The sequence below is a fragment of the Stomoxys calcitrans genome, chromosome 1 (assembly GCF_963082655.1).
Source record: "Stomoxys calcitrans chromosome 1, idStoCalc2.1, whole genome shotgun sequence".
Classification (NCBI taxonomy): domain Eukaryota; kingdom Metazoa; phylum Arthropoda; class Insecta; order Diptera; family Muscidae; genus Stomoxys; species Stomoxys calcitrans.
In genome coordinates, this window is record NC_081552.1 from 158,896,468 (window position 1) to 158,957,472 (window position 61,005).

The following is a 61,005-nucleotide window of genomic DNA, read 5'->3' on the forward strand; positions in this document are numbered from 1 at the left end:
TTTTATTTTATCGAACAGTTGTTAATAAAATTTCTTTGTCAAAACAAAAAAAATATATTAAAACTGAACAACTGAACATACATATTCTTTGGTCAAACTATGAGAATGTTACACTTGTAATTCACTTTCCAATCTTATTCATATATTTATGTATTGCTTACATAAACATCTTGCTCTATTTGTTTCGAAAGAGTTTAGATTTTTGAGGGTGATTTTTTAAGAGCTATAGGAAAGTTTTTCAAAAAAAAAGATAAAATTCAGAAAATGCATGAACTCTTTATTTGAATCGATATGACCGGAAGAATATTTCATGCAATTAAATTTTGGCATACTCTACGAATAAATGCTCAATGTGTCTTCCAATGCGTCAGTTGAAAAGGGCTTGCCTGTATAGACGTGAGCTTTAGCATAGCCCCACATAAATAGTTAACAGGCGTTAAATCGCACGATCTAGGCGACTAATTGAAGTCCTGAACGTGAAATAAAAAGTTTACCGAACTCGTCTCTAAATTAATCCATAGTTAGCACTGTCTTGTTGAAACCACATGTCATGCAAGCCAAGCTCTTGCATTTTGGGAAAAAAAATTGGAAATCATCTCATGATAGCGCTCACCACTCACAGTTTCGTTTCGATTCGCCTCATCTTTGAAGATGTACCGTCCAATGATGCCTCCAGCCCATAAACCGCACCAAACTGTGACTTTTTGCGGATGCATTGGTAGCTCTTGCAATGCTTCTGACTGATCTTCACTCCAAAATCGGCAATTCTGCTTATTTACGTACATTGAGCTAATAATGTTTGGTGTCACCCAAACTCGTCGGGTGAATTTGTCAGAAAGGTATGTCTTCTAGGTTGAAACTATGCTCTTTAGAGTATTTTCATTTTTGGCGCAGCAAGAAAGAAAATTACTCCACTACATATTTTTCTCCCAAATGAAGACATCTGAAGACACTTGACTTGAGGTATTTACTATATGTAATAAGCCGTGATCATTTATCATTGAGCTTAAACTTGTGTCGGACAGAACTCATTGATGTGGGAGAATCTCCCCGCTGTTCCTTAATGTTTATGGGCAACAGACGAAAAATTCTTGTAAATTGCTAACTTTTTCATAAACAACTCACTAGCGAACAAGAGATTTCCCTTTTTTCAATGAATGCTGTCCGATTCCAGTTTTTGCCCAAAAATAAAACTGATTCCAAATATGAGCGAAACCAAAATTTACAGAATTTTACATGACTTGTCTCACAAATGTTGCCAGTATGAATGCGAACATAACCACCGTCTAAAATTTTTTCTGGTGCAAACCCATGCTTGCGGCGCCATAAGCGGACATATCAAAGGTCTACAAATACCAATTTTGTTCATTATGCGATCGAAAGCGTATGAGCGAAATGAAAACAAAAAAGCCAAAAGAAAACCCAAATGAATGTAATTTACCTGATATTTTATGACGTCAAACAAACGTTTGAAAAAAAGGGCAAAGGCGTCATAAAACTTTAAAAATCTTCTAAATTATAGTTAGGGATTTTTAGGACATTCTTAAGGCTTAAATCAATTTGAGTGGAATAAAACTATCGCAAAGAGTCTATTTTAAAAATGTTCACTCTTCGATATGGTAAATTTTTTACTACTTATTTTTTTTTTCTATAATTCCGAAAGGTTTCGTTGCTAAGCAGCTTAGCAATGCTCGGGGCGAGTCGGTGGTACGATTTGGATAACATGCTCAAACCGATCTGCATTTTTAACTTCTAAGCTCCAAGAAGCCTAAACTTTAATGCTATTTGATTGATAGTTGGTACTTAAGGTTCACTGTGGCCACCAAAACACAACCAAATGCAGGCCAGGTGGGTCCATCAATAGATAAATGCCCGTATAAACCGATCCATCGATTTACTCTTTGAGATCAGATTTACATATACAACTTCGCATGAAATCAGAAAAACAGTTTTCATGTCAAGTCAAGTCACACATTATGTTCCTATTTTTCAATGAGAATTTTTTGAATGGCAAAAAGAATTAAATACAAAAGTTATGGAAGCCATATTTAAATTCTTGAGCATAGAAAAAATTCTTTTGATTAATATTAAGATTGTACTCCGTTAGACTCTGTTAGACCACTAAATGAGGTCTTATTTAATAAATATAGAGATATGCTTAATAATAAGGATAATATCTTAAAAATTTACCTTTTTTTTAAATGTTTTTTGCTCTTAAAAAGAAAATGCAATAATTTCTTGCTTATATCAATGCTATTTTCGACTTTTAATCAAAATCGTAAGGTCTTCTTAAATATGTAGGTAATTTCTTTATGTTTTTTGTTTATGTGTTTTTTTTTTTTCATGGTTCTTTTTGTTGTCTATGCGTTCAAGGTCAAGATGAAAACGAGAATTGTCCAACTTACTTATTAGTTAACAACCGTGGGTGATTTTAGTTATAATTAAAATCCCTTGATTTGTGTGTAAATGTCAGCCAAAAATAATTGATATTGAACGCATAAAGAACAAAAAGAAAAAAATTATTTATCTTATCTAAATCGCTTTCTTAATATTGCAACAAAAAAGAAAAGAAAATCTCCGAACATTGAGCTCGTCTCGAAAGAGAAACAAACAATAAAATTGTTCTATTAGCACAATTTTTATTTTCAGTGTAAGTAGCACGGCATTCCTGACAAAAATTTTCTTTATCGATTACTGGCTTATGTGTATGTCCATAGTTACATGGGGTGGATTTATATCTGCACCCTCTTTTGAACATAACCTAACTAAGCATACAATGAAAAAAAGTTGGCCATAAATTTTAGATTTCTCCTAATTCGTAGGATTTAAGCAATGAAATTGTGCCAAAGAACCAAAACTTCAAAATAGAGATGCAATCTTTTAATTTAATTTCCGATTTACTAACGGACATGACCATGCATTTTAAATTTTGATCTCTTATTGATTCTTATTTTATTTCATAGTTGACTGTCCAAGTATTATTTTTTGAAATATAACTTAAAAAAAATTTACTTTTAAAGACGCTCCTATTTGTAAGGATGTTTTGCGTCTTTAACTACTGTTCACTGTCTTGTCCCAAGGTCAATATAATACCTTAACATTAGGAAAATTTATCAACTTTGAATTAAAATTGGTAATCTTTGGTTCGAATTTTAGGACAAATATTTTTCATGTTGCACAACACATTTTCTTATGTATATAATAGAACTTTACATTAAAATTTTTATGATCCGGATTTAGGTTAATCTAAAAAAAGCGTGCTAAGTTCGGCCGGGCCGAATCTTATATACCCTCCACCATGGATCGCATTTGTCGAGTTTTTTTCCCGGCATCTCTTCTTAGGCAAAAAAGGATATAAGAAAAGATTTGCTCCGCTATTAGAGCGATATCAAGATATGGTCCGGTTTGGACCACAATTAAATTATATGTTGGAGACCTGAGTAAAATGTCACCCAATTCGAATAAGAATTGCCCTCTTTGGGGGCTCAAGAAGTAAAATAGAAAGATCGATTTATATGGGAGCTGTATCGTATGTTGATGGTCAAGAGAGGATCCGTCGTACAAAATTTCAGGCAAATCGGATAATAATTGCGACCTCTAAAGGCTCAAGAAGTCAAAATCCCAGATAGGTTTATATGTCAGCTATATCAGGTTATGAACCGATTTAACTTTATTTGACACAGTTGTTGAAAGTAAAAATAAAATACGTCATGCAAAATTTCAGCCAAATCGGATAGGAATTGCGCCCTCTAGAAGCTCAAGAAGTCAAGTCCCCAGATCTGTTTATATGACAGCTACATTAGGTTATGGACTGATTTGAAGCATACTCAGAACAGTTGTTGGATATCACAACAAAATACTTCGTGCAGAAATTCATTGAAATCGGATAAGAATTGTGCCCTCTAGAGGCTCAAGAAGTCAAGACCAAAGATCGGTTTATATGAGAGCTATATCAGGTTATGAACCGATTTGAACCATACTTGGCACAGTTGTTGGATATCATAACAAAACACGTCGTGCAAAATTTCATTCCAATCGGATAAGAATTGCGTACTCTAGAGGCTCAAGAAGTCAAGACCGATATGGCCCATTTACAATACCAACCGACCTACACTAATAAGTAGTATTTGTGCAAAATTTCAAGCGGATAGCTTTACTCCTTCGGAAGTTAGCGTGCTTTCGACAGACAGACGGACGGACGGACATGGCTAGATCGACTTAAAATGACATGACGATCAAGAATATATATACTTTATGGGGTCTTAGACGCATTTTTCGATGTGCTACAAACAGAATGGCGAAATTAGTATATCCCCATCCTATGGTGGAGGGTATAAAAACAGTTGCATATTTTGGTACTTTTATCGTTTATTCAGTCATGAAGTCGGGTTTATTTGGGATTTCAAAATAAATCCTGCAAAACGGGATTTATTTTTGTATGGTACAACCAAGATATATTCATTGACAGATAGTGGCGGTTGCCCAACTACAAAATTAATGAGTGCACTATCTGTCAAAATCAGTGATTAGTGCAACTCTCATTTTGTGTATGTTTCTAGTTCGCTCCATTTTTTGTTGTTTGTGTGTGCTATGGTTCTTAACTATAATACACACACACAACCAAAACTCGTCGGCAGATAGTGCACTTCGCGAGAAAAAATTGTACTCAGCTGCGTACGGCAAAAAACACAGGATTTATAGCAAGTTTACGTTGACATTATTATGATCCGGATTTAGCTAAATCCAAAAACAAATCCACACAGTTTACACTGCGTTTTTGGGATTTAATAAGTGACAGTCAGCTAATTTTTGTTTATGTATTGCCCATATTTGTTCAACAAAAAAATCCCAAAATAACCATTTCAGGCAAAGATGATTTTAATATCGGTATTTATTATGTAAATTTGCTGGCATTCATGTCAAGACATTCATCGCCTTACTCAGGGCAATTCTCCTTGCTCCATGTCGAGTTGCGACAGGAATAAAGCGCATCCAAGCTCCATCCGAACCTTTCCTGAACGTTCCTACTCCAGTTTTATCTATTCAACAATCACGCTAAATTACTTAGCCTCTAGCTCTGCCCCATCCAGCACAGATTCCTTCAGCCTTTCTGACAATACATGTTGTACGTATATATTCCACTTTGGCTGCGAAGTTGTTGTTGTACCCACAGCAATCCTTGTCATAGGAGAATAAGCGATATTATCGCCATCATTATGGCCATTGGTTTATTTAAAGGCGCCAATAACTCACCTTGCCACCTCAGTGAAGCAAGAGCCGGTGTCACCCGGCCTCTCACTGAGACTCTACTCCATACAGCTGGTTGTCCGCGACAGCAGTTGCACTATCCATAACCTATGGATGCGACAGGTAGCTCTAAACTGAGCTTCTCGTGATGATGATGAATGCCACATAAATCGTAGCTCAGATTTCTAACCCTCTGTGGTGATCATAGTCATTCTCTGTCGGAAATATTTCGCTTCGTCCCTGGATCACTGCAAACATTTTCTTCCGCTGCTTAATTTTGCAATTAAATAACAAAACTTTTGGAATTAGCACAGCAATATGTATGTGGGATAAGAAGGTAGAGTTGGGCACATCGCCGTGAAAGAGAAATCGCTCGTTACTCCATATATATCCGGTTCTATTCGCCGAAATGACCCAGCAAACTTGAAGAAGTTGACCAAGGATGAATACTTCCAACGCCAAATGTATGGCTATATAAGAGAAATGATTGGCATATCACCGTTGATAGTGGGACTATATTGCCGAAGTGATGTTAGGCCATATTAATCGCTATACTCCGCCTATTTCATATATCGGATGATAAATCTGGTACTAACAAATGAAACAGAATGCGGCTACAAGAATAACCACAACATATTTTTTTATACCCTCCACCATAAGATGGGGGGTATACTAATTTCGTCATTCTGTTTGTAACTACTCGAAATATTCGTCTGAGACCCCATAAAGTATATATATTCTTGATCGTCGTGACATTTTATGTCGATCTAGCCATGTCCGTCTGTCCGTCCGTCCGTCCGTCCGTCTGTCTGTCGAAAGCACGCTAACTTCCGAAGGAGTACAGCTAGCCGCTTGAAATTTTGCACAAATACTTCTTATTAGTGTAGGTCGGTTGGTATTGTAAATGGGCCATATCGGTAAATGTTTTGATATAGCTGCCATATAAACCGATCTTGGGTCTTGACTTCTTGAGCCTCTAGAGTGCGCAATTCTTATCCGATTGGAATGAAATTTTGCACGACGTGTTTTGTTATGATATCCAACAACTGTGCCAAGTATAGTTCAAATCGGTCCATAACCTGATATAGCTGCCATATAAACCGATCTTGGGTCTTGAATTCTTGAGCCTCTAGCGTGCGCAATTCTTATCCGATCAGAATGAAATTTTGCACGACGTGTTTTGTTATGATATCCAACAACTGTGCCAAGTATTTTTGAAATCGGTTCATAACCTGATATAGCTGTCATATAAACATATCTAGGGATTTGACTTCTTGAGCTTCTAGAGGGCGCAATTCCTATCCGATTTGGCTGAAATTTTGCATGACGTATTTTATTTTAACTTTCAACAACTGTGTCAAATAAGGTTCAAATCTGATATAGCTGCCATATAAACCGATCTGGGATGTCTACTTCTTGACCCCTAGAGGTCGCAATTATTATCCGATATGCCTGAAATTTTGTACGACGGATCCTCTCATGACCATCAACAAACGTGTTTATTATGGTCTGAATCGGTCTATAGCCCGATATAGATCCCATATAAATCGTTCTCTCTATTTTACTTCGTGAGCCCCAATGGGCGCAATTTTTATACGAATTGGCTGAAATTTTACACAGGTCTCCAACATATAATTTAATTGTGGTCCGAACCGGACCATATCTTGATATCGTTTTAATAGCAGAGCAACTCTTTTCTTATATCCTTTTTTGCCTAAGAAGAGATGCCATGAAAAGAACTCGACAAATGCGATCCATGGTGGAGGGTATATAAGATTCGGCCCGGCCGAACTTAGCACGCTTTTACTTGTTTTTTCTATCAACCAACACGCAGGTCCACCATCAATGCAGTACATTGCGTTTGCCGAAAGGATATTAGGAATTGGAGAAGGGGGGAGAAGGATGTAGTGTTTATTGACATTTGTCTTAAATCTCTGGACGTCATAGTGGTCGGAAGACGATTACGCATACGAACGGTTCGGGCAAAATAAGAATTCTCTCTATAATATTGTGCGGTCCGCTCGCCAATCAATTACAAACGGGTGTGAGTTTCTGGAATGCCTAGTAGCCCTGACAAACATCCTTACATCAGGAATATGAAAACGACTATCAGTTGAACACATTCCATGAAAGTACCGATAGAACAGCGCCAATCAATCCACATTGCGACGATATTTAAGGGGGGCAGTAGAGTTGGATAACCTACTGTCCCCAACCAACGACATCGCTCTCCTCTGTACACGGTCCAGTAGTTCCAGGGATGATTTTGAAGCTCCAGCCAATACATGTGAGGAGTACAACATTTTCGGCCTTATAAAAGTGTTGTAGATGTTAAGAAGATCAGACGGAGTGAAGTAATTCTTAAACCGTTTAAGGAAGCTTAAACACTTGAATGCTTCTTTCGGCACTTCAAACACATGTTTAGCCCAACGGACATCACTTTGTATTTTCATGCCCAGAACATCAAGATCTTCTGATTGTTCAACATCTATGCCATTAATAGACAAAGATATTCGTAATGGGTCAGCGAATCGTTTGTGTGACAACAAACAGCACTGAGTCTTCTGTGTATTAAAATCTACTCGATTCATTCGAACCTACTCAGAAATGGCCAGCAAATCCTGGTAGAGTGTATCATTCATAACTTGTCCTCAATCTCTCGAAGACTCGGCCTATGGTCGAATGAGTACGAATGACATAGATTACTTTCATTCGCAAATGAGTTGATCAGATTCGATGTCTGACTCAACAGATTGTTGATGAAAATAAGAAAAAGAGAAGAAGAAAGAACAGAGCCCTGGGGTACACCTGCGGTCAATTTATGCTAATTGGATGAGAAGCTATAACAACTCGTTTAGTGCGATCTCTGAAAAAGCTCGAAATAAATCGAACGAAGCCATTACCGACCCCAAAGGCGACAAGCTTTGATAGTAGTGCACCGTGCCAGACCCTATCAAATCCCTTGGAGATATCCAGAGCCACAACCTTACTCTTACCAAACTGGTGGAGTGAGTGACTGCAACGTTTCGACAGAAGTGCCATGAGGTCGCCCGTAGAGCGATTTCTGCGGAACCCATACTGTTGGTCGCTAAGAAGGCCATTAGGCCCTAAATACCTCACAAAATAGTGATTAACCATACTCTCCATAGGCATGGTGTAGTCATGCATAAATTATGTCTTCTAGTTTCAGGAATATTCACGAATTAATACAACTCATGCTTTTAAATCTCGAGGCAGTGTTCCTCCAGAGGGTCCTACCTTTTTTCTTTTCTTCCGTGAAAAAAATAAACCTATTCTGGGCAGTGTCACAACAATCAAGCTTTTAATCTTCTTACCTATATTTATTTGATATGTTGTGCAACATTGTTTTGATTTCTTCCCCCCGTATATTGGAACCTACTTGCGCACATCTTTGCTGCCTCTCTTGAATATATGTGGAAATTTTTTCAGGGTTCCCGCAGATCCTCTATGTGTCTTCCCAAAGCGAAAATAAGAGGTCCTCGTCATCAGCCGACCAACGCTTTTTTGCTGAACTAAAATTAAAATAAAATATTAGATTGAATGCGATATTACTTTTAAATAAAAATTACTTACCTTTTCTTGGTCATTTTACCACTTTTTATTGCTTGACAATCAGCTGGACAATGATATACAATATTAGCAAAAGTTGCCTTTTTTGGTACTTTTATCGATTATTCCAGTCATTAAATCGGATTACTAAGATTTAAAAAAAAAAAATCCTGCAAAAATGGATTTTATTTTTGAGTGGTTAATGCAAAAAAGCACGGGATTTAGCACTGAAATTTCAAAAAGGCCATAAATTCGGATTTAGTGGCCAATGTAAACATACTTTAAGATCCTATTCAATTTAAATTATTATTATACCACACTTTTCAGTCAAATTCTGTGCGCACCGCAATAGCTTTCTATTTTTAATGTAGTGTTTATTTGAGTAATCCTTTCATTATTATTTCCAAATTAATTGATTTTGTTTGTCGTTGAAATCACTGTTCGAACAGAGTATCAGCTAATTTGCTGCCATTCGAAGATAAGATAGTCAATGCGTTGGTGCTATCAGTGTTATCACTTAAACGCCCAACTGAAATTGTTATTGAATGCTTTTTTTTATTGGATAAAATGTGCTAAGTTCAAATGTACTAATTAATATTTTGTTGTTTGTTTTTGTCTTTAAATAGTTTAATGATTTAAATAGGACATTATCCAACTTAAGAACACATGGTTTCTTGTATACAGTTCCGGTTTCATCGTGAAAATTAGTATTTTTCACTATTGCAAATCTGTGAACATTTGACAAAACAACTTATCTCGAAAATACCAATTTTACTGGAGAGCGAAAAAACACAAATTTAGCTTAAAACAAGTAAAAGCGTGCTAAGTTCGGCCGGGCCGAATCTTATATACCCTCCACCATGGATCGCATTTGTCTCTATATCTCTTCTTAGGCAAAAAAAGGATAAAAGAAAAGATTTGCTCTGCTATTAGAGCCATATCAAGACATGGTCCGGTTTGGACCTCAATTAAATTATGTATTGGAGACATGTGTAAAATGTCAGCCAATTCAAATAAGAATTGCGCCTTTTGGGGGCTCAAGAAGTAAAATAGAGAGATCGATTTATATGGGAGCTGTATCAGGCTATAGAACGATTCAGACCATAATAAAAACGTATGTTGATGGTCATGAGAGGATCCGTCGTACAACATTACAGGCAAATCGGATAATAATTGCGACCTCTAGAGGCTCGAGAAGTCAAGATTCAAGATCGGTTTATATGGCAGCTATATCAGGTTATGAACCGATTTGAACCATACTTGAAACAGTTGTTGGATATCATAACAAAACACGTCGTACAAAATTTCATTCCAATCGGATAAGAATTGCGCCTTCTAGAGGCTCAAGAAGTCAAGACCCAAGATCGGTTTATATAGCAGCTATATCAAAACATGGACTGACCTACACTAATAAGAAGTATTTGCGCAAAATGTCAAGCTTCTAGCTTTACTCCTTCGAAAGTTAGCGTGCTTTCGACAGACGGACGGACGGACATGGCTAGATCGACATAAAATGTCACGACGATCAAGAATATATATACTTTATGGGGTCTCCGACGAATATTTCGTGTAGTTACAAACAGAATGACGAAATTAGTATACCCCCATCCTATGGTGGAGGGTATAAAGGCATTTTTGGATATCAATGTAAGCAAATGTGAACAGCTTATAAGATAAAGTAGTCTTTGAAGCTTTTTTTACACCAGGTTTCAAAATTCCAGCACTAGCCATTTCTGAAAAAATGTGTAAATGATAAAATATGTTGTTTTGTCAAATTTATTGCATCCTATATCGAATTATGTTTCTTTGTCGCATTCAATAAATGAGTGGAATAAACATGGAAATATGTTGCTTTATCAAAGGCATTCTTAAAATGGGGGCATACGTTGAAAAAAGTTATTTGTCAAGAGGGCTTTTTCGAATCTTTTAAAAAACGGGCAACTAAATTGATTTATGTTCTATTGTCATATGCAATTTCACAAAACAGCGGAGATTTGTTAACTTAAACAATTGGATAATTCTGAAACCAGAAATGGTAAAAGACCCTGGTAAGACAGAAAGAACCGCATTCAAAAGATACATTTATAATAAAAATCCTGGAAAATTGTCTTATCTCGAGATAGGTTGATTTGTCAAATGTCCACAGAAATGCAATTTGCCCATGGACATTCCACTAAGGAACTGGGACAATCTTTCACAATTACTTATTTTTATACCCACCACCGAAGGATGGGGGTATATTCATTTTGTCATTCCGTTTGCAACACATCGAAATATCCATTTCCGACCCTATAAAGTATATATATTCTTGATCAGCGCCAAAATCTAAGACGATCTAGCCATGTCCGTCCGTCTGTCTGTTGAAATCACGCTACAGTCTTCAAAAATTGAGATATTGAGCTGAAACTTTGCACAGATTATTTTTTTTTGTCCATAAGCAGGTTAAGTTCGAAGATGGGCTATATCGGACTATATCTAGATATAGCCCCCATACAGACCGATACGCCGATTTAGGGTCTTAGGCCCATAAAAGCCACATTTATCATCCGATTTTGCTGAAATTTCTGACAGTGAGTTGTCTTAGGCCCTTCGACATTCTTCGCCAATTTGGCTCAGATCGGTCCAGTTTTGGATATAGCTGCCATATAGACCGATCCTCCGATTTAGGGTCTTAGGCCCATAAAAGCCACATTTATTATCCGATTTTGCTGAAATTTGGGACAGTGAGTTGTCTTAGGCCCTTCGACATCCTTCGCCAAATTGGTCCAGATCGGTCCAGTTTTGGATATAGCTGCCATATAGACCGATCCTCCGATTTAGGGTCTTAGACCTATAAAAGCCAGACTTATTATCCGATTTTGCTGAAATTTGGGACATTGAGTTGTCTTAGGCCCTTCGACATCCTTTGTCAATTTGGCTCAGATCGGTTCAGATTTGGATATATTATGGACCATAAACAGTACATTAATATTTTAAAAGCACATCTTCGAACTAGTGGGGAAAAATGGGGATGCCACCAAATAACATAGTCGTATTTTTGCAAGTTAATGATCGAAAGCACACCGCTTATAAAGGGTGATTTTTTTGAGGTTAGGATTTTGATGCATTAGTATTTGACAGATCACGTGGGATTTCAGACATGGTGTCAAAGAGAAAGATGCTCAGTATGCTTTGACATTTCATCATGAATAGACTTACTAACGAGCAACGCTTGCAAATCATTGAATTTTATTACCAAAATCAGTGTTCGGTTCGAAATGTGTTCAAATTTTGTTCAGCGATGAGGCTCATTTCTGGTTGAATGGCTACGTAAATAAGCAAAATTGCCGCATTTGGAGTGAAGAGCAACCAGAAGCCGTTCAAGAACTGCCCATGCATCCCGAAAAATGCACTGTTTGGTGTGGTTTGTACGCTGGTGGAATCATTGGACCGTATTTTTTCAAAGATGCTGTTGGACGCAACGTTACGGTGAATGAACACATTTCGAACCGAACACTGATTTTGGTAATAAAATTCAATGATTTGCAAGCGTTGCTCGTTAGTAAGTCTACTCATGATGAAATGTCAAAGCATACTGAGCATCTTTCTCTTTGACACCATGTCTGAAATCCCACGTGATCTGTCGAATACTAATGCATGAAAATCCTAACCTCAAAAAAATCACCCTTTATCACTTGCTACATTAAACCAACATGGATGAAAACACCACCCCAATCTCCTGATATAAGCCCAATCGAGAATATGTAGAAGTATTTAGAGACAAAAATACGAAACCAAGACGGCTTATTTTCGCATTATCTGAAGAATGGAGTAACATTCTTCAAGACGTTATCCAAAATCAAATCAATTCAATCCCAAGAAGACTGGAGGCAATAATTAAAGCCAAAGGAGGGCAAACAAAGTTCTAATCTAAGTTTAATATATATATATGAATATATATTGGGTTGCCCAAAAAGTAATTTCGGATTTTTCATACAGTCGGCGTTGACAAATTTTTTCAGCGGCTTGTGACTCTGTAATTGCATTCTTTCTTCTGTCAGTTATCAGCTGTTACTTTTAGCTTGCTTTAGAAAAAAAGTGCGCGAAATTTTGTTTACATTTGTTTGTTTGGCGTCAATTTTAATATGGGTACCACATGTATTGAAAGAAATTCATTTAACAAACCGAATCAACGGTTGTGATATGCACCTTAAACGCAATAAATTCGATCCGTTTTTAAAACGAATCATAACTGGAGATGAAAAATGGATTGTATACAACAACGTTAGTCGCAAACGATCATGGTCCAAGCATGGTGAACCAGCTCAAACCACTTCAAAGGCTGATATCCACCAAAAGAAGGTTATGCTGTCTGTTTGGTGGGATTGGAAGGGTGTGGTATATTTTGAGCTGCTTCCAAGGAACCAAACGATTAATTCGGATGTTTACTGTCAACAATTGGACAAATTGTTGAGAAGCGACCAGAATTGGTCAATCGTAAAGGTGTCATATTCCACCAGGACAACGCTAGACCTCACACATCTTTGGTCACTCGCCAAAAACTGAGTGAGCTTGGCTGGGAACTTTTGATGCATCCACCATATAGCCCTGACCTTGCACCATCAGACTACCATTTATTTCGATCTTTGCAGAACTCCTTAAATGGTAAAACTTTCGGCAATGATGAGGCTATAAAATCGCACTTGGTTCAGTTTTTTGCAGATAAAGGCCAGAAGTTCTATGAGCGTGGAATACTAAATTTGCCAGGAAGATGGCAAAAGGTTATCGAACAAAATGGCAATTATATATTTGATTAAAGTTCACTCTAAGTTTTATTAAAAATGCATTTACTTTCTTTTAAAAAATTCGCAATTACTTTTTGGCACTCACTTTTTGAACTTTCAATCTTTTTTTTTTGTTTTTATACCCTCCACCATTGGATGGGGGCATAATAATTTCATCATTCCATTTGTCACACCTCGATATAGCGTCTTAGAACCCATAAAGTATATATATTCTTGATCATTATGACATTTTACCACGATCTAGACAAGTCCATCTGTCTGTCGAAATCACGCTTACTTCCAAATTCTTCTTTTTAGTGTAGGTCGGTGGGTATTGAAAATGAGCCATATCGGTCCATGTTTAAATATAGCTGCCGTATAAACCGATCTTCGATCTTGACCTCTTTAGCCTCCAGGGGGCGCATTTACTATCAAATTTGGCTGACATTTTGCGTAAAGTGTTTTGTTTTACCTTCCAACATTTATGTTTAGATTGGTCTAAATCGGTTCATAATCTGATATAGCTCCCATATAAACCCATATCCTGATTATACTTCTTAAGCCTATAGCGGGCGCAATTCTTATCCGATTTGGCTGCACAACGTTTGTACAAGCTTCTCCCATGACCTCTAACATGCGGATCAAATATGGTCCAAATCGGACCATAACTTGATATAGCTCCTATACCATAGCAATTCTTATTCTTCCATTATCCTTCGTTTGCCTAAAAGGAGATACCGGGCAAAGAACTCGACAAATGCGATCCATAGTGGAGGGTATATAAGATTCGGCCCGGCAAAACTTACTTGTTTATCATACATTAAAATAGTTTGAATGAAATGTACTCTGAAGAATAAAAATCATAGCTTTAATGTTATAAAAATTAAAAGTTTCATCATACAAGCAATGCATTTATTAAAAGGTAAGTGAGCACTTACTTTTTGGAGTCACTGTACGCAATACTTTAGCATTAGTTAATTATTCCATGCTAATAATACAAAACGAAATAAAGGAATACAAAACGGAATAAAGTACCTATTACGATTGTTAATGAAAATTGGGACATAAAATTGGAAAATGAAATGCAATTGATACAAAATAACAAATTATGGAAAGAATATAGAACTATGTTACAATGAGATAATTTGGAAGGTTGGAACTTTGTTAGTTTATTTTACAATGTGCGGACCGACACGCTGATCCAATCCTTAGACCAGTACCGGATGTACCGGAGGTCTTCAGAGACTGTATAAACCATTTGCTAAGGAACAGGTGAATAAATTGTGTGTCCCATGACATAAATATAAGGGAGAAAGCGGCTCAAGGCGGCACTCCACCGGGGAGCATTTTATCGTCACTCCTATGGGTGACCACGATTAATGACCTATTACTGATGCTAACTGAGGAGGGATTTGAACGCGTCTGCTACGCAGACGATATTATACTTCAAAGAGGTAAGGATCCGAACCAGCTATGCAGAAGGGCCGAATATGGCATATGACTGGGATAGACCAAGAGGTCTTAATGTTAACACAGAGAAGACTGAAATATGTCAGTTAACGAGGAAGACGAAGGTGGGCCAATTTAATGCACTATGTTTCCTCATTAAAACGATTTCGATATCTGACAAGTTCAAATTCTTAGGTGTGATCTTGGACAGGGAACTGAATTGGAGGTGCCACATTCCGGAGCGTACTGAGAAGGCTCACAGATGTTGGGCACTATGTGGACTGCTATGGAGAAAATGTGCAACGTAAGGACCATGCAATAGGTACAGAGAACATGTGGTCTTGGCATAGGAGGAGTGATGAGGACCACGACCACTAGGGCACTGGTGACTTTCGAGATATCCGACCCATTAAGATACAGATTAAGTGTGAGGCAGCCACTGCGGCTATGAAACTTAACGCGATGGGATAATGGATTGAGGATGGGAGCTGCTCATACCATCGCGGAATAATCGAGGCAACGATAGGAAGCCTGGAAGGAAGGGAAGAGGTTTCCGATCGGATACCTGAGATGAACCTTGAGGTCGAGTACGAGGCACTGCTGCCAGCGGCACACTCTTGGATTGACGGAACCCTAGTATTGCCATTTGAAAGATCATGTTACACGGATGGATCAAAGATAGAGGACAGGGTAGGCCCGGGGTCAACATTGAGAAACTAGGGTCTGAGATCTGTTTTAGACTGCCTGATCAAAATACGGTCCTGCAGGCGGAGATCCGGGTGATCACGGAATGCGTGAGGTGGTGTAGTGCTAACGCAAGGACATCGAGTGTGACATCTTTACGAACAGTAAGTAAGATTGCCATAAGGGCAATAACAACCAGAACGGTAAGATCACGAACTGTCTTGCAGTGTGGGGGTGGCAAAATCCGCATCGTTTGGGTGCCGGGCCATAGCCGAGTGAGGGGGAATGGAAGGGCAGATGATTTGGCGGTGGAAGCAGAGAACTTCAGTCAATAAACTTGGTTAACCCGAGGCATTAGAGGTCGATGCAGTCCGAGTTAAGGGCGTGGGCGGCGAATGCCCATACAACTCTGTGGAACAGCGAAACGGTCGGTAGGACGGCGACAACCCTATGGGGAAACCCAGATTACTGAACGGAAGTAAGAAGTAGTTCCGTATATCTCTCGGTAGCATGACGGTACATACATGACTACGAGGTCACTTATGTAAAATCGGTGTGGCAAGTGATAGCATGTGTAGGGCATGCATTTTGTTGTTTGGATAAAAAAGAGAAAATTATAAAATAGCTCCAAACAATTGCGCTTAAAATTCATATGTACGTGAAAGAGTTGAAACGGTCATTGAATGCGTACAAGAACGAGGTTATACGCACAGAAAAAAATCACCACTCACATATAACGATATAATGCTTCTAAAACTGTTTAATTGCAGAAGATATGGGGAAACAGTTAGACGAAGGAGACCTTGTTATTCAAAAGGTACCCCACAATATCCGCTTATGTTATGCCGAGGTGGCGACTGCTCTGCTTTCAATATACATTCTACAGACCTAATATTGAGAAATCAAAAAATGTGTGCCAACCTGTGAGTAAGCCAGGAAAATATAGAAACACCATATCGTACACTATCACTCTCTTTTCACCGAACGATTGAAATAAAATCCAATCCACCAACAAGATTTTGGGCTTAATTATTCATTCGACGTTTACTGGATGTCCTCTATATATGCACGAACAATTGCAGAATGCTATGTAGTATGTTCACAAATGTGGCAAACTATATCTCTTCATAACTTATGGGTACAGCACAAACTTTAAGCAAATTGTTGAAACACATTTAATATTAACTAGAAGCGTGCTTAGTTCGGCCGGACCGAATCTTATATACCACCTTGCATCACATTTGTCAAGTTTTTTAGCCGTTCACCTATACCATATTTGGCTTGGCTATTGAAGACCGAAGTGGAATTCATGCAAAGTTTGAGCCAAATCGGATCAGAATTGCGCCCTATAGTGATACAAGAAATAAATTTGGGAAATCTGTTTATATGGGAGCTATTGTATATCAGGTTATGGTCAGATTCAGAACATATTTAACACGTATGTTAAAGGTCATACAAGAAGTCGTTATGCAAAAATTCAGCTAAATTGGATACTAATTGCTTCCACTAAAGGAAGTTGCATCAAAATACAATGGTTGCGTTGGTTAGGTCATATTGTCAGAATGGATGAAGAAGCTCCAGCAAAGAAGTTTTTGAAGGCAGCCACGGTGGAATACGCAAACAGGGACGACCAAAAGCCCGGTGGAAAGATCAAGTAGTGGGAGACGTCTTGAAACTTGGTATCAGAGATTTAAGAGTGAGCACAGAAGATCGAGGCGCTTGGAACGCTCTTCTACGTTAAGCTAATGGGACAAATGTTCTGTCATATCCAATTACATTAAAATAAAGTGGAGGCTCAAGAAGTATAATCGGGAGATCGGTATATATTGAAGCTACATCAGTTGGGACAACCGATTTCGGCCCTACTTGGCGAAGTTGTTGATGGTCAAACCAATAGACTTCATGCAAAATTTCAGCCAAATCGGTCAAGAATTGCGCCTTCTAGAGCTCAAGAATTCAAGATCCGAAATCGGCATATATGGCAGCTATACCAAAACATTGACCGGTTTAGCCCATTTACAATCCCAACCAAACTGCTCTTATTAAAAGTATTTATGGAAAATTAAGCAAATATCTTTACTCCTTAGAAAATTAGCGTGCTTTCCACAGACAGACTGACGGGCGGACATGGCTAAATCGAACAAGAATGTCATAACGATCAAGAATATTTATACTTTGTTGGGTCTTAGATCAAGCGGTTATGTAACGGTGCAACGGTGTTACAAAAGGAATGACGAAATTACTATACCTCCATCCTATGGTGTAGGGTATAAAAATAAATATATATATGAAGATAAAATGGAGAGTTTTATCTAGCCCTTGAATGATAAATATAGGGTCATTCTCACGTGCACATTTTGCTATGGCTAGATAAACTCATACTACTTAGCATGATTGACAGCATTACTAAATTCCAAATCCATTGTTGAAAATAATATTATATATGGTACTTGCGGATATCTTAGCCAAATCAAGTCAAGTCAATTGAAGCGGACATCCCTGTATAGACATGAGCTTTAACATAGCCCAACAAATACTAGTCTATAGGCTTTAATCGCACGATCTAGGCCAGTCCCGAACGTAAAATAAAATGTTCACCAAACTCGCCGTTCAATAAGTCCATTGTTACGCATGCTGTGTGGCATGTGGCACCTTCTTGTTCAAATCACATGTCATCCAAATCAAGTTCTTGCATTTTGGGCCAAAAAAAGTAGGATGACATCTCACGGCAGCGCTCACCATTCACAGTTACGTTAAGATTCGCATCATCTTTGAAGAAGTACGGTTCAATGATGCCACCAGCCCATAAACCGCACCAAACTGTGACTTTTTCTGGATGCATTAGTAGCTCTTGCAGTGCTTCAGGCTGATCTTCACTCAAAAATTGACAATTTTGCTTATTTACGTACTTATTGAGCCAAAAATGAGCTTCGTCGCTAAAGAGGACGAAGAGCGCGATGAACTTTCTTATCAGAGCACTCATTTTGATAATTACATACTTTACTTTAATTGGCAATGACAGAAAATTTATTCCACTAGCCGAACGTAGAATAGCGTTCCAAGCGCCTCGATCTTCTGCGCTCATTCTAAAATCTATGACGCCAAGTTTCGAGGTGTCTCCCACAACTTGATCTTTCCATCGGACTTTTGGTCTTCCCGGTTTGAGTGTACCACTGTGTTTGGCTTTAAAAACAATTCTTTGCTGGAGCTTCTTCATCCATTCTGACAACATGACCTAGCCAACGCAGCCGTTGTATTTTGATGCGTGTAACTATGCTTTCGTCGTTATACAGCTCGTAGTTCATACTTCGCCTATATTTGCCATTAACCCAAACTGGTCCATATATTTTACGAAGAATCTTTCTCTCAAATACTCCTAGCACTGCCTCATCTGCTTTCACAAGTACCCATGCTTCTGAACCATATAACAGCACGGGTAGTATCAGTGTCATGTATAGTGTAATCTTCATCTGTCGAGAGGTGGCCTTGTTTCTAAACTGCTTACTTAGTCCAAAGTAGCATTTTCCAGTATAATTCTTCGCTTAATCCTAAAACTGGCATCATTCGTTTCGGTTACGGTGGTGCCGAGGTAGATAAAGTTACTGACTGTCTCAAAGTTGTGGTTCCCAACTTTCTCCATTTTCTTTATTTGCTCGGTTGTGCAAGGCTTTTTGGGAGTTGAAACCATCCATTTCATCTTATCTCCATTTAGTGCCAGACCCATTTTCACTGACTCTCTTTCGATTCTTTCAAAGGCTGCAGTTACTACTTCCGGTGACCGACCTATGATATCGATGTCGTCGGCATAGGCGAGTAGCATGTGTTCTGTTGTGATTAGTGTGCCATATCTATTCACATCTGCATCTCGTATAATCTTTTCCAGCAGGATATTAAAGAGATCACACGATAGGCTGTCTCCATGTCTGAAACCTCGTTTGGTATCAAATGGTTCGTAGAGTCTTATTAATTTTGCAGGGATAGCAATCTCAGACATGGCTTGAAATAACTTTGAATGTAAAGGAGTATCGAAGTGATTTGTCCTTCTCGGGTCTTTTCCAGGATTTGGCGCAGTGTGAATATCTGGTCTATGGTGGATTTACCAGGACTAAAGCCGCATTGATAGAGCCCAATTAACTCATTGGTTCCAATCTTTCACACAGTACGCTCGAGAGTATCTTCTATGCGATGGGGAGGAGACTTTTTCCTCTGTAGTTGGCACATTCCGTCTTGTCTCCTTTCTTGTGTACGGTGGCCTCCAGCGCGTATATTGCACCTTTTCTATAAAGAGTGCTGACATTCCAGGTGCAGATCCGCAAATAATGGTCCTTTTTTCGTTTTGCGTGGGGTCGTCAGCATTGGTTTTACTAATTCTTTGTTTCTCATAGTAGTTCTCAACTTTCCGGGTGCGGGTTACAAGCCCAGCGCCCCAACCGCATGGGTTTTGTGGGATTGCACACGTATCCCTCGTTGTGGCGAGCCGCTTGCTCCAAGATTCGACGCTCGCCGCCCCTAACCTGGAAACAGACGCTGATGTTGGCTATTGATTATTTGAAGGCGCCAATAACTCGCCTTGTCATCTCGAGTATCATTGGCACTCAGTATTTAATTAAGAGCCAGTGCCATCTGACTCCTCACTGAGAATCTCCTCTCGAAAATCGCTGACTACCCGCGGCCGCATTTGCAGCTACTCCGCATAAAAACTCTGCATAGCTAAAAAATCACCCTTTATATTTAAGGGATATCAAACATGAATGTGTCTGCATAGAATTTATGGCTCACATAGTTTTCTTTCTGAAGGGGTAGGGTTTATACTATTCGCCCAAAAAAATTCTAATACTTTTTTTGAAGACTGCTACTGCAACTAGTTCGTTAATGGAGTCTTTCACTCTAACTTGCCTGCTAGGGGTTGTTAGGATAGATGATTACAATTCACAATAGAAATCTAATCACATTAACGACTGACCATTCATTCCCGTGTCCAATTTAATGAAATTTCATATATTCATTATTAAGAGCATTTGTATTAACAAAAATTCTTTTAAAACCCATTTTGAAAGAATTCAAAAAAAAAAATTCTTAAGCCACTTATTGGTACACAAAAAAAATAAAAATCGGTTTCTATCACGAAAGAATTGATCCAAATAATTTTTTAATTGAAACTGATTTAATCACTAAGATGATAAAACCAATCAGTTTTTGAAAAAGATGTTGACAAAAATTATTGAACATTTTTATACCCTCCACCATAAGATGGGGATTATACTAATTTCGTCATTCTGTTTGTAACTACTCGAAATATTCGTCTGAGACCCCATAAAGTATATATATTCTTGATCGTCGTGAAATTTTATGTCGATCTAGCCATGTCCGTCCGTCTGTCCGTCCGTCTGTCTGTCGAAAGCACGCTAACTTCCGAAGGAATAAAGCTAGCCGCTTGAAATTTTGCACAAATACTTCTTATTAGTGTAGGTCGGTTGGTATTGTAAATGGGCCATATCGGTCCATGTTTTGATATAGCTGCCATATAAACCGATCTTGGGTCTTGACTTCTTGAGCCTCTAGAGTGCGCAATTCTTATCCGATTGGAATGAAATTTTGCACGACGTGTTCTGTTATGATATCCAACAACTGTGCCAAGTATGGTTCAAATCGGTCCATAACCTGATATAGCTGCCATATAAACCGATCTTGGGTCTTGACTTCTTGAGCCTCTAGAGTGCGCAATTCTTATCCGATTGGAATGAAATTTTGCACGACGTGTTTTGTTATGATATCCAACAACTGCGCCAAGTATGGTTCAAATCGGTCCATAACCTGAGATAGCTGCCATATAAACCGATCTTGGGTCTTGACTTCTTGAGCCTCTAGAGTGCGCAATTCTTATCCGATTGGAATGAAATTTTGGCACGACGTGTTTTGTTATGATATCCAACAACTGTGCCTAGTATGGTTCAAATCGGTCCATAACCTGATATAGCTGCCATATAAACCGGTCTTGGGTCTTGACTTCTTGAGCCTCAAGAGGGCGCAATTCTTATCCGATTGGAATGAAATTTTCCACGACGTGTTCTGTTATGATATCCAACAACTGTGCCAAGTATGGTTCAAATCGGTCCATAACCTGATATAGCTGCCATATAAACCGATCTTGGCTCTTGACTTCTTGGGCCTCTAGCGTGCGCAATTCTTATCCGATCAGAATGAAATTTTGCACGACGTGTTCTGTTATGATATCCAACAACTGTGCCAAGTATGGTTCAAATCGGTTCATAACCTGATATAGCTGCCATATAAACCGATCTTGGCTCTTGACTTCTTGGGCCTCTAGCGTGCGCAATTCTTATCCGATCAGAATGAAATTTTGCACGACGTGTTCCGTTATGATATCCAACAACTGTGCCAAGTATGGTTCAAATCGGTCCATAACCTGATATAGCTGCCATATAAACCGATCTTGGGTCTTGACTTCTTGAGCCTCTAGAGTGCGCAATTCTTATCCGATTGAAATGAAATTTTGCACGACGTGTTTTGTTATGATATCCAACAACTGTGCCAAGTATGATTCAAATCGGTCCATAACCTGATATAGCTGCCATATAAACCGATCTGGGGTCTTGACTTCTTGAGCCTCTTGAGGGCGCAATTCTTATCCGAATGGAATGGAATTTCGCACGACGTGTTTTGTTATGATACCCAACAACTGCGCCAAGTATGGTTTAAATCGGTCCATGACCTGATATAGCTGCCATATAAACCGATCTTGGGTCTTGACTTCTTGAGCCTCTAGAGTGCGCAATTCTTATCCGATTGGGATGAAATTTTGCACGACGTGTTTTGTTATGATATCCAACAACTGTGCCAAGTATAATTCAAATCGGTCTATAACCTGATATAGCTGCCATATAAACCGATCTTGGGTCTTGACTTCTTGAGCCTCTAGAGGGCACAATTCTTATCCGATTTGAATGAATTTTTGCACGAAGTATTTCGTTATGATATCCAACAACTGTGTCAAGTATGGTTGAAATCGGTCCATAACCTGATTTAGCTGTCATATAAACAGATCTGGGGATTTGATTTCTTGAGCTTCTAGAGGGCGCAATTCCTATCCGATTTGGCTGAAATTTTGCATGACGTATTTTATTTATTTTACTTTCAACAACTGTGTCAAATAAGGCTCAAATCGGTTTATAACCTGATATAGCTGCCATATAAACCGATCTGGGATCTTGACTTCTTGACCCCTAGAGATCGCAATTATTATCCGATATGCCTGAAATTTTGTGCGACGGATCCTCTCATGACCATTAACAAACGTGTTTATTATCGTCTGAATCGGTCTATAGCCCGATACAGATCCCATATAAATCGTTCTCTCTATTTTATGTCGAGAGCCCCAATGGGCGCAATTCTTGTACGAATTGATTGAAATTTTACACAGGTCTCCAACATATAATTTAATTGTGGTCCGAACCGGACCATATCTTGATATCGTTTTAATAGCAGAGCAACTCTTTTCTTATATCCTTTTTTGCCTAAGAAGAGATGCCGGGAAAAGAACTCGACAAATGCGATCCATGGTGGAGGGTATATAAGATTCGGCCCGGCCGAACTTAACACGCTTTTACTTGTTGAAATTTCAAATTTATTTCTTAATGGGATAAAAAAAAATTATTGAAAATATGCAAATGTTATATTGAAATTTTTGCGAAAAGCGCACAGTATATGGCACACCCTCGATTTCGATGCAATATGGTTCACATATGTAAAACTCCTGTAACACGAACATGAGGTTTCTTTTTGGGTCCATGATCACTCCTTAAAATCAAAACACCTCCGAGAGTCTTCCAAAAATAAAGCGGAAAATACTGTTTCCCAAATTATAAAGGAAAGGGTAGCGAGGCAGTAGCTTAATGAATTACAGGCATTGGAAAGTTAACCCAGCAGAAAAACATTTATCTAGAATATGTTATAATTAGATCGCTGCTAAAGAAGCCCTTGTGCCATTAATATGAATATTTTGATAATTAATAGAATTAGAATTGCGTCTTTGAGCGGCTGGACTTTTTATAGACGGGCAGTCATAACAGTGCTGTTAGGTCTTAAAAATTCCCGCTTCCATTAAAAAATGATTGAAAGAACTTTTTGCCTAGACCACTAACATTTTTATACCCATCACCGAAAAATTCGGGTTTGTGCATTTTGTCATTCTGTTTGCAACACATCGAAATATCCATTTCCGACCCCATAAAGTATATATATTCTTGATCAGCGTAAAAAAAATTATCTGTCCGTCTGTCTGTTGAAATCACGCTATAGTCTTTACAAATAGACATATTGAGCTGAAACTTTGCACAGATTCTTTTTTTGTCCATAAATTCGAAGACGGGCTATATTGGACTATCTCTTTATATAGCCCACATATAGACCGATCCGCCGATTTAGGGTCTTAGGCCCATAAAAGCCACATTTATTATCAGATTTTGCTGATATTGTGGAAAGTGAGTTATGTTATGCCCTTCGACATCCTTCTTCAATTTGGCCCAGATCGGTCAAGATGTGAATATAGCTGCCATATAGGCCGATCCGCCGATTTAGGGTCTTAGGCCCTTACCACATTTATGAACCGATTTTCTGAAATTTTGGGACAGTGAGTTGTGTTAGGCCTTCCGACATCTCTCTTCAATTTGGCCCAGATCGGTCCAGATTTGGATATTGCTGCCGTATAGACCGATCTCTCGATTTAAGGTCTTGCGCCCATAAAAGACGCACTTATTGTCCGATGTCGCCGAAATTTGGGCCAGTGAGTAAAGTTAAGCCCGTCGACATATTTATGCAATTTTGCCTAGATCGATCAAGATTTGTATATAGCTGCTATAAATACCGATCTCTCAATTTAAGGTTTTGGGCCCATAAAAGGCGCATTTATTGGCCGATGGCGCCAAAATTTGGGACAGTGAGTTGTGTTAGGCCCTTCGACATTTTTCTGCAACTTGGCTCAGATTGGTCCAGATTTGGATATAGCTGCCATATTGTTAAAAGTTTTGGGCCCAAAAAATGCGCATTTATTGTCCTATTTCACTGAAATTTGACACAGTGCCGCCTTTTTACTTGTTTTTTTTTTTTTTGTTTTAACGGTTAGTGCTGGAGTTTCTAAAACCTGTCGTAAGAAAAGCTTCAAATAATATTTTATCTTTTTTATCCCACTTTGGAATCTTAAGCACATACAGAAGGAGAAACCGTGCAAAGAACTTGATGAACGCGATCCATAGTTAGGGTATATACGATTCGGCTTGTTATGCCCTACACCACTACCATGGTACAAGGTATTACAACTTAGTGAATTTGTTTGTAACGCCCATAGGGAAGAGAGATAGACCCATTGATAAGTATACCAATCGACTCAGAACCACATTCTGATACGATTTAGCTATGTCCGTCTGTCTGTCCATGTTAATTTGTGTACAAAGTACAGGTCGCAATTTTCTTCCGATCGTCTTCATATTTGCCAAAAGCACTTTCTTGGACCTAGAGACAAAGCCTATTGAGCCCATTTGTATGTTCTTCCGATTTGGACTAAAATTGCAATTATATCGTCATTTGTAAACCGATTCTAGCGAAATTTTGCACGAGTGATTCTCTTAAAAGCCTGGACATTATTAGTGAATTCCATAGACATCGGTTCAGATTTAGATATAGCTCCCATATATATGTTAGTCCGATTTGGACTAAAATTGCAATTATGTCGTCATTTGTAAACTAATTCTCATGAAATTTTGCACGAGGGATTCCTTTATTAGTCTCGACATTATAGGTGAATTTCATAGAAATCGGTTCAGATGTATATATAGCTCCCATATTTATGTTTCTCCGATTTGGACTTGTATTGCAATAATTTGGTAATTTGTAAACCGATTTACACGAAAATTTGCGCAAAGGATTTCCTTATGACTCCCGGTGTTACTATTGAATTTAATAGAAATATTGATAGCCCAAAAAGTAATTGCGGATTTTTTAAAAGAAAGTAAATGCATTTTTAATAAAACTTGGAATGAACTTTATTCAAATATATAATTGCCATTTTATTCGATAACCTTTTGCCATCTTCCTGGCAAATTTAGTATTCCACGGTCATAGAACTTCTGGCCTTTATCTGCAAAAAACTGAACCAAGTGCGATTTTATAGCCTCATCATTGCCGCAGGTTTTACCATTTAAGGAGTTCTGCAAAGATCAAATATATGGTAGTCTGATGGTGCAAGGTCAGGGCTATATGGTGGATGCATCAAAAGTTCCCAGCCAAGCTCACTCAGTTTTTGGCGAGTGACCAAAGATGTGTGAGGTCTAGCGTTGTCCTGGTGGAATATGACACCTTTACGATTGACCAATTCTGGTCGCTTCTCCTTGATGGCTGTATTCAATTTGTCCAATTGTTGACAGTAAACATCCGAATTAATCGTTTGGTTCCTTGGAAGCAGCTCAAAATATACCACACCCTTCCAATCCCACCAAACAGACAGCATAACCTTCTTTTGGTGGATATCAGCCTTTGAAGTGGTTTGAGCTGGTTCACCATGCTTGGACCATAATCGTTTTCGACTAACGTTGTTGTAAACAATCCATTTTTATACCCACCACCGAAGGATGGGGGTATATTCATTTTGTCATTCCGTTTGCAACACATCGAAATATCCATTTCCGACCCCATAAAGTAATATATTCTTGATCAGCGTAAAAATCTAAGACGATCTAGGCATGTCCGTCCGTCTGTCCGTCTGTCTGTTGAAATCACGCTAAAGTCTTCAAAAATAAAGATATTGAGCTGAAACTTTTCTCAGATTCTTTTTTTGTCCATAAGCAGGTTAAGTTCGAAGATGGGCTATATCGGACTATATCTTCATATAGCCCCCATATAGACCGACCCTTCGATTTAGGGTCTTAGGCCCATAAAAGCCACATTTATTATCCGATTTTGCTTAAATTTGGAAAAGTGAGTTTTGTTGGGCCCTTCGACATCCTTCGTCAATTTGGCTCAGATCGGTCCAGATTTGGATATAGCTGCCATATAGACCGACCCTCCGATTTAGGGTCTAAGGGCCATAAAAGTCACATTTTTTATCCGATTCCGCTGAAATTCGGGACAGTGAGTTGTGTTAGGCTCTTTGACATCCTTTGTCAATTTGGCCCAGATCGGTTCAGATTTGGATATAGCTGCCATATAGACCGATCCTCCGATTTATGATGTTAGGCCCATAAAAGCCACATTTATTACCCGATTTGGCTGAAATTCGGGACAGTGAGTTTTGTTAGGCCCTTCGACATCCTTTGTCAATTTGGCTCAGATCGGTTCAGATTTGAATATAGCTGCCATATAGACCGACCCTCCGATTTAGGGTCTAAGGGCCATAAAAGTCACATTTTTTATCCGATTGCACTGAAATTCGGGACAGTGAGTTTTGTTAGGCCCTTCGACATCTTTTGTCAATTTGGCTCAGATCGGTTCAGATTTGAATATAGCTGCCATATAGACCGACCCTCCGATTTAGGGTCTAAGGGCCATAAAAGTCACATTTTTTATCCGATTCCGCTGAAATTCGGGACAGTGAGTTGTGTTAGGCCCTTTGACATCCTTTGTCAATTTGGCCCAAATCGGTTCAGATTTGGATATAGCTGCCATATATCCTCCGATTTATGGTGTTAGGCCCATAAAAGCCACATTTATAACCCGATTTTGCTGAAATTTGGGACAGTGAGTTGCGTTAGGCCCCTCGACATCTTTCTTCAATTTGGCCCAGATCGGTTCAGATTTGGATATAGCTGCCATATAGACCGATTTCTTGATTTAAGGTTTTGGGCCCATAAAATGCTCATTTATTGTCCGATGTCGCCGAAATTTGGGACAGTGAGTTAAGTTAAGCCCCTTGACATACATCTGCAATATCGCACAGATCGGTCCAAATTTAGATATAGCTGCCATATAGACCGATATCTAGGTTTTAGGTTTTGGGGCCATAAAGACGCATTTATTGTCCGATGTCGCTGAAATTTGAGACAGCGAGTTTAGTTAGGCTCTTTGACGTCCTTCTTCAATTTTGCCCAGATCGGTCCAGATTTGAATATAGCTGCCATGTAGACCGATCTCTCGATTTAAAGTCTTTGCCCCATAAAAAGCGCATTTATAATCCGATTTCACTGAAATTTTACATAGTAACTTATGTTAAGCTTTTCAACATCCGTGTCGTATATGGTTCAGATCGGTTAATTTTTAGATATAGCTACTGTACTTATTAGTATTTGGTCCAAATCGGAACATGTTTTGATATAACTTATATGGGTCATAAGGTATGAAATTTTCACCGAATTTTGATGAAAGGTGGTTTACATATATACCCGAGGTGGTGGGTATCCAAATTTCGGCCCGGCCGACAGTTATGATTCGTTTTAAAAACGGATCGAATTCATGGCGTTTGAGGTGCATATCACAAGCGTTGATTCGGTTTGTTAAATGAATTTCTTTCAATACATGTGGTACCCAAATATCAAGCTTTTTCACCAGTCCAAGACTTTTTATGTGATAATGAACGGTTGATTTTGGTATATTTAACTTCTCTCCTATCTCACACTCAGTTACATGACGATCCAATTCGATTAATGCTTTGATTTGGTCATCATCAACTTCATTTGTCCGACCTGAACGTGGCTCATCTTTAAGTGAAAAATCTCCAGAACGGAATTTGCGAAACCAATTTTGACACTGTCTTCCTTTTAAGGCTTTATCACCATACACATCTAGTAACTTTTTAGTAACCTGCTCCGCGTTTTTATACCCTCCACCATAAGATGGGGGGTATACTAATTTCGTCATTCTGATTGTAACTACTCGAAATATTCGTCTGAGACCCCATAAAGTATATATAATCTTGATCGTCGTGAAATTTTATGTCGATCTAGCCATGTCCGTCCGTCTGTCCGTCCGTCCGTCCGTCCGTCCGTCCGTCTGTCTGTCGAAAGCACGCTAACTTCCGAAGGAGTAAAGCTAGACGCTTGAAATTTTGCACAAATACTTCTTATTAGTGTAGGTCGGTTGGTATTGTAAATGGGCCATATCGGTTCATGTTTTGATATAGCTGCCATATAAACCGATCATGGGTCTTGACTTCTTGAGCCTCTAGAGTGCGCAATTCTTATCCGATTGGGATGAAATTTTGCACGACGTGTTTTGTTATGACATCCAACAACTGTGATAAGTATGGTTCAAATCGGTCCATAACCTGATATAGCTGCCATATAAAACGATCTTGGGTCTTGACTTCTTGAGCCTCTAGAGTGCGCAATTCTTATCCGATTGGGATGAAATTTTGCACGACGTGTTTTGTTATGACATCCAACAACTGTGATAAGTATGGTTCAAATCGGTCCATAACCTGATATAGCTGCCATATAAAACGATCTTGGGTCTTGACTTCTTGAGCCTCTGGAGTGCGCAATTCTTATCCGATTGGAATGAAATTTTGCACGACGTGTTTTGTTATGATATCCAACAACTGCGCCAAGTATGGTTCAAATCGGTTTATAACCTGATATAGCTGCCATATAAACCGATCTTGGGTCTTGACTTCTTGAGCCTCTAGAGTGCGCAATTCTTATCCGATTGGGATGAAATTTTGCACGACGTGTTTTGTTATGACATCCAACAACTGTGATAAGTATGGTTCAAATCGGTTTATAACCTGATATAGCTGCCATATAAAACGATCTTGGGTCTTGACTTCTTGAGCCTCTAGAGTGCGCAATTCTTATCCGATTGGAATGAAATTTTGCACGACGTGTTTTGTTATGATATCCAACAACTGTGCCTAGTATGGTTCAAATCGGTTCATAACCTGATATAGCTGCCATATAAACCGGTCTTGGGTCTTGACTTCTTGAGCCTCAAGAGGGCGCAATTCGTATCCAATTTGAATGAATTTTGGCACGTAGTATTTTGTTATGATATCCAACAACTGTGCTAAATATGGTTCAAATCGGTTCATAACCTGATATAGCTGTCATATAAACAGATCTGGGGACTTGACTTCTTGAGCTTCTAGAGGGCTCAATTTCTATCCGATTTGGCTGAAATTTCGCAAGACGTTTTTTATTGTTACTTTTAACAACTATGTCAAATAAAGTACAAGTCGGTTCATAACCTGATATAGCTGCCATATAAACCGATCTTGGATCTTGACTTCTTGAGCCTCTAGAGGTCGCAATTATTATCCGATTTGCGTGAAATTTTGTACGACGGATTCTCTCATGACCATTAACATACGTATTTATTATGGTCTGAATCGGTCTATAGGCCGATACAGCTCCCATATAAGTCGATCTATCTATTTTACTTCTTGATCCCACAAAGGGCGCAATTCTTATTCGAATTTTCTGACATTTTACACAGGTCTCCAACATATAATTTAATTGTGGTCCAAACCGGACCATATCTAGATATCGCTCTAATATCAGAGCAAATCTTTTCTTATATCCTTTTTTTGCCTCAGAAGAGATGCCGGGAAAAGAACTCGACAAACGCGATCCATGGTGGAGGGTATATAAGATTCGGCCCGGCCGAACTTAGCACGCTTTTACTTGTTTACTTTACGGAAATACTAAAGTAAAATATGACGAAAATGCTCCTTTGTGGGCTTCATATTAAAATTGACGCCAAACTAACAAATGTAAACAAAATTTCGTGCACTTTTTTTCTAAAGCAAGCTAAAAGTAACAGCTGATAACTGACAGAAGAAAGAATGCAATTACAGAGTCACAAGCCGTTGAAAAAATTTGTCAACGCCGACTATATGAAAAATCCGCAATTACTTTTTGGGCAACCCAATAGATTCAGGTTAAGATATAGTTCCCATATATATTTTCGTCCGATTTTGAATAATACTCAATAATTTAGTAATTTGTTAACCGGTTTTCACAAAATTTGGCACGAAGGTTTCTTTTAAAACTTTTCTGATGGATCTCATAGAAATTTGTTCAGTTTTAGATATAGCTTCAAAATATATGAATCTTCCAATTTTAATACGATATTATTGTTAGTTGTTTTAAATTTTGATCGACAGGTTCGTTAATTAATTGAATTAAAATAACTTAATTAGTTTAAAATTAAATTTAATTTGTTTTTTACTTTCCAATTACACTGCATAACTATTGTACATCAATCTATTACTATAATGTATAAGATTTCATCTTGTACTAGAAATACAAGTAAATACCAATTCTCATCCATATTATCTTTTTATTTCCTTCCAAATATTCTTTCCATACACGAGAAAAAAAAGAATAAAACTACAAGACATACGCTTTTAATGATAGACCATACAATTTGGCATATACAAATATAAGCAAAAATTTTGTTTTTAATATGTTTTATAATTTAATATTTTTCGAAACTTTTTCAGGCATTCGCGCAGTGTATCATTTTTCGTTTCAGGCATGGCAACAATAGCCAATGCGAAAAAGACCAACGACAGTGCCCCGACTATGTAAAAGTAATCGGACAGGTCATACACATTAGACCGCCAAGGTTCTGAGCGGACCGCAATGATTACAATATGAACGGCCATTTCCACTATGAAGGCAATGGACACATAGAACGATTTTACCGCCAATGGAAAGGCCTCGGTGAGGTAAACGGCTGAAGATGCCGTGGACAAGCCCGCAAAGAACTGATAGGCCATCAATAGGTACATGACAGCTGTCATTACATCCTTATCTCTTATATTTTGGGAATCATTTAAGAGACCGCCCAGGGTAGATGCAATACAGCATGTGAAGAAAAATCCCACAATCATTGGTGGTTTACGCCCCTTCAAATCTAAGGTGAACATAACCACCATTGGCCCAAGCCAAGCACACAATCCATATACTAAGGAAGGCCAGAAAGTATCGGGTTCGTATACTACGCTGCTGGCATAAGAAAATGCAAAAAATGAGTAAAATGAATAGCTGGCTGTCGTAAAAACGCGATAGAAGCACAGCTTGATCAACGCTGGCAAACCAATAAGGGCACTTTGCAATAGAGTAACTTCTGTACTTTCAGCCACATAACGTTTATGCTCTTCTAATTGTTCATAGGTTTCTTGCGTTATGGTAAACGGTCTCTGCAAGCGTCGTAAAGCATCTATGGCCATCTCTTCTTGGCCACGCTGCAAATAAAATACGGGCGACTCCAGTTGTAGGAAAAAAGCTAAAACAAAACCCGAGATGCCCCAAATAGTTTCGATAGTGCCCATCATTTGTGACGCGTCAAACATATCCTGCCAATTATACATATATAAGATCTGAATAAATACACCTAGACTAAAGCAGAATGAGACCATTGCAGCTGCGTTCATTCCACGCATGTATTTCACTGATTCTTCACTTATCATGACCACTGTTAAGGGGAAGACCAGGCCCAAGGCTATGCCATTCAGATAGCGTGCAGCAAGCATTGCGCTATACGAATTGGAATCTGCAATTAGTAGTATACCAGATATTGTAACCAAGAGCGAAGCAAAACACTGCAAAAAGGGTTATGATTATGTGAGAATTCTTTGTGTTACAGAATTAAATATCTCTTCGATTGCACCTTATTTCTCACTTACGGTTATCAATTTCTTGTACATTTTATTGCAGAGCACTGACCCTATAACGGCTCCTATTATAGCGCCAATAAACCAGCTCAAGGATATATGTTTGCCAGTAAAGTATTCGGGACTACCCTGATCCGCCAAGAACATTCCTCCGGATATAAACACCAAAGCCGCTGAAAGTTATAAAATTATGCATGACAATCAACTTGAATTAATTGTAGGAGAAAGTTGTGCTTACTTCATAAATTTCTTAAAGTGCCATGATAGCATGAGTACCAAATCTTCAATCAACTTCACAAATCATGGGTACGAATTACATTTGACCCTACCGAACCTGAATTACCTTCGAAGGGCCGCCGTGACATATTTGTTGGCATGTCGGCCTATTTCGCTATGGATGACCACCATAACTAGCCTACTATGGATCGTGACTGAAGACGTGACTGAAAAGTTGTAAAAGTAAAAAGTAGTCGCGTATGCACATGCGTCGTGACGACGTGTCTTTTGCGGTTAGGGGAAAGGCTCCTAATAATCCTAGAGATATACTTCAAGAAGCTCCAAGTGCGACAGCGAAGTTGGCTACCGAAAGCTGCGTTCATTCCACGCATGTACCGAAACGACGAAATTTTTTAATTTTCCTGCAACAATTTACTTTGAATCTCCGCCACCGAAAGTACAAATTTGTTGTTGAAAGGCACTCATTGCAAGCAATACAAAAAACCATTTAACCAGCCACCACATGTGCTTTCCTGCACGCACAGCTTCAGTGTGGTTGTGTTTTTCATTTTTTTGTTCGGCTCGCGCAGCTTGTCTTGGTCGTTTTGCTGCTGCCTTCTGGTGTCTCTCTGTCACTCTCTCTACTACTACCCATAAAAACATATATTAATAAATTTGGCGCCGCAGAGGATTGAACTCATGATCTCATGCTTGGAGGTCTTGCACGCATCCTTTAGCCTACCGCCATCATATTTTTATACCCACCACCTAAGGATGGGGGCATATTCATTTTGTCTTTCCATCGAAAACATCGAAATATCCATTTCCGACCCTATAAAGTATATATATTCTCGATCAGCGTAAAAATCTTAGACGATCTAACCATGTCCGTCCGTCTGTCTGTTGAAATCACACTAGTCTTTAACAAGTAAAAGCATGCTAAGTTCGGCCGGGCCGAATCTTATATACCCTCCACCATGGATCGCATTTGTCGAGTTCTTTTCCCGGCATCTCTTCTTAGGCAAAAAAAAGGATATAAGAAAAGATTTGCTCTGCTATTAGAGCGATATCAAGATATGGTCCGGTTTGGACCACAATTAAATTATATGTTGGAGACCTGTATAAAATGTCAGCCAATTCGAATAATAATTGCGCCCTTCGTGGGCTCAAGAAGTCAAATAGAGAGATCGATTTATATGGGAGCTGTATCGGCCTATAGACCGATTCAGACCATAAAAAACACGTATGTTAATGGTCATGAGAGAATCCGTCGAACAAAATTTCAGGCAAATCGAATAATAATTGCGACCTCTACAGGCTCAAGAAGTCAAGATCCCAGATCGGTTTATATGGCAGCTATATCAGGTTTTGAACCGATTTGTACTTTATTTGACATAGTTGTTGAAAGTACCAATAAAAAAAGTCTTGCGAAATTTCAGCCAAATCGGATAGAAATTGAGCCCTCTAGAAGCTCAAGAAGTCAAGTCCCCAGACCTGTTTATATGGCAGCTATATCAGGTTATAAACCGATTTGAACCATATATGGCACAGTTGTTGGATATCATAACAAAATACTACGCGCCAAAATTCATTCAAATTGGATAAGAATTGCGCCCTCTAGAGGCTCAAGAAGTCAAGACCCAAGATCGGTTTATATGACAGCTATATCAGGTTATAGACCGATTTGAACCATACTTGGCATAGTTGTTGGATATTATAACAAAACACGTCGTGCAAAATTTCATTCCAATCGGATAAGAATTGCGCACTCCAGAGGCTCAAGAAGTCAAGACCCCAGATCGGTTTATATGGCAGCTATATCAGGTTATGAACCGATTTGAACCATACTTGGCACAGTTGTTGGATATTATAACAAAACACGTCGTGCAAAATTTCATTCCAATCGGATAAGACTTGCGCACTCTAGAGGCTCAAGAAGTCAAGACCCAAGATCGGTTTATATGGCAGCTTTATCAGGTTATGAACCGATTTGAACCATACTTGGCACAGTTGTTGGATATCATAACAAAACACGTCGTGAAAAATTTCATCCCAATCGGATAAGAATTGCGCACTCTAGAGGCTCAAGAAGTCAAGACCCAAGATCGGTTTATATGGCAGCTATATCAAAACATGGACCGATATGGCCCATTTACAATACCAACCGACCTACACTAATTAGAAGTATTTGTGCAAAATTTCAAGCGGCTAGCTTTACTCCTTCGGAAGTAAGCGTGCTTTCGACAGACAGACGGACGGACGGACGGACAGACGGACGGACATGGCTAGATCGACATAAAATGTCGCGACGATCAAGAATATATATACTTTATGGGGTCTCAGACGAATATTTCGAGTAGTTACAATCAGAATGACGAAATTAGTATACCCCCCATCTTATGGTGGAGGGTATAAAAATAGAGATATTGAGCTGAAACTTTCCACAGATTCTTTTTTATACCCACCACCGAAGGATGGGGGTACATTCATTTTGCAACACATCGAAATACTCATTTCCGACCCTATAAAGTATATAAATTCTTGATCAGCATAAAAATCTAAGACGATCTAGACATGTCCGTCCGTCTGTCTGTTGAAATCACGCAACAGTCTTCAAAAATAGAGATATTGAGCTGAAACTTTGCACAGATTATTTTTTTGTCCATAAGCAGGTTAAGTTCGAAGATAGGCTGTATCGGACTATATTATGATATAGCAACCGTATAGACCGATCCGCCGATTTAGGGTCTTAGGCCAATAAAAGCCACATTTATTATCCGATTTTGCTGAAATTTGGGACAGTGAGTTGTGTTAGGACCTTCGACATCCTTCGTCAATTTGGCCTAGATCGGTCCAGATTTGGATATAGCTGCCATATAGACCGATCCTCCGATTTAGGGTCTTAGGCCAATAAAAGCCACATTTATTATCCGATTTTGCTGAAATTTGGGACAGTGAGTTATGTTGGGCTCTTCCACATTTTTCTGCAACTTGGCCCAGATCGGCCCAGATTTGGATATAGCTGCCATATAGACCAATATCTCTATTTAAAGTCTTGGCCCCATAAAAGGCGCATTTATAAACCGATTTCACTGAAATTTGACACAATGACTTATGTTAGGCTTTTCAACATCCGTGTCGTATATAGTTCAGATCGGTTTATTTGTTGATATAGCTACTAAAAAGTCCAATATTTTGTTATACACATATGAACAATGGCTTTTACTTTTTAGTATTTGGTCCAAATCGGAACATATTTCCATATAGCTGTTATAAAGCATATGCATACCTTATATACCCGAGGTGGTGGGTATCCAAATTTCGGACCGGCCGACCTTAACGTCTTTTTACTTGTTTATAATTAGAGGTGTGCACTTAAGTTGTCGGATCACTCGTGAGTCACGTGATTCTTAAGTGAAATCCAAATCCAATCACGTGATCGTGCATGTCCGTTATTGACTTAAAATTCTTCGTGCGTGAGTGAGTGAAATCATGCTCACGAAACTAATCACGACTCACGAGAAAATCACGACTTAAATTTAAAAAATAACAAAATTTTTTTTTGCTTTTTCTAAAATCATAGGGAATTTTAAAGTACGAATCTGTTTACAGATGCTTAAAAATGAAAAAATCAAATAGCAGGTTATGCAGGGCTGATACATTATATACATTTATATTCGTGCTTTTAAATGCTGTATGATTTGAGACGCATGAAAAAAGTATTATTTGCTTCATAGAAATATATTTGTTTAACCGTGACTCGTGAGACGTGATTTTCTCGTGAGTGCCTTATGGGTCGTGATTGCCTCGTGAGTCTCTAGTGACTGAGTAGACATTAAAAGTCGTGAGTGAGTTAAAATCACTCACGCGTACATCTCTACTTATGATGAAATAACTTAATTAGTATTACTGCACAGTACTAAGTGTCCCAGTTAACTAAATGACTAACAAAATGGAAAGCCAATTAATACGAAATAAATTTTTTATGCCGAATTTTCTAAAATCAATTTAAAGAATAAAAAAAAAAAAAAAACTTTTTTATTTTGACCGACCGGTGGATTCGAACCTGATTTTGCAAGTCATGAATGAATGAATCATGGCATGGGAGTTCGGTGCGCTACATGGGAGTACCCCTATTTTAGCAACTACCTCAATTAAAGAATTTGTTGAAAATCCACAATATTTCAATAATTTTGTCTGTCAAGTCTCTACAAGCCTACTTCAACAAATAATGTTGTCGATTCAATGCTAAAATTCGTTGACAATTTGAAGTTTCAGATAAAAATTTCTTTTTCCTTTTTTCTAAGAGTTATTTTTTTCTGTGTATACACTTACTAGAGAGCCTTCGACAAAAGTTGGGAGATTAAACCGCGTATCATGCGTGGTCTGGTAGACGGCGCTTCAAAAATCAACCGACTGTTCAATATTCAGCCGGATCCAAGGGATTGCTTGTTTGTGCATCACAGCCGCATTGAGGGCGACACCAACTGGTACTCTGAATTTAATGCTACTCCTTATGCCTTCGGACATAAAGAAGCTTTCTCTTTTGTTATGCGGCGGGCACCAACAAACACTGTGTTATTTTTGATGCAATTCTCGATGTTCCCGGCAGTGTGGATTACACATTGCCTGAGACGTTTTTAAATAAAATGTACTGTACCTCTATTCCTGATAGAACCGATTGGTACTATAATATCCTTGGTAAAAGAAGTTACATAGACTTCTATACGAATGGACTCATGGGCTTTGGGGTGTACTCTGAAGTAATAAGACGGGTCATATCGAGGAGATTACTACAACCACTAAAGTGTGTATCAAGAGGAGATCCTTTCAATTAAAGAATTTGTGAAATGGCTAGGATATAATGCCACAACGGCGATTGGCCTAAATATCTTCTCAGACAGGCAGGAAGCCATTAAATCTCTCGTCATCTTATTTCGGAGTTCAAAAACTGCACTCGTCTGACTCAAATCTCTCAACGGCATGGATGAATAGCTAAAAATTCGTCTGTTCTGAGTGCGGGGCACAGAGATATACCAGGTAATTGTAGAGCAGACGAGCTTGCGAGTTAGGAATTACCTAACACATGCGATGCGATGACAGGTCAGTGTCTGATCGGAAAACCTGCTGGCCAGTATCGACTTTCTGAAGGTTGAATTTTTAAGGCTTCCAACAGCCATGACAAAGAAGGTTCATTTTGGTCGACAATTTGAAATAGCTCTTATATATATAAGAAAAAGTCATTCAAAAAACTTGTCACATGTTATCCATGGTGTAGGGTATATAAAATTCTGGTCGGCCGAATTTAAAGCTTTTTTACTTGTTTGTTAACTATTCTCTTTATTTTAATTTAAAAACATCAAAAATCGAAATTAAATGTACACAATTATTAAGGAAAAATGTTAGCAATAGTTATTTACGCGTATCAAACATTTGCGGAGTTTTCATACTACGACAAGCACGCTGATTAATTGATTTTCCACAAATTTAAAAAAAAATACTTAAAAGCCAATGTAAATAAATATTTTAATTTGTCGTCATTAAAGTAAACACACGATGCGACTGAACCAACTTTAAATAAAAAGGTCTTACACCTAGAAAATTATTTGAGATTCTGAATTTACAATGTTCATACACGAAAAAAAAACAAAAAGCTATAATAATCTGTGAAGAGATTTTAAAATAAAATAGAAAATAATATTGAACTACCACAATATCTACAAAGTTTGGTCGAAATCGGTTCAAGTTTAGATATATCTCCCATACACATGTTCGTCCGATTTTGAGAAATATTGCAAAAAAGTGCTCATTTCTTTACCGATTCTCTTGAAATTTGCTAGCAAGGATTTTCTTTCGACTCTTAATAGTACTGGTGAATTTCATAGAGATCGGTTCAGATTTAGATATAGCCGCCATATTTATAAATATATCGACCGATTTTCAACGCATTTATTCATCAATGTGCCAAAATTGTGAACAACGCTTTCCTCGATACCCACCACAATATCTAAGAAGTTTGGTCAAAATCGGTTCAGATTTAGATGTGTCAACCGTATTTATTACAGTTTGAACATATTTGCTCGAAATTTGATACGGATTGTTTAATAACCCATCTGAAAACATCCGCCGAGGTCCATCAAAAATCTTTCAGAATTGAATATAGCTTCCACTTTGCACATATAGGGTATCTGTAGGGTATTATATAGTCGGCAACGCCCGACTTTTGCCTTTCCTTACTTGTTTTTTACTGCGCTTTAAGGAAAATTGACTGACAAGACTCGAAGTTTCCCCCGAAAGGCATGCTTCTACTATTGCACTGCTCACTAGTTAGTGAGTAGGTAGAAGCATGCAATCTTTTATTGGCAAAACAACCTGATGAGGCATATGACAAAGGCCGAAATCGCGATCGTTTTGTCCTGCCCTATACATTTAAGCACATTGTTGAGACTCTTTAAAGGGTTTTTTATTGTTTTGTTTTTCTATGTGAAGAAAAAAAAAAACAAAAACCAAAACACACTTGGTCTAAGCTGGAAGTACAAACCCAATAACAAAATGAAGTTATTTTGTGACCAAATAAAAGAAGCTCAAAAACAGACGTCGATTATCACCAAGAGTGGCTACAGAATGTCAAAATACTTAACTTTTTTGTTATCGCTTTTTCACCAAACAAATTTCGTTAAACGTATTTTATTACTATTATTGGATTGGTTATAGATGTTAGGGTTCATATATTCTAGACATCGCAAGGGAAATTAAATCATTTATGTTTGTTTCTCCTTCGAGATGAGCTTATGGTCGGCGATTTTTTCAATGTAAAAGGAAAGCCAGTGATCACAACACACAAATCACTATGGGACGCGTTTCTTCCACAGGAATAGGAGAGGGAAGATGCCTTCTAGTTCCGTTGAACCATCCAGATCGCTTTAAAAAGCCCAACAACTTGCGAATGTTCACATCCGCTAGACAAGATCTTAATGAAATGAGAATGTAAAGTTCTGTAGTCTCTTCTTCCTCGACATCTTCACAGTTTCTGCAAAAGTCGTTAATTGCAACCTTCAGTATGTCAGCATGTTCTCCCTTTCGACAGGGAAGTGACACAATGGACTGAGACGTCTGTTCTAGCCAGCGACAGCAAAGCGATAGACCTCTTCAAGTATATATTAGGCCACATAACTTTGGAACATTCACTAGCCCTGAATCTAAAGGCTTAAGGCCTTATTCACAAAACCTAATGAAGACTTAAAATAGGTTTATTGGCGGTTCTATAAAGGAAATCTGTCAAGTAAGCATTCATTTTTGTGAATACTGGTGTAAGCTTATGTAAGCCACACCAAATGAAAAATTGATACCAACGGTATTAATTCACGGTGTTGCTGAAATTGGTATAAATTTTTCTTTTGCTACTGGAATGTGCAAGGAAGCTCCTAGTCTCGCAAGCTCGTCTGCTCTAAAATTCTCCGGGATATCTCTGTGGCACGGAACCCAGAAAAAGTGATGTTTTAGCCATTCAGCCATCTTGTTGAGAGATCTGTGATAGCCGAGGGCGGTTTTTGAACTCCGAAATGAGAAGATAATTATGTCAATCGTCGTTTTGCTATTATATCTTAGCGATTTCGCAACTTCTTTAATTGCAAGGATCTCCGTACAGAAGTCTATGTAACTTCTATTACCAGGGATAATGTAGTTCCAATCGGTTGTATCATTTTATTAAAAAAGCGTCCCAGGAAATGTGTCATCTATACTGCCTGGAACATCGGGCATTGTATGAAAGATAACACAGTGTTCGTAGCCGCTACATGAACAAAGAAAAAGCATTCTTAGCCTCATAGCAGTGGTCGCAACAATTTGTCTAGCCATAATGTCAAGAAGTATTAGTGCATCAGATGGTGTATTCAGTGCATTAGATGGCGTCGTCCTCAGTGATGCTCAAATAAGCCATCCTTTGGATCCGGCTGAGTAGTGAATAGTAGATGTACTTGTGAAGCGTCGTCCACCAGACGAAAACACAATATACAGTTATGAAGTCTAGCAATCCCCACATGCCACAGCAATCTGCGATAAAGTCAAAAGTAGAAACAAGGTCCTCAAGTCACTTGCTGGCAGCACTTGGGGTGCAGACAAAGAAACCTTGTTGACCACGTACAAAGCAATTGGCCGGTCTGCGGTAAGTTATACAGCGCCAGTGTGGTCTCATCAACTTTGTGACACGCAATGGAATAATATTCAGATCTGTCAGAATGCCGCCCTCCGAACTGCAACGGGCTGTCTCCTCAATTCTCATGTGGACCACCTCCATCAGGAGCCAAAGTTCCTACCAGTGCGAAGACATAACTATAACATGCTGTCCAAGCAATACCTTTTGGGCTGTTATCGCAGAAACCATCCAAATCATCATCTTGTGGATAGATATCCACCGCCCAGAAGCCTACATGATCTAGAGCGTGAGGTTCAGCGCTACAAGAGGGAACCTCTAGATCTAGCGACATATCAAGCGGGTCTAAACAACATTCATGCAGACACGGTAGCAGATGCAATAATTGGCTACCGGGTAAATGTTGTCCTTGGAGAACGACCGCCACCCATTGCACCCGAAGAAATCGACCTCCCCCGGCAAACTAGAGTAGTTTTGGCTCAATTACGTTCTGGTAGATGCAGCCGCTTCAATTCCCACAGAGCTAGGATTGATGCCCACTTGCAAGATGTATGTCCCGATTGTAACCAGGGACCGCACGATACACGTCACCTGTTATCCTGCCCGGCCAGACCCACTCGACTCGGACCCAGATTCCTGTGGACCCACCCCATCTTAGTCGCAGAGTTCCTGGGTCTTGACACTTAACAGAATCAAGCAGGCGAAAGATAGAACACAATAAACTGCTACAACAACAACATGAAGTCTAGCAACTGCAGTCTACACCTAATGCATGATACGCGGCTTAAACCCACAACTTTTGCCAATGGCTCTCTCGCATGGGTATAGGATAGGAATTGTCTTTCTTGCCTTTTCGAAAATGTTCGATTTGAAGTTCAATTTCCTGTCCAGAAAAACACCCAAGCATTTTGCGCTTTTAGTTAATGGAAAATTCTCTCTCCTTCCAAGGAGACAGGTACCATTGTAGGTAAGTTGCATTTCCTGCTGAAAAGAACTACTTCTGTCTTACACGAACTTACGCCTAGCACAATTTCGGTAGCTCACTTGGCTGTGGCACCTTGAGTTTTCTGAAGTATATCTCTAAGAATGTGGAAACCTTTCCCCTAACCGCAACAGCCTCGTCAACAGCATACATGACCACTTTTTCACCTTTTTATTCTAATTAGGAACACCTCCTTGAGGCGTTTCTCTGCTGACCCATCTTTTTAGATATACAGAAAGCTTACCGAAATTCATCTCTTAGTATGTAAGATATTAATAAACTTTCTTACGGTAGTGTGGATGCCTAGAAACTCCAGCGCCTTTATAATTGAAGTTGGTTTTACATTATTGAAGGCACCTTCAATGTCAAGAAATGTTACCATTGTATTTCCCTTGACAGTGAGAAAACCCTCTATGTAGACGACTAGGTCGTGAAGGGCTGTTTCCGTGGACTCGCCTTTCCTATATGCATGCTGTTGCCGAGACAGGAAATCTCCAGGAATCTTTGCCTTAAGATATGGCTCTATCAACCTCTCTAGAGTATTCCACATAAAGGATAACAGACTAATGGAACGAAAATCTTCCGCCTTCGTGTGGTATGGTTTCCTGCTTTTTGAATGAAAATGACTTTAGTGTACCTACATCTCCCAGGTATATGCGATATGCTGATACAAACAGAATATATCTCCTTAAGCTAAGAGCAAGTCTGTCGGACAGAAGCTAGTAATTCAACCGGTGATACATCATCAGGGCCATCATCGCAGTTCTGCGATCCACCATGGCGCTCGCATGTCCGACGCTGGGCTCTAGGACATGCTAACAAAAACGAGTCATTGAGGCCGCTTGACCATTATGTCTATGTCTTCCACAGTTTTCACTTCCTTTTCTGGTCTAGAAGGGATAGTCGTGCTAAAAGTGTGCCGAAATGTATCCCAATCCGACTTTCTTCTGTTTAGCCAAGGGATCACTTTTGCAGTATTTTCTCCAAGGCTGAAACTAATATAACGATGGACAGAGAAGGTGTGATCATCCAACACTTCCCAGTCACATACTCTTTCGCTGATATTCTCTGATAAAAAGGTAACACCTCCTGCATTTTCCTGGTAATAAAGGTCGGTCTATTTCCCTTGTTACAAATCGCCAGATTGCAACTTATTGTTCAATCCAACTGGATGACCCACCCACACAGGACTTGTCGTATCCCTTTTCGACGTCGTGGCGGGGGATTTCCAGTCTCTTACAGTCCAAAAAACTTTAGAGATGTTGTCGATAGTTCCTCATATAAGCGTTCGGCAACAACTGCTGAGTCGTCTCCTGATTCCCCAACCCTACAGCTTCTATACACCTTCAGTGTAGCACTGTGGCACATTGAAAAGGTCGGTAGGACCGGATCGTGATAGTCAATTGTCTTACTGAAGAGAAGTAAGAAGTAGATCAATATAGCTTTCGATAATATAATGGGACACATAGGGCAATGAAGGCTTGTGGGGAAGATGATGAGACTCATGCTCCATGGAGTTTTGGTCACAATAATAAATTATGTGTGTTTCAATTATTCTTCAAAACCACGCGTCTTAAAGGACATTTGTTGGTCGCCGATTCAAGAAAATATTAGAAGAATTTCTAAGTACGATAGGTCTAGCTCATTGTTACCAACACCTTGAAAACTTAGGTTGCAAGATATAATAGAGTATCTGGCTACTATTGTGAATTCAATATATATGGTTTAAAGGGAAGCTGTCCCAAACTTCCGATAGCGGTAATGCTCCTATACGAGAAGCTTAATTGTAATTATATTTGTCAACCAGTTGCTTTTGAACTATTTAACTCTCTGGTACGCTTTTTTATAGGAGTCGTTAATTTCCCATAATATTTTGCTAAATCTCAGGCATTGTCAACCAGTCCCATCAATGTCATAGTTATCGAGTAAATATTAAAAAAAAAAAAACGTAAAAGCGTGCTATGTTCGGCCGGGCCGAATCTTATATACCCTCCACCATGGATCGCATTTGTCGAGTCCTTTTTCCGGCATCTCTTCTTAGGCAAAAAAGGATATAAGAAAAGAGTTTCTCTGCTATTAAAACGATATCAAGATATGGTCCGGTTCGGACCACAATTAAATTATATGTTGGAGACCAGTGTAAAATTTCAGCCAATTCGTATAAGAATTGCGCCCATTGGGGCTCACGAAGTAAAATAGAGAGAACGATTTATATGGGATCTGTATCGGGCTATAGACCAATTCAGACCATAATAAACACGTTTGTTGATGGTCATGAGAGGATCCGTCGTACACAATTTCAGGCATATCGGATAATAATTGCGACCTCTAGGGGTCAAGAAGTCAAGATCCCAGATCGGTTTATATGGCAGCTATATCAGGTTATGGACCGATTTCAACCATACTTGGCACAGTTGTTGGATATCATAACGAAATACTTAGTGCAAAAATTCATTAAAATCGGATAAGAATTGTGCCCTCTAGAGGGTCAAGAAGTCAAGACCCAAGATCGGTTTATATGGCAGCTATATCAGGTTATGGACCGATTTAAACCATACTTAGCACAGTTATTGGGTATCATAACAAAACACGTCGTGCGAAATTCCATTCCAATCGGATAAGAATTGCGCCCTCTAGAGGCTCAAGAAGTCAAGACCCAAGATCGGTTTATATGGCAGCTATATCAGGTTATGGACCGATTTGAACCATACTTGGCACTGTTGTTGGATATAATAACAAAACACGTCGTGCAAAATTTCATTTCAATCGGATAAGAATTGCGCACTCTAGAGGCTCAAGAAGTCAAGACCCAAGATCGGTTTATATGGCAGCAATATCAGGTTATGAACCGATTGGAACCATACTTAGCAGATTTATTGATATCATAACCAAACACGTCGTGCAAAATTTCATTCTGATCGAATAAGAATTGCGCCCTCTAGAGGCTCAAGAAGTCAAGACCCCAGACCGGTTTATATGGCAGCTATATCAGGTTATAAACCGATTTGAACCATACTTGGCATAGTTGTTTGATATCGTAACAAAACGCGTCGTGCAAAATTTCATTCCAATCGGATAAGAATTGCGCACTCTAGACGCTCAAGAAGTCAAGACCCCAGATCGGTTTATATGGCAGCTACATCAGGTTATGGACCGATTTGAACCATACTTGGCACAGTTGTTGGATATAATAACAAAACACGTCGTGCAAAATTTCCTTCCAATCGGATAAGAATTGCGCACTCTAGAGGCTCAAGAAGTCAAGACCCAAGATCGGTTTATATGGCAGCTATATCAGGTTATGAACCGATTTGAACCATACTTGGCACAGTTGTTGGATATCATAACAAAACACGTCGTGGAAAATTTCATCCCAATCGGATAAGTATTGGGCACTCTAGAGGCTCAATAAGTCAAGACCCAAGATCGGTTTTTATGGCAGCTATATCAAAACATGGACCGATATGGCCCATTTACAATACCAACCGACCTACACTAATAAGAAGTATTTGTGCAAAATTTCAAGCGGCTAGCTTTGTTCCTTCGGAAGTTAGCGTGCTTTCGACAGACAGACGGACGGACGGACGGGCGGATGGATGGACGGACGGACGGACGGACGGACATGGCTAGATCGACATAAAATTTCACGACGATCAAGAATATATATACTTTATGGGGTCTCAGACGAATATTTCGAGTAGTTACAATCAGAATGACGAAATTAGTATACCCCCATCTTATGGTGGAGGGTATAAAAATAAATAAATAAATAAAAGCAAGTAAAAGCGTGCTATGTTCGGCCGGGCCGAGTTGTCGAGTTCTTTTCCCGGAATCTCTTTATAACCAAACAAAGTATGACGGATAAGAATTGGTATGCTGTATGATCTGTATCAAGTTATGGACCGCTGCGGACCACACTTGATTTGGATGTTGCTCGGATAAGGATTGCGCCCTATAGGGGCTCAAGAAGTAAAATTGGGACATCGATTTATATGGTAGCTATATCAGGTTAATGACCGATGTAGACCTTTTTTGCTACGTATGTTTAAGTTGATAGAAGAAGCCATTTTATCGGATAAGAATTAAATCGTGTAAAGGCTCAAGAAGTATAATCAGGAGATCGGTTTACATGGCAGCTATATCAGATTATAGACCATACTTAGCACAGCTCTTGGAAATCGTAACAATACAATCCGTGCAACATTTCACACAAATCTGATAAAAATTGCGCCCTCTAGAGGCTCAAGAAGTCAAGACCCTAGACGGCTAAATCCACCTAAAATGTCAAGACGATCAAGAATATATATACTTTGTAAGTCAATGTTTGTGTGATCTATATTTCGATGTGTTACAAACGAAATGACGCAATTGGTATACCCGCCTTCCTATAGTTGAGGGTATAACAAATCAAGTTTTGCCAATATCGCAAATTAATTACAGATTTTGTTGACTAATCATTGTGAAAAAATGATAAAACAAACGATAACACTTAGAAACGGCCGAGCCGATTCTTGGCAACCCACCGCGTAAAATTCCGCTAAGAAATTTACACAAAATAAATTTAGTTTAAGGGTATAATTTTACTCTACGTACCAAATTTCTGCCAAACCAGGCAACTATTAAAGCTTCAAGGAACCGAAGAAGGATAATCGACAGATCGGTTTATATGGAAGCAATAATAGGTGCATGATTTCAGCCAAATCTGACAAAAACTGCTGCTTCTAAGGACTCATGATATCAAATCCGGAGATCGGTTCAAATGCGAGCTCAAGGATGATTTTTAAGAGTTATAGGAAAGTGTTTCAAAAAAACAAAAACACACAAAGTTTAAAAGAAGGCATGAAATCTTTATTTGAATCGACAGCGGTGGTTGCAGCAGTTTTTCTAGCCACAGTGTCCTCAGGCATTAGGTGTAGCATTAAATTCAATAATTCAGACGGTGTCGTCTTCAGTGCGGCAGTGATGCACGAACAAACCATCCTTTGGATCCGGCTGAGTACTGAACAGTAGGTGGACTTTTGACGCCGTCCACCAGACTACAACACCTTATAAAGGGTGATTTTTCATGAGGTACAGAAAAGTTTTCAAAAAAAAAAACAAGTAAAAAGGCGTTAAGTTCGGCCGGGCCGAACTTTGGATACCCACCACCTCGGGTATATATGTAATCCACCTTTCATTAAAATTCGGTGAAAATTTCATACCTTATGACCCATATCAGTTATATCAAAACATGTTCCGATTTGGACCAAATACTAATAAGTACAGTAGCTATATCTAAAAATTAACCGATCTGAACCATATACGACACGGATGTTGAAAAGCCTAACATAAGTTACTATATAAAATTTCAGTGAAATCGGATTATAAATGCGCTTTTTATGGGGCAAAGACTTTTTTATGGGGCAAAACATAGATATCGGTCTATATGGCAGTTATATCTAAATTTGGACCGATCTGTGCGATATTGCAGATGTATGTCAAGGGGCTTAACTTAACTCACTTTACCAAATTTCGGGGACATCGGACAATAAATGAGCATTTTATGGGCCCAAAACCTTAAATCAAGAAATCGGTCTATATAGCAGCTATATCCAAATCTGAAACGATCTGGGCCAAATTGAAGAAAGATGTCGAAGGGCCTAACAAAACTCACTGTCCCAAATTTCAGCAAAATCGCGTAATAAATGTGGCTTTTATGGGCCTAACACCGTAAATCGGAGGATCGGTCTATATGGCAGCTATATCCAAATCTGAACCGATCTGGGCCAAATTGACAAAGGATGTCGAAGGGCCTAACACAACTCACTGTGCCAAATTTCAGCAAAATCGGGTAATAAATGTGGCTTTTATGGGCCTAACACCATAAATGGAGGATCGGTCTATATGGCAGCTATATCCAAATCTGAACCGATCTGGGCCAAATTAACAAAGGATGTCGAAGGGCCTAACACAACTCACTGTCCCGATTTTCAGCGGAATCGGATAAAAAATGTGGCTTTTATGGCCCTTAGACCCTAAATCGGAGGGTCGGTCTATATGGCAGCTATATCCAAATCTGGACCGATCTGAGCCAAATTGACGAAGGATGTCGAAGGGCCTAACAAAACTCACTTTTCCAAATTTCAGCAAAATCGGATAATAAATGTGGCTTTTATGGGCCTAAGACCCTAAATCGGCGGATCGGTCTATATGGGGGCTATATCAAGATATAGTCCGATATAGCCCATCTTCGAACTTAACCTGCTTATGGACAAAAAAAGAATCTGTGCAAAATTTCAGCTCAATATCTCAATTTTTAAAGACTGTAGCGTGATTTCAACAGACAGACGGACAGACGGACAGACGGACAGACGGACGGACATGCCTAGATCGTCTTAGATTTTTACGCTGATCAAGAATATATATACTTTATAGGGTCGGAAATGGATATTTCGATGTGTTGCAAACGGAATGACAAAATGAATATACCCCCATCCTTCGGTGGTGGGTATAAAAATCATAAAATTCAGAAAAATTCATGAAATCTTTATTTGAATCTACAGTACGGTCCATATAATTTACTGTTTGAAGATTATTTCATGCAAATGTCTACCGTGACTACGCCTCAAATGGTCCATCCGCTTGGTCCAATATTTCGGCCGGTATCTCACGAATAAATGCTTCAATATTGTCTTTCAATGCGCCCATTGAAGCGGGCTTGTTTATATAAACAAGAGCTTGAACATAGCCCCACAAAAAATAGTCTAAAAGCGTTAAATAGCAAGATCTAGGCATCCAATTGACCTGTCCCAATCGTGAAATAAAATGTTTGAACCAACTCGCTACTCAATAAGCCCATTGTTGCTCGTGCTGTGTTGAAGCCTCATGTCATGCAAGTCAAGCTCTCGCATTTTGGGCAAAAAGAATTGTATCATCACACGGTATCGCTCACCATTCACAGCTACGTTATGATTCGCATCATCTTTGAAGAAGTAGGGACCAATGATGCTACCAGCCCATAAACATAAACAAACTGTGACTTTTCATGAATGCATTGGTACCTCTTGTAATTCTTCTGGCTGATTTTCACTCTAAATACGACAATTCTGTTTATTTAACAGAGCACGGATTTTGATAATAAAATTCAATAATTTGCAAGCGTAGTTCTTTGATTCATGGTTAAATCATAGACCAAACTGAAGATGTTTGACAGTGAAACAAAACACGAAACGTGAGTGAGCTGTTTAAACCAAAAAGATAATATCTACAAAATCACCCTTTATATCACCCTATCGTGATTTCGACAGACGGACGGACTGACATTGCTAGATCAATTCAGAATGTTGAGACGATCCAGAATATATATAGTTTATAGGGTCACAGATCAATATTTCAAGGTTTTACAAACGGAATGACTAGATTAGTATACCCCCATCCTATGGCGGTGGGTATAAATGAAGCGAAATGACACATTAAATATTTTTTTTGTTTTCAGTATCATTAATTACTCAACCATGAGTCAAAACCTTGTGTTTTCAAAGCCCTTAATTGCCTCATTGTGTATTTAAATACAACAACATGCGAAGAACGACACGCAATGGGATGGGGAAAAAATTATGTGGAATTTAGTCTGCCATTTTCGAACGGATAAAGAAATCATCATGAAATTTTACACGGTTATAGCTAAGGTGTTAACCTGCTTATGTGCAAAACTTCATTCAAAATTTATAACCTCCACCCTACAAAATTTTGTTTCGGGCTGCCAAAAGCAAAGCAAAGTGCTCAAAAAGCCCACCAAAAAACATGCTTTGATGTGCGGGATATCTTTTATAGTGTCCAAGAAATTCGACAATTTTTTTTTTTAATTTTTCGTAGATACTCGACACTTATTTTGTTGCTTATGAAGACATTTCTAAATGGATTTTAATTTTTTTATACTGAAAAGCTGTTAAAATTTATTTTACTATATATTTTTGGAATTTTTTGTTCAAAAAACTTAGTTTCATTGTTTGATCTCTATAAAGAATATTTGACTTTACACTCTCAATTTTGCGTATTGTACTGTAAAGAGGACTGGATTTAGATGCGATGGATAATTTTTATAAATTGAGTAAACTCTTGTATGAGATATGTGAAGCACAATAGTGACATTCTTAGAGTTATCAAAACGCAAAGCTGCAATCCCCAACTTTTAACATATTTTCATTAGACCAAGTGGGCCCTAGTTACATGGAAATAGTTTTTGCGCCATTCAAGGATTGAGGTCTCGAAGGCCATTTTATAAAAAAAATCCCAAATTTGCTAATGTCGTTCCCTAGTATGGGATTTTGGGTATTTCCGTCAAGAAATGTGGGCAAAATTTATTTAAACAAATATTTATCTACAAAATAATGTAAAAATTTTATATAGTGTATCTGGTATGGCTGGCCAATGAGTTCATTATTTACGTTATTATTTTTCTCAAAGGGGGAAAGAGTCGAGCTAATTTAACCAAGGAAATGAACATGAATCACAAGAAATGATGGATTTTTATTGATGACTGAAAAGATATTGCCTGACAACTGATTGGACTTTGAAAACGTTTCTTAGGTGGAAAGTCTTAATATCAGTACAATAATGTTGCTCTCTATCTTTCCGTATATCGAGCCTACAGTTCGTAGCATATTAATTTGTAGCGTTGAAATTAAGTCAACATCCTAATTTAGAATATGGAGACTTTAAGTTTGCTACCACAAGCTAATCCTTAATCCTCTTTTATGACAATTTCAATTTGAATTTTTGTTTTAACAAAATTGTATATTTTGTGCCCATTTTGGGATTTACTCAAATTATACGATACTAACTTTGTATTTTGTTTTCAAATTGATCAATTTGATAGGGTGCACGTACTGATCTTGTCAAATATATATATATATATATATATATATATATATATATATATTTCGGATCCTCGTAAAATTCTAAGACGAATTAACGATGTCCGTGTGTCTGTCCGTCCGTCTGTTGTAATCACTTTACAGCCTTCAAAAATTGGGTCTGAAGCGAATAAAAGCTTTATTGTGTATCCGATTTCGCTGAAATTTGAAACAGTAAGTAGTTGTAGGCCACCCGCCATCCATCCCAAATATTCTAAAAATCGGACTGTTTTTATATATAGCTGTCATATAGACCGATCTCCCAATAAAGCGTCTGAAGCTCATAAAAGCTTTATTTATTGCTCGAGTTTTTTGAAATTTGAAATACAAAATTGAACAGTGACTTATATTTATTAGACCACTCAATGTCCGTGCCGAATTTGGGTGCATAAGTTATCCAATTTTTACCGGATTGTGACGAAAGGTGATTTACATATATACCCGAGATGGTGGGTATCCAAAGATCGGCCCGGCCGAATTTAATGCCTTTTTAATTGTTATTTGTTGGAAAATATTATAAAATTATAACATTATATTTTATGACTAATATCTCTTACTGTTATGCATATATTTTTGATTCATAAAATTATTTTTACCGAGGCTTACCTTGTATTGACTTATAGATTTAGATTGATTGCAAAATCTAAAATATTTAGTTTTTATACCATCCACCATAGGATGGGGGTATACTAATTTCGTCATTCTGTTTGTAACACCTCGAAATATGCGTCTAAGACCCCATAAAGTATATATATTCTTAATCGTCATGTCATTTTAAGTCGATCTAGCCATGTCCGTCCGTCTGTCCGTCCGTCCGTCTGTCTGTCGAAAGCACACTAACTTTCGAAGGAGTAAAGCTAGCCGCTTGAAATTTTGCACAAATACTTTTTATTAGTGTAGGTCCATGTCTTGATATGTCCGGTCCATGTTTTGATATTGCTGCCGTATAAACCGATCTTGGGTCCTGACTTCTTGAGCCTCTAGAGGGCGCAATTCTCGTCCAATTTAACTGAAATTGCACGTGAAATGCACGTGGTGTTTTGGTAGCACTTCCAACAACTACGATAAGTATGGTTTAAATCGGTCAATGTTTTAATATAGCTGCCATTTAAACCGATCTTGGGTCTTGACTTCTTGAGCCTCTATTCGCAATTCTCGTCCGATTTAACTGGAATTTTGCACGTAGTGTTTTGGTATCACTTTTAACAACTGTGCTAAGTTTGATTCAAATTTGTTTATAATCTGGTATAGCTGTCATATAAACCGATCTTGGATCTTAACTTCTTGAGCCAATAGAGCGCGCAATTCTCATCCGATTTGGCTGAAATTTTGCATGAGGTGTTTTGTAATGACTTCCTGTGATAAGTATGGCGTAAATCGGTATAAAACCTGATATAGCTGCCATATAAACCAATCTGGGATCTTGACTTCCTGAACCTCTAGAAACACAATTCCTATCCGATTTGGCTGAAATTTTGTACAACGGTTTCTCTCATGACCTTCAACATACGTGTCTAATGGTCCTAATCGATCAATAGCTGGATACAGCTCCCATATAATCCTATCTCCTGATTTTGCTTCTTGAGCCCCTAAAAGGCGCAATTCTTATCTGAATGAACTGAAATATTACACAATGACTTCTACAATGTTCAGCATTCATTTATGGTCCGAATCGAACTATAACTTGATATAGCTCCAATAGCATAACAGTTCTTATTCAGTATTCTATGTTTGTCTAAAAAGAGATACCGCGCATAGAACTCGACAAATGCGATCAATGGTGGAGGGTATATAAGATTCGGCCTGGCTGAACTTAGCACGCTCTTACTTGTTATTTATCATATTACCATATCCGATTATTCAATCAAAAGTTGTGCGGGTTAGAAATAGTAATAACAAGTGAAAGCGTACTAAGTTCGGCCTGGCCGAATCTTATATACCCCCCACCATGGGTCGCAATTGTCGAATTCTTTTTCCGGCATTTCTTCTTAGGCAAAAAAGGATATAAGAAAATATTTGCTCTTCTATTAGAGCGATATCAAGATATGGTCCGGTTTGGACCACAACTTAATTATATGTGTAAAATCTCAGCCAATTCGAATAAGAATTGAGCCCTTTGGGGTCTCAAAAAATAAAATATAGAGATCGATTTATATGGGAGCTGCATCAGACTACAGACCGATTCAGACCATAATAAACACGTATGTTGATGGTTATGAGAGGAACCGTCGTACAAAATTCCAGGCAAATCAGATAATAATTGCGACCGCTAGAGGCTCAAGGATTCCAGATCCCAGATCGGTTTACTTGGCAGCTATATCAGGATATGAACCGATTTGAAACTTATTTGACACAGTTGTTGGAAGTAAGAATAAAATATGTCATGCAAAATTTCAGCCATATCGGATAGGAATTGCGCCCTCTAGAAGCTCAAGAAGTCAAGACCCAAGATCGGCTTATATGACAGCTATATCAGGTTATGAACCGATTTAAACCATACATGGCACAGTTGTTGGATATCATATCAGAACATATCGTGCGAAATTTCATTCCAATAGGATAAGAATTGCGCACTCTAGAGGCTCAAGAAGTCAAGACCCAAGATCGGTTTATATGACAGCTATATCAGATTATGGACCGATTTGAACCGTACTTGGCACAGTTGTTGGATATCATAACAAAACACGTCGTGCCAAAATTCATTTAAATCGGATAAGAATTACGCCATCTAGAGGCTCAAGAAGCCAAGACCCAAGATCGGTTTATATGGCAGCTATATCAGGTTATAAACCGATTTGAACCATACTTGGCACAGTTGTTGGATATCATAGCAAAACACGTCGTGCAAAATTTCATTCAAATCGGATAAGAATTGCGCACTCTAGAGGCTCAAGAAGTCAAGACCCAAGATCGGTTTATATGGCAGCTATATCGAAACATGGACCGATATGGCCCATTTACAATACCGACCGACCTACACTAATAAGAAGTATTTGTGCAAAATTGCAAGCGGCTAGCTTTACTCCTTCGGAAGTTAGCGTGCTTTCGACAGACAGACGGACGGACATGGCTAGATCGACATAAAATGTCACGACGATCAAGAATATATATACTTTATGGGGTCTCAGACGAATATTTCGAGTAGTTACAATCAGAATGACGAAATTAGTATACCCCCCATCCTATGGTAGAGGGTATAAAAATAATGGTGATTTGTCTGCTGTTATTTAAAATCTTTATAAACATTTTAAATTGTAGATATTTTCATTAGTTTGTACTCCGATAATTTTTATACCCTCCACCATAAGATGGGGAGGGTATAACCTAATATAGCTGCCATATAAACCATAACCTAATATAGCTGCCATATAAACCGATCTTGGGTCTTGACTTCTTGACTTCTTGAGCCTCTAGAGTGCGCAATTCTTACCCGATCAGAATAAAATTTCGCACGACGTGTTTTGTTATGATACCCAACAAGTGTGCCAAGTATGGTTTAAATCGGTCCATGTTTTGATATAGCTGCCATATAAACCGATCTTGGGTCTTGACTTCTTGAGCCTCTAGAGGGCACAGTTCTTATCCAATTTGAATGAATTTTTGCACGAAGTATTTGGTTATGATATCCAACAAATGTACCAAGTATGGTTGAAATCGGTCCATAACCTGATATAGCTGTCATATAAACAGATCTGGGGATTTGACTTCTTGAGCTTCTAGAGGGCGCAATTCCTATCCGATTTGGCTGAAATTTTGCATGACGTATTTTAGTTTTACTTTCCATAACCTAATATAGCTGCCATATAAACCGATCTTGGGTCTTGACTTCTTGACTTCTTGAGCCTCTAGAGTGCGCAATTCTTACCCGATCAGAATAAAATTTCGCACGACGTGTTTTGTTATGATACCCAACAAGTGTGCCAAGTATGGTTTAAATCGGTCCATGTTTTGATATAGCTGCCATATAAACCGATCTTGGGTCTTGACTTCTTGAGCCTCTAGAGGGCACAGTTCTTATCCAATTTGAATGAATTTTTGCACGAAGTATTTGGTTATGATATCCAACAAATGTACCAAGTATGGTTGAAATCGGTCCATAACCTGATATAGCTGTCATATAAACAGATCTGGGGATTTGACTTCTTGAGCTTCTAGAGGGCGCAATTCCTATCCGATTTGGCTGAAATTTTGCATGACGTATTTTATTTTTACTTTCAACAACTGTGTCAAATAAGGTTCAAATCGGTTCATAACCTGATATAGCTGCCATGTAAACCGATCTAGGATCTTGACTTCTTGACCCCTAGAAGTCGCAATTATTATCCGATATGCCTGAAATTTTGTACGACGGATCCTCTCATGACCATCATCAAACGTGTTTATTATGGTCTGAATCGGTCTATAGCCCGATACAGATCCCATAAAAATCGTTCTCTCTATTTTACTTCGTGAGCCCCAATGGGCGCAATTCTTATACGAATTGGCTGAAATTTTACACAGGTCTCCAACATATAATTTAATTGTGGTCCGAACCGGACCATATCTTGATATCGTTTTAATAGCAGAGCAACTCTTTTCTTATATCCTTTTTTGCCTAAGAAGAGATGCCGGAAAAAGGACTCGACAAATGCGATCCATGGTGGAGGGTATATAAGATTCGGCCCGGCCGAACTTAGCACGTTTTTACTTGTTCAAATTAACTGTCGGTCCCACTAACTTTGAGTCACTGATGTAAAAGTATTTTTGAATTTTTTTGGGCTACAGAAAAATGTTGCTGTCTTAGCAAAAAATTACAGCTGTCCAATTTTAAATAAAGTTTTTGTTGTAACATTTTTACAGATTTACCTAGCAAATTTCTCTTAGTGTAGCTCACGTTTAAACTGACTTCTCGATTAGTTTTCTTCCGTCCTTAGAGGCTTGTTTCAGCCTATTTTATACACATGCCCTGAAATCATAGATATAGCCCTTGCATAAAACGATCCCATGATATGATTGAAAGTACAAATATTTATGTGAAAAATGTATTACATTGCATAACCATTTATTTGATCTTTTCATTTTTATGCATCTTTTATTATTTCTACTTCTTTCACACTTCTCCAATTGTGACAGTGTGCCTCAATTCCTACATTAAAATACCACCTGATTTGAGAGCATACAAAATATTTAGTTAATCGTTATTTTTTTTACCCGTTAGTCGTGAGCCACCGTTTGGCAGAGGTTAGCATGCCCCCCCATGACGCTGAACGTCTGGGTTCGAATCCTGGCGAGAACATCAGAAAAAATGTTCAGCGGCTGTTATCCCTTCCGCTCCTAATACTGGCTAGCTATACCCTTAAAAAATGGTATGGCAGCCATATCAAAAACGTCTTCCCAAAGAGGTGTCGCATTGCGGCACGCCGTTCGGACTCGGCTATAAAATGGAGACCTCTTTTCATTGAGCTTAAAACTTGAATCGGTCTGCACTCAATGATATGTGAGACATTTGACCCCTGTTCCTTAATGAAATGTTCATGGAAAAATTTGTATTTGTTAGTTGTGAGCGTACCGTGAGTCGTGATTTTCTCTTGAGTCTTGATAAGTGTCGTGAGCATGATTTCACTCACTCACGCTCACGCACGAAGAATTTTGAATGCAACCACATCATGCACGATCACGTGATTGGATTTGGTTCTTACTCACGAATCACGTGATTCACGATTTATACAACAACTCACGACTTTCGTGCACACCTCTAAATAGGTACAAAAACTGATATAAACATTCATACAAAACCAGTAAGGAAAGTCAAAAATATATAATATAATACCCTACACCACCGAGTCTACCTACTACATTTAATATATTGTATATAGAACTTATCTCAAAATCTAGTCAGACTTTAATTTTGCATACCCATTGAAATATTGAATGGAACCTTCTAAGATTTTCTTACGATAAGACAAAAATTGTGGATTTCTACAGCCTTAAAAGGCCATATTGGATAAAAGATAGGGAGCGATATCTAAATCTCTGCCGATTTTGATGAAATTTTTCATACATACTAGGACATCAAATAAAGGGCGATTTTTTAAGAGCTATAGGACAGATTTAAAAAAACATGAAATTAAGAAAAATGCATTAAATAGCATGGTTCATAGTATGGTCCATATAATTTAATCTTTGAAGATTTCATGTTAATGTTGACCGTAACTGCGCCACAAATGGCCCATCCGCTTAGTCCAATTGTGGCCTACCCTTTCCAACATTTCGGCCTATATCCCACGAATAAATGCTTCAATGTTGTCTTCCATCGCGTCAATTGAAGCGGGATTGTCTGTATAGACATGAACTTTAACATAACCACACAAAAATAGTCTGAAGGCGTTAAATCGCACGATCTAGAAGGCAAATTGACCGGTCCCGAACGTGAAATAAAATGTTTGAACGCACTCGCTACTCAGTTAGTCCATTGTTACTCGTACTGTGTGGCATGTGCCACCGTCTTGTTGAAACCACATGTCATGCAAGTGAAGCTCTTGCAAAAAAAAAAGTTGGATATCACGATAGCACTCACCATTCACAGTTACGTAACGATTCGAATCATCTTTGAAGAAGTACGGTCCAATGATGCCACCAGCCCATAAACCGCACCAAACTATGAGTTCTTCTGGATGCATCTTCACTCCAAAATCAAAAAAATCTGCTTATTTACGTACACATTCGTCGCTCAATAGAAAAAACGCGTGATGAACTTTTTTAAAAAAGCACTCATTTTGATAATGAAATGCAATAATTTCCAAACGTTGTTCGGTTTGTTCGTTGTTTGGTTAAATTGTAGACCAAACTGAAAATGTTTGACAGTTAAACAAGAATCGAAACGTGCGTGAGCTGTTTAATCCAGTATTGCCAAAAAGATAATGACTAAAAAAAAATCACCCTTAAGAACATCTTACGCCAAATATTGTAAAAATCTGAACAAAATTGTGGCTTCTATATATAAATATATCAGGACCGATTTTAATGAAATTTTGCACACGTATTGGGACGTCAAATAAACGTCTCGTTTTGTAAAGATCGGACCAATCTCAAATGAAAGATATATCAGGGTGCTATATATAAATCTAAACCGAGTTTTATAAAATGTTGCACTCGTATTTGGACTTCAAATAAAACACCCCGTGCTAAATCTTGTTAGGATCGCACTAAAATTGTTACATCTAAATCCTAAAAAAGGTCATATCGGACATATCTAAATCTGAACCATTTTTAATGAAATTTTGCACTCATAGTAGGACGTCAAATAAAACATCTCGTGCTAAATTTTGTAAAGATAGGGCCAAAATTTTGGCTGCAGCAGCCTTAAAATTCAATATCGGATGAAAGTTACATGTGGGAGCTATATCTAAATTTTGACCGATTTTGTTCAAAATCAATTGCGTTCGTCCTTGGGCCAAGGAAGAGGCATTTGCAAAATTGCATGGCAATCGGACAAAAAATGTGACTGTACCTTGATCACAAGAATACACGGATAGACAGACAGACGGACATAGCTAAAATGAATCAGGAAGTGATTCTAAGGCGATCGATATACTCATCAATCTAGGTCTAGCTCTTCTCCTTCTTAGCGTTGCAAACAAATGCACAGACTTATAATACCTTGTACCAAAGCAGTGGTGAAGGAAAAAAATCCATGGTTATTTCTTGTTATGATCTGCGATTATCCTCATTTAGTTTCTGTCTATAAGAAGAAACCGCAAATGAGATTGTGTTTAGCGGTCTTCTCTTAATGATCGGAATTTCTTTTTTTACGAAATAATGTTCTCTTATTTGGTTACAGTAAACTTATTTTTCTTTTTCTTTTTATACCTCTCACCATGTAACCATGTAACACATCGAAATAATGATCTGAGACCCAACAAAGTATTTACATTCATGATCGTCTTCACATTATAAGGCGATTTAGCCATGACCGTTGGTATGTCTGTCGCTCAAAAGCACGCCAGATTTCGGTGAAGTAAAGCTAGGTGCTTAAAATTTTGTAAAAATATTTTCTATTAACGTAGGTCGGTTGGGATTATAAATGAGCCACATAGGTGCACGTTTTGATATACAATAGTTGCCATAGAAACCGATCTCGGATCTTTAGTTTTTGAGCCTCTACAAGGCACAATTACTATCCGATTTGGTTGAATTTTTACATAGGGGTATTAAGTTTTGACTTCAAACCACTGAGCTAAGTATGGACCAAATCGGTGCATAACCTAATGTTTTAGTAGTTGCCACATAAAACAAACTTCAAATTTAATTTAACATCTTGAGTCTCGGCACAATTACTATAGGATTTGGCTAAAATTATACACGTGGTATGCGGTCTATAAAGTTATTAACGATTCGCACATTTTAATATTTAATACTAAAAACATGTCTTTGATTCTATTTAGAATAGGAAGCTACACTATTATCTTTTTAGAAAGTTAAGACAAAATCTTGAAGTTTGTGCACTTTTTTTAGAGTGGGTACATCCAGAGGTTTAAGATAATTAAAGTTTAATTTTCCCAACTCTATAATACCTTTTCTTTTGTGTTTTAGTTTCGTTTTTGTAAGTTCAATTCTAAAACTCATACCTGCTCCAGCAGAATTTGATTGAGGTTTATTTCGATGATTCCTCATAAGCCATCCTTCGGAATTTTCTACCGTTTCTAAAGCTGGAAAAGTTGGAATCGACGTTGGTGCCGGATATGTGGGAGGACCGCTTTGTTTTGTTTCGCTCCACATAGTTAAAAAAATGTCAAAAATATTATTAAAATATTTCGTTGATTTAATTGTTGACGACGCTCCCACACAACGTTTTTGTATTTACTGATTAGAGCACATATCGTTGTTGTTCAAAAAAACAGTAAAGCACTTCCATTAGCGTAATCAGTTGGGGCTCATACTGACCACCAAATTTTAAGGGGTATACCAAAAATTGTCACTACCCCTGCTACACTCGAAAATAAAATTCAAACTAAATACAGTGAAATGTTATTTAGCCTCAATAAAGATGATATCGTGTCTGGCCAGATGACAAAGATAATGTAAAATAACAATGGACTATCCTTCTTTTAATAAATTAAAATGTTTAACCCAGTAATACGCATGTCATCAAATTATTGGGTTGCCCAAAAAGTAATTGCGGATTTTTCATATAGTCGGCGTGGACAAATTTATTCACAGCTTGTGACTCTGTTATTGCATTCATTCTTCTGGCAGTTATCAGCTGATACTTTTAGCTTGCTTAAAAAAAAAGGTTTTAAAAAAGTATATTTGATTAAAGTTCATTCTAAATTAAAAATTAAAAATGCATTTACTTTCTTTTAAAAAAATCCGCAATTACTTTTTGGGCAACCCAATAAATGAGGATTTTCGCACTTACTATGACAACTCGCTTTTAGTGAAAGACGAGAGCTTTTAGTGAAAATAGTATATGTAAACAGATTGACCGATATTCCGATATTGTCATGATGTCCGATTTAGAGGTGTTTCGGGGGTGAGGTGGTCCCCTAGACACTTGGCGCTCCAAAAATATTAGGATAGTGGTCTTCTTTCAAATACCATTTATTTAAACCCCATATAGCCATTGGTTTAAGGGGAGTTTATGGGATGAGGCGTCCCGCAAGCACTTGTCCCCAAAATTGGTTATCATATTAATTTTGGTCGGCAAATTGCCATGGTCTGAAATTTTTTTCCTTTTGGGAGGTGTTTTGGGGAAGGGGCGGTGCCTCAAATACATGGTCCCACATTTGGATATCAGATTCGTATTCTACTCCTTAATACCTTTATTTGAGTCTCATATTGCGATGGTCAGTAAATAATTGCTGTTTGTGGGATGTTTTGGGGAAGACTGGTAGACTCCAGAAAATTGGTCCCGAAAGTGGGTATCAATTTCGTGCTCTACTACCAAATACCATTAATTTGAGCCCCATATTGACATGGTCGGTAAATATGTCCGATTTAGGGGTGTTTTGGGGATTGGGGTGGTCCCTCAAACACTTAACCCTAAAAATATATCAGCTTCGTGCTCTACTTTCAAATATCATTAATTTGAACAAAATTGGATATCAAATTCGTTTTCTCATCTCAAATACCTTCTTTTAAACCCCTTATTGCAAAAGTCAGCAAATATGTCCGGGTACGGGTATGTGCTCTACAAGCTATAAATATCGAGCTCCACCCTCTTTAAGACCCTAATTGTCATGGTGAGCAATTACTTCCTATTTGGGGTTGTTATGGGGTGGGACGTCCCCTAGACAGTTGATATCAGCTTCGTGGTCTACTCCCAATTACCTTTCATTTGAGCCCCATATTTCCATAGTCGGCACAAATGTCCTGTTTAGGCGGTGTTTTGGGGGATGGGGTTGACTCTTATTGTCTTGGCCTTGAAAATATATATCAGATTCGTGTTC

General features: G+C 38.4%; 1 protein-coding gene across 1 annotated transcript; it reads right to left on the reverse strand.

Annotated features, from left to right (window-relative positions):
* Positions 1–30,906: 30,906 nt before the first annotated feature.
* LOC106090115 (uncharacterized) lies at positions 30,907–59,370 on the reverse strand. The gene is made up of 3 exons (XM_059360616.1): positions 59,185–59,370; positions 32,347–32,507; positions 30,907–32,262 (listed from the first exon to the last, which is right to left on the reverse strand). Exons 1-3 carry the CDS (start codon positions 59,333–59,335, stop codon positions 31,117–31,119), a joined length of 1,458 nt encoding a protein of 485 aa, XP_059216599.1. The 5' UTR covers positions 59,336–59,370; the 3' UTR covers positions 30,907–31,116.
* Between the last annotated feature and the right edge of the window lie 1,635 nt (positions 59,371–61,005).

Bases quoted from the DNA above. Each gene is read 5' to 3' on its own strand.
- LOC106090115 (XM_059360616.1), bottom strand. From the start codon at position 59,335: ATGTGGAGCGAAACAAAACAAAGCGGTCCTCCCACATATCCGGCACCA. The intron at 32,508-59,184 runs GTATGAGTTTTA...TATAACTTTCAG, and splicing joins ATCAAATTCTGCTGGAGCAG to CGGCTTTGGTGTTTATATCC. The intron at 32,263-32,346 runs GTAAGTGAGAAA...CCCTTTTTGCAG, and splicing joins TGTACAAGAAATTGATAACC to TGTTTTGCTTCGCTCTTGGT.